The following is a 72,089-nucleotide window of genomic DNA, read 5'->3' as shown; positions in this document are numbered from 1 at the left end:
TAGACTATAATAGGTAAAAATCCATTATTCAAGACAAAACAAAAGTATCCTCTTCCCTTGGAGGCATTTCAGTGATCCCAAAGTCATGAATCTGAATTATGACTTTTAGACTTTCCTCTTGTGCCCAAATCATACTCAAAAAATCAAAGATAGCAACATCAGGCAAGGATTTGCAGATTTCTCTTGGGAGAACAATAATCATCATCATCATCATCATCTAAATATTTTAGCAACTGCTTGGATAAATATTTTGAATTATTTAGAGGGCTAATTAAAGGTAATGAGATGCAAGCATGCAAAAGTCTACTTTGTCATAGAGAAATAGCACTCCTTGTGCAGACTAGGTTCAAGAGAAACACTTCTCCAGACTACCTGCCAAACTCTGTCCATAAATTTCTGAAATAAGAACAACAGTTGCTAGACTACTCTGTCAGTAAATATAAGTGATTTTTAACATTTTTTTCTTTGTTACATGGGTAAAATTAAGGTGTTCTCTTGATCCCAAACATTAAGTTCCACAGCTTCCTAATGCTTTAGCAAGCTCAAATAGCTAAAACAGGAGAATATACACATTTCCCAGGATGGAGAATCACAGTTTTCTCTTCTAAACTTACTGGTTTGGAAAGCTCTATGCCATCAAACCTAAGGTACCACCCTCTCTTAGGACACACTTCTGGGGTTACAGAAATAAATACAATTACACAGCAACACCAGCAAGACTGCATGTTGTGTATTTAAATATTCAGTGCTCTTTATTAGGTTCTTACTGTCATTCTTCCACTAAATGTTTTATTGGACTTGTATGTAAAGATAATGTGAAATGAGACCTACTGGTTCCTTGGACATCAAGGGTTCCATAGGTCTATATATATATGCACATTCTCCACAAGAACCCAGGAAGAAGGTTGATATCATCATCACATTCAAAGTGTGTTAATTCTAAGCTCAATATTTATTCATATAGAGTGATGTTATTGTTTAAAGACTGCCGTATAACAGTGTTTAAAATTAAATGAAAAGACCTATAGGTACTTAATCCTTCCCAGTGGGGAAAAATTGCTCTTCATATCACAGTGTATGACAAAACATTCTGTGAGTGAATCACTTGGTGTGAATCTTTCAACAGTGCCTATTTTTTCTTGGTTGGAATAATGTGGAAAGCTGCTGAAACATACAGTTGAGAAACTGAAGATTTTCTATTTTACAAATAAATTTAGAAAGTTAGATCTTTCAAAGCACTGTTTAAGCATCTAAAGATTAATACAGCAGCCTGATAGATTTAAAAAAAACATACAAACAAACAAAAAAACCCCAAAACCCGACACCTTAAAAGAAAAAGCAGTAGATAAGCATTGGAAGAAATGGAATGTGTGTGCCTACAAAAGGTTTTTTTAAAAACTGCTCTTGTCTATTGGTACATATCAACACAGTTTGAAAATATGACTGCATTCATCAATAGCCTTCAAATAGCACAATCTAGAAAGGTATTAGTGAGAAAATGGATTATGACCTCAAAAGCATTTCCTGCAGTAGTCCAAAGGGACAGATATTTTGCTGATACAAAATCCTGCAATAAAATTTTGTTGGGTGCTTACTCAAAAGTTGCCCTGTCTTGTTGCTGAAGACACTGCAAAAAAATTGCCAATTAGTAGTGAAATATTTGTGCAAGGTAGTGCTGGTGTCATAAAAGGCATCAGTGTTGTTATAATACAGGTAAATAAAATATAGGAAGTTAGAGACCAATAATGACCTTTTTCCACAGAAATAAAATATTAGGTAAGAAGAAGAAAGGACTCCACCTTCATAAATCTAATTTTTGTTTATTGAGAAAATTATTTACCATAAGGAAAACTAAAAAAAAGGCTAACCTGCAGTCACATACACAGAAAAGTCTAACCTCCTTGCTCAGTTTTCATGAAGATACCAACATTTTCTACTCATTTGTTAAAACAATTTGTTTAACAATCATGTGCATTCATACTTGAAATTGGATCTAAATCTAAACAGAACTTCAGACATATAAACTAACAACGATTTAAGAAAAATATTCATCACACATTCAGCACACTTTTTTTTTCCCTTAAAATGCAATTTTAAAAATCAAAATCACCTACATATCCATTATTAAATAAATCAGTAAATGCATCTATGAATCTAGGCCTGTTAACCCTAGCTGTTAATTCAGCTATGGGCAACTAGACTAAATGGAGTTTATCTTCCTTAAGAGCAAAAGATTCATCAGCTTTAGTGTAAATGGTCTTCAAATCAGACTGGTTTAGTAATTACCCAGTACCACAAATGAAAAATCCTGTAAAAATCAATTAAGAAGCTTGAATCCAGAACAAAGCTAAAGTTGCTCAGTGAGGCCAAGTTTAACATCACAGTCCTCCATCATGTGACTTTTGGCTCAACTGCTGCTTGTACTGTTGAATTTGAAATATTTTGGTGTTGCTAATGACAGTGGACATAGATCTGTTCACACAGGGCTGGTGGCCTCTGATCCATGGTTCTTTTCTTCCAACACAATTATCCTTTTAGGGGGGTATCCCTCCAACAGATCTTGTTCCATCCCCCCTTTGGCTGTGAGGGGCTATCTAGCAGAAAGCAGACAACCTAGACACCACTGGATGGTTTTGATCTTCAAAACCAGCCCTGTTCTTGGATGGATTTAAATGAGTGGTTTGGAAAACTGGTCTGCCTTTGACATCAGTGCGCTGGCTGCCTTTATTGCTGACTCTCTTCCCATTGCTTTTTTGGATTCCAATAGGAAATATCACTGCACAGCTTCCTCTTCAGTGCTGAACATATGATACTGTGTAATACAGTTCACTGCTGTGGTTTGAATCAGGAACTACCACTTTTTTTCCATTTTCCAACTCCTGACTGCTCTTCTAAGTAAGATCTCTGCCATGGTTTAACCCCAGCCAACAACTAAGTACCAGGGAGCCACTTTGCTCACTCCCCCCAAACCCCTTTGACAGAATGGGAAGAGCCAGCTTCATTCTGCTTTTATAGAAGACAGTCATCATGAGTGGAAGTTTTAAACAGTTCTGTGATTATCCATGAACCATTGCTGGAAGCTATCTAACCTCCAGCCTGATACTCTTTAAAGCAGCATAAAGGATAATATGGATTTAGTCTTCAGAACAGCTAAAATCCTAAGGCTCCCTACAAAAGGGCACGAGTGGAATGTATGTGAGTGCATTAGCTTCTGAAAAGCTCTGTCAGCCTCTGCCTTGGGTTATGAGAGAAATGGCCACTGGAGCCTTTCAGCCACCACTGCTCTTTCCAGATATTTATATGGGAATCTGAGGGAGATGGAGCCCAAGGCTTTTGTGCTCATCTCTTTTTTCCATTCAAATTGAGAAATTGTGTTAATGTCTTTGTTCCTGCCATTCAGATGACAAAGTGGGAATAGGGGATTTCAAATAGTAAATCCATATTACTTTTCAGATACAGTTTTCCACCCTTTACCTAAGGTGTGACTACCACTCAAAATTCTCATGTACCCTATCACTTCCTCTCAGATCCTATATCGGGACCCTATTTTTTATTTTATTACTTTTTAAAGCAGAATAAATTTAGTTGGAATTAAGTATTTACTTGTTTTCCCCCTTCAGATTCTTATTAATTGCCTAGTGATTTCTTGCCTCATTTCTGGAATGCACACAGTAAAATGAGAATTTCAGGACTACTTTGAAGAGGGTTATCATCCCTGAGCTGTACAGGCCATACAAGAAACAAAGAAAAATTACTCTGAATTAAAAACACTGTTTTATCTCAAACATATCACAGTACCACACCTTTGCAAGAATTAACACCAAGTATAAAAGGTTATAATCAAACACAAAATAGGAATTGACAAAATCTGGTTCTGTTTCAGGAATCGTATATTGTTAGTTGCATATCTGTTTGTTCTTAGTAGTGTAAGATCTTTTAAAATACAATATTATGTTAAAATATGTTTTCTTCTAAAAAAAAGGGAAAAGGCAATTAAGTATAAAAATTACAGTTTAATTTAACAACTGACATGTGCATTTTATATTTTACTCTGGGAATATTTTCTATTTTGTGCTCTGCTATACTCTGCACAGTCAAGGATTTTCATAGGAAAATTCCTCATTGCAAGAGCAAACCACTTTTCCTCAGAACCTTACTAATTTTTTTTTAGATCCTCATCTGTTTACAAATTTGTATCACATACAACATGAAGAAAAACAGCATAGGCTAATGGAAGATTAAAACTAGATTAAAAATGCTTTACTATAATGAAGTTGGTTTTAATCTCAGGCTCTTGTACTTTTACTAAAATATGCTGTTAGTATTCTTTTGTCACTTAAGGCATGAACTGGAAGCATTACAAAATAAAATTGTAACAAACAAAATTCTTGTAACAAGGATTAAAGCAGGAGAAAAAAAAAAGAACATCAGGAAGAGAGAACAATGCTGCAGGGAAGGGAATCACGGAAGGGTGGGAGTTGAAAAGAACCTCTGGAGATAGTCCAACTCCCTGCTAAAGCAGGATCACCTCGAGCTGGTTGCACAGGATTGTGTCCAGGCAGGTTTTTAGTATCTCCAGACAAGGAGATTCCACAGCCTCTCTGGGCAGCCTGTCCCAGTCCTCTGGCACCCTCAGAGTGAAGAAGTTTTTCCTCATGTTGAGCTAGAACTTCCTGTGTTCCAGTTTGTACACTTTTCCCCTTGCCCTGTCACTGGGCACCACTGGAAAGAATCTGGCCCCATCTTCTCTGCATCCAGCCTTAAGATATTTATAAGGATTGGTAAGGTCCCCTCTCAGACTCCTCCAGGCTGAACAGACCCATCTCTCCCAGCCTTTCCACATACCAGAGATGCTCCAGGCGCCAAATCATCCCCACAAGCCTCTGATGGACTCTCTCCAGTAGTTCCCTGTCTTTCCTGAACTGAGGAGCCCAGAACTGGACACAGCACTCCAGATGTGGCCTCACCAGGGCAGAGTAAAAGGGGAGAAGAACCTCCCTCAGCCTGCTGGCCACACTCTTCAGGATACCATTGGCTTTCTTGGCCACATGAGGATACACTGTTGGCTCATGGAGAGCTTGCTGTCCATCAGGACTCCCAGGTCCTTGTCTCTAGAGCTGCTTCTCAGCAGCTCCACCCCTCACCTGTACTGGTGCTTGGGGTTATTCCTCCCTAGATGCAGGACCCAGCACTCACCCTTGTTGAATTTCATTTGGTTCCTCTTGACCGAATTGTCTAGTGTGTCTAGGTCTCACTGAATGACAGTGCAGCTTTCTGGTGTGCCCACCACCCCTGCCAAGTGATGTCTGGTTATTAGTCCAAAACATAATGATTTTATTCCAGTTTTATTCAGGCAAATCTCCCCTTGACTTTCACAAAAGGCAAACCAAAAAGGGGATTTTGTCCTTGTTGCTTAAAGAAAAGGAGACAACTTCAACTAATTTCATAGACACAGAGTCTCTATCAATCAGTGTTATCCAGTGTCAAAACAGAGCAGTGTGTCTAACAGTTGTATCTGTATGCTTCACACATAAAACCAGCATTTTGAAATGAACCTATTGATTTGTTTTCTCCTCAGCCAGGAGCCAGTGACCTCTGTGGTGCTGTCAATCTTGGATCTATTTCTCACTTCAGTGTCTTTGCTATTGCTTCCTTGGTCAATGCAGGCACTATACAGTTACTGCATAAGTAATGCCATGCTGAACTTGTATTATCATTCTTAAGTAGCCATACCTGACTAAACACCCCCCATGAGAATAATTACTCGACAAATTTTACTGTCTATAGCAACATACAGGATTTTTACTAAAGCAATTAATGCAGGGCATTCATAATGAGAAGGACCATATATACCTGCAGGAGACAATTCTATTTGGTAAACTGTGCTAATAAAGATTATGGAGAGCACTGTCCCCTTGTCATTTACCACAGACAGCATAGGAACATTTCTCTTTGACTGAGCAGGAGTCCCATCTGCTCCTTGTGGATGCTAAAGTTCGTGTGTTGGTCCCACAGCTAGCTCTGGGGTTGTTTCATGGGGTCATGAAGGAGGAGGTGCTTGAGCTATTGTTAGCTATTGTTTTCATACTCTTCTTTCAGAGCTGGTTGGCACTGTAGAGCTTCTGCAAGGCTGGCACCTCCCTGTCACTCAGTGTCCTCTGAGACACAGAGCACTGACACCTCAGGCACAGCATCAACTCACATAAAGGCTGTTATTTTCAAACCTACACACTTACATTTGTAAGTTTGCATTGTAAAGACTCTGTTCAAGACCTTCCCTGACCCCTTCCCCCCAAAAAAACCCTACAAAACCCAAAAACAGCGAATCTCCTTTCACAACTGCCCCTCATTTCCACCAGTGTGGAAATTTCCACCCAAGTGAGGAAGATGGTGGCACAGTGAAGAAGGTTCCTACTAAATAGCTGCCTTTCAACTGTCATCCTAAGGCAGCCATTCTCATTTGCCCAGTGTAACTGAAGCATGGTACTGTGCACAGCCCTCCACTGAAAGGGGTTTGAACATCCCATTTTCACAGAATCACAGAATCATAGGGGTTGGAAGGGACCTCCAGAGATCATTGAGTCCAACCCCCTGCCAAAGCAGCTCCCTAGGACATATCGCACAGGCCGGTGACCAGACAGGTCTTGAATATCTCCAGAGAAGGAGACTCCACAACCTCCCTGGGCAGCCTGTCCCAGGGCTCTGTCACCCTCACTGTGAAAAAGTTCTTCTGCATGTTGGTGCAGAACTTCCTGTGCTCCAACTTGCAGCCATTGCCCCTTGTCCTGTCTCCACAGACCACCAAAAAGTGGCTGGCCATTTCCCCCTGTGTCCCACTTGAGATATTCATAAACATTGATCAGATCCCTTCTCAGTCTTCTTTTCTCAAGGCTGAACAGCCCCAGTCCTTTCAGCCTTTCCCCATAGGGAAGGCACTCCAGACCCTTAATCATCTTTGTAGCCCTTCTCTGGACTCTCTCCAGGACACCCCTGTCTTTTTTGCCCAGAACTGGACACAATACTCCAGGTGGGGCCTGACCAGGGCAGAGTAGAGGGGGAGGATCACCTCCTTTGACCTGCTGGCCACACTCCTCCTGATGCACCCCAGGATCCCATTGGCTCTCTTAGCCACCAGGGCACACTGCTGGCTCATGGCCAACCTCTCATCAACTAGGACCCCCAGGTCCTTTTCCCCAGAGCAAGTTCTCAATACCAAGGGAATGAAGCATTTTCATGGCAATCTTCCTCTATGTCAAGTTTCACACCCTCAAAAGGATATTTTAAAATGCTAAAAATACATAGCAATTCTTCAGAGAAATTCTAGCCAATAACCAGCTTCATAACATACTGCACAAAGCTATAGTATTGCCTGGAACAGAAGAAAAATTTTCTACTCATGTTCAGCTTATGTTCTCTGAACTCTGACTTGCAGAGAAAAAAAATCTTACCTGGTCAGAATGTGGTGACAAGCAACAATAAAATATTCCCTAACTCCTTGTAATGTTTTACAGCTCAGTTCTTGAAAAAGTTCTATGTATTACTCTAAAAACATATGTATCTCTAAATGGCATTTTGATAAGTTAAAGAAACTTGCTTCTCTAACTTACATCTCTAAAAGAATCATTGAATTTAATAATTTTTTTTAGTGTAGCTGAAGATACAATTCACCCAGGATGCTCAGGGCTTATTTGACCTACAGATGAAACACAGATTTGAAAAGCAGCCAGAAAGAGAGCATGAACCTCTAAGGCAGTGACATCTCCCCTCTGTGGTCTGGAGAATAAATACTGTGATCCTTAAGGACAGATGTTAAGATGAAAAATGGCATTAGCTGTGATTCCTGAGCCCTGTCCCCTTCACTCAACTGATGTATTCAATCGTTTCTGTCACAGGAGGAATACTTCCCAGGGTAGCTTTCCCTCACAGGCCTCCCACTGCTCCTCCCCAGCACAGCCAGAAGTGCTCTGAGCTGCCACTGCCCTTTCCTTTTTCCAGCAGCTCCCTTCAGTTGCCCATGGCATTGCAATAGGGAGGAATTTGTCTTACTTTAAAAAAAACAAACAAAAAAAAAATCCACCCTTCTGTTACGGCTGCAAAGCTTTCGGTACATTCAGATCATGCTTCCAAGTGTTTCCCTGGCATCACAAGAGCTAGCAGTGCACATTACAAAAAGCTGAGGGTCTCAGATCATCTGGGTCCAAGAACTCAGGCTTTGGTTGCAACAGCAAACATCACTAACGTCACCCTGGTTGTCAGCAACTACAAGGAGTGGAGCCTGTGTCCCAGGCACGTTCTTATCTCTTCCCCTGGCAGCAGCATCTGCAAGGGGAGGGGGAAAGCTGGGCATACCACATGGTGGATTCTTAACCAGAATAGGAAGGAATGCCAAATACAGGGGAAGAATTACCTCCCTAGACCTACTGGCCACAGTGTTTTTGATTCAAGCCAAGATGCCATTGGCCTTCTTGGCTGCCCGGGCCCACTGCTGGCTCATATTCATCCTGCAGCCAACCAACACCCCCAGGTCCTTCTCTGCCTGACAGCTCTCCAGCCAGTCTTCTCCAAGCCTGTAGCGCTGCATGGGGTTGTTATGTCCCATGTGCAGCACTCTACACTTGGCCATGTTAAACTTCATCCCATTGGTCTCAGCAATGATTTATACTCCGCTATAGTATCTAAGGAATCTAATTATCTAAGGAATCCTAGTATCTAAGGAACATTTTTAAGCTGTGTTTCACTTTTTTTGCTACGAATAAAGCAATTAGCAGAACTCATTAGCCAACTGACATTTTACAAATTAATGATTTGCTCCTGTAAACTGATGGAGATGCATAGTAAATAAATCTTGATTTAAACGGGATCAGGAAGTCACTCACTCCTGGAATGTGCTTAAACAGCATTCATGGCTTTAAAAACAGGCATGTTGAGAAAATTACAAGCTTCTGTTCCAGTCTAGTTTTCACTCTACAGAAGTAATATTGTCTGTGAAGTTATTCAACATTAATTTTGAAAAGACAGCAAACATTAAGATTTCAAGTGACTGAAATAATAGCAATGTGCATATGAAGAAAGGCCGGAGTTCCCTCAGTGAATTTCTATTACTTCAAACATTTTTATATTTCAATAATCTTATAAATAATCCCTTATCTCACTGGAATAAGAGTAGAGTAAGTGACAACAACCAGGAGTCTCTGCTGTACCCTTTGCAACACAGAGACCGGACTTTTGATACCTGGGTAGATGACACTTCGAGTGTAGACAGCTCTCTATCACAGTAGATACTGAATTAGAAGATGATGAGGTTTAAAATCAAATCTTTCGATTAGAGGTGAAAACCTGGTTTTATGTTTTGTGTCTATCTTTGGAAACAAAGTTGAAGAGAACATCTGTCCCCATTGATCTGAGTGTAGCTATGATCATACCAGATGTGACTCCATTCTCCTCCAAGCAGTCTCACTGCCAGGGTGTCTGCTCTCAGAAAGGCCATTTTGCAGCTGAATAATGTTGATTTTGTGATTTAGTCAGCAGAGGGAAAAGTTACTTTCCATCAGTAAGCAAGCTTTGGTAAATAACTGAGCTTCTCATGTTGTATGGCTGTTGGGACCACAGGTTTAAACAATGACAGCCATCAAAATTATTTATTCTTTAAATTTTCATCATACTCTTTGTCCCCTGGCTTCCTCCTTGAGGCATAGGTGTTTTCCACTCACACTAATGCTTTGGCAGAGTGTTTCTCAACCTAAACTGATTGATTTAACACACCTTTTCACCTTCACAAACATACCACACATAAATGGCACTGTGTTACACATGGATAGAGTAGCTAAGTGACAACAGCTCAAAGTACAACCTACGCAGTGGGACCCACACCGGCCATGGGTATTGAGCATTATTTGTGCTGCGTGGGAACTCTGTCAACAAATCCAAACACCAAAAGTGAGAATTCTTCCATTTTTCTACTGACACCTTGTGCGTTCCTTCTGGAGCAGCACACAGCTTAAGAGCAGCCCCAGCTCAGTCCCTCTGAACCACGCTATTCTGCTGCTGACCTTTGCAAAACCCTATTTCAAAAGTGAAATCCAAGTGCAGTTGAGTTTGTGTTTCAAGAAGCAGGATCGCTTCCCAATAGGAAGAACTTTTCCCAAACATCAAGAAACTGTGGTCAAAGACTTAGCTTAGGGCCCTGCCCTGTCCTGAGGATAGGCATACCATGCCAGGAGGTATCCCACACTACTTAGTAACCAAAGTGAGGACTGTTTAAAGGTTTTTAAAGGCACTGACTAAGAACACATCATCCTCCTTGTGGAAACGTCAGTGTTTCGAGGCGCAGGTCACTAGAGAACTTGTATCTGAGCAAAACCTAATCAGAATCAAAAAGGAAAGTGAATCTGTGCTCATTTCCCTTGTTCACTTCAAGCCTTGAATCCTTGGCATCAGCAGTATTATCTATGGTGTGAAGGATAATAAAGAGTACTACTTGGCTTTCTAGGTAAGGACTCAGTGGGGGACAAACAGATCTCCAACTGTCCTATTGATAGGTTTCTAATTATAGAACTGAGCTCTCTCTACATTATTTCACCCCTGCTGCTTTCACCCAAAGTTTTGAATGAAAATGAAATGATGCAGCACGGATCTCTCCAGCAGGCTGCCTAATAGCTGACCCATGGACCCCAAGTCTCTGCAGCTGCTGACACACAAACAACTCAAGCCCTGAGGGTCACAGCCCCTCTCTGCTTGTAGATGCAGACCTCCCCAATCCCAAGTACACACATCCCTCTAGAAGAACACTATGACTGCTGCAGCAGGTACCTTTAGATACTTGGTTTACCCAGTAGCTGACGCTTGGACCCTTAATCTCCTCCCAGCTACAGGTATCTATGCAAGTGAGCAGCCAATGCCCACAGACCTACTCCAGTTACTGGTACACAGGAGCCCTCCTGTTCACACTAACACACACGTTCTGCAGCCTGAGACACACACAGTCAGCAGCCAGTCCTAGATCTTCTTATCTCCAGCTGCTTTGCATACAGACAGACAGACACACAGATGGGTCTCTTGGTTGACCTCCAGACCCCATAGTCTCCACTAAGTAGCAAGACCTCCTAGTCCCTCCAGTAGCCAGCTCCTCCAGTTGTGTCACACACAGAGGTTAAATGAGACTCCTGGAGGAGTTACTTGTAGAGATCCAACGGTCTTGGACCTCCTGGCACCTAGAGCATCCTGCTCTAAGAAATAAATTTAAAAATGTAGTGAAACAGGACAGACGCTTCAAAGCGGAAAGCACTAGATGGCAGCAGTGCTCAACTCGTCTAATTTAGATATAAAAAGATGAGCCATCGCCTATGTTCAGCAATGCCATTTCTATGTATTTCTCAAGGCACCTGAGACAGGAATTCAATACCAAAGGCAACACAGGTACATCTCACAAATCTGTTGACAAAATGCTCGGTGAATACAGTAGGCTACACCAGAATCAAGCAGTCTTTCAACTTCCCATTGCCATTAGAAAAAACCCTAAACCATGAGAAGCAGCAATGTGACAGAACCACTAACTGTATTGCTCAATACCAGGGATAAAAACATTGCATGAGCCTCACCAGATATACCTGGCATATACCATGCCTCTAGGATGGGGACAAGCAGGCTAACTGCCATGCAGCCTCACCAGGGAAAGCCCAAGTGCCACCCCTGGCCCTCAGCCACCAGGGACATGGTGCCTCAGCCCTGGCAGGTGCTGGTGGCCAAGTTGTGTCTGTGGCTCTGCTCAAGGGGCTACAAGGGCATCTGAAGTTGCAGTCACACACAACTGGCACATTTAATACACTTTCGGCCATGACATGAAACTGGCAAGAGGCACTACTGGAACACCAGCCTAATGTCCTGCAGCACCCCTACGAGGGGCACAGCCCCAGTGGTGGGGATCCAAAGGCATTTGTATACCTGGGAAAGGATGTTTTCTTTAGCCCAGATGCTTTCAAGAGCAGCCTCTCCCCACTTTCCATCCCAGAAGAGCTAGAGGCTAAGAAAAATATTGCCAACACCTTCGTGCACAAGGTCAGGGTCTCAGTGGTGGTCAATGGCAGGCTCTACATGTGTTTCAAGAGCCTTGACAAGCACGTCCCATCAGTCAGAGTCCCATCCCCTGGGTGCAACCTCTCAGAAACCCATTGCTGCTACATGGGAACAGACCCCTGGCACAAGGAGCTCAGCTGGATCCTTTCATCTCACACCAAGTACTCAGTCTCCAACAGCTGCATCTTCCTTTTCCCATGATAGGGTTTGCACATGTGCATGCACCAAGACCAGTACAAAAGAATGAGGAGCGCTGCTTGGCATCTAAAGCTTCATCTCTTTTGCCATGACCAGCCTGCTGATGGACAGAAGCGAAGAGAATGGGGCAGAGAACATAGGAGGTGTCTATTTCAAATACAATGGTACCAAAAAAGGGTTGTTGGTAGGAACGTGTGCCAGGGATCAGTACCAAGTCCAGTTGGGTTGAACACTACAGGGGTTTTGCCCTAACTGTGATTCCCAGAGGTGCTGTGACCATCACTGATGGGCTTGGCCTTGGTCAGTGGTGGGTCCATCCTTTGAGGCTGGCTGATGTTTACTCTGTCAAGCCTAGGGGAAGCTTCTAGCTGCTTCTCGCAGAAGCCACCCCTGCAGCCCCCATCCTCCATCAGAGAAAGCCCAGCAGTCCGTAGAATTTCTAAATCCATTGGACTTTTTATGTATTTAAAGTAATTTGATAGACTTTTTTCCAATGAGACAGTAATAGCCAGTTAAAATTAAACCAACTACAATAGGGAGGAAATTGATGTTTTGTCTACAAGTTTCGCAGCAATTAATACTGCTTTCACTATAAACTTTGAGACAGCTATTTTAAAATCCTGTGAATTTGCAATGTGTATTATTTTTAGGTATTTATTGCTAGTTGAGGCCTTATTCCATTACACAGAATATTTATCTCAATCATCAGCTACATAAACATTGTTTAAAGATGAGTTTCTGTTGTAATCTAAATTTAAATAGAACACTATGATCATTTTTCCTGTTTGGACACATGGAAGAGCTTAGTTTAAAAGTTAAGATGAGGTGACAAGTTCCAAAAACTTTGCAGCTATAACAGCATCACCAGTACTCCTGAATTATGGTTTTTTTAGACTACACAAGCCAAGGGTAATGCTGAAGTGGTTTTTACTATGATTATCACCATTTCTGAGAAGGTAGGTAGGAACTGATGCTGAAGACCAGAAAAATGCATGAGAACTTGCTATAACATCATAGTATATTAAATTGCTACAAGCAAACTTTGTCCACAGAATATTTGTTTCCTCTCTTTTAGCAATTGCCAACTGGAATGACTCCAGAACAGCCTAAACAACAAGCTCAGTGGAGCTTCAAGATGCATACAGACTTTTAAACACGTGTGTGTGTGTGTGTGTGTGTGTGTGTGTGTGTGTGTGTGTGTGTGTGTGTGAGAGAGAGAGAAGGGGTATCACCTGTTGTCCCAGGGACTTACCCTTGTTCTTCCTTTTCACCTGAGACAAGCTGCTCTAAACTTGCCCTGAAAGCAACTTAAGTTGAGGGTTTGTGGCATTCAGGCACCAATTCAATCCCACTACCTACAGATGTCATTCTTCTCTCATCTTGTCAAGCAGCTTGTAACAATAAATACTTTGGAAATGCAGCAGTTGGTACAAGCTGACCACCACTGGACACTGCCCCATGTGACACATCCTAACAAAGGTACAAGAGCTCTGTAAACAACATGCCAATATACACAAAGCATTAGTCATTCCAATTCTATATGCACAAGAACACTCAGTAAGGGAGATTGTTTTCACTGCTTTATAGGAGTTCAAAACACAACAGCCTGGCTGAATTACTAAAGAAAGCAGAGATACAGCATGTAAATGAGCAATTTAGCTGGCATTTAGCTGCCATGCTACGGGTGCCATTTACTCATATATGCAATAGATTCAAGTATTCAAGATTTTGCTCTTACACTCACTTGATGTAAAGTGTTGAAGTCATCAGCTGCAGGGATGGATATTCTCTCCACTCGCAAACTGTGCTGTCACAAGGGTGGCATGCCATCTATGCTGCATTCACAGCAGACTTAAGACACTATAAAACCTTACTGCTGCAGAACACAAAACCACCTTCCAATAGAGAATTTCACCAATTTTTGGTGAAGTAGTCTAGAAACACCCGAATTCCCACAGCACAGGATGGAGTGGTTCATGCCCTCGAGTATGAAACTGATGGCAGAATTCACATCATTTCAGGAACAGACTTGTTTGGGACAGCTCAAATCAAGGTTTGGGGTGGGGTTTTTTTGTTTGGTTTTTGGTGGTGGTGGTGGTTTTGTGTTTGCTTTTCTAAAGTCTACTCACATACAGGATTATGTCTGGCTTTTAGGTAACACAAGACAAAATTATTCCCAAATGCCTCACCATGTCCAGAAAGAAACTGGGCCTCTTCCTTCTCACCAAAACCCCCAGCTTGGTAAGTTTCATTGTTTTACATTTAGTTAAAAAAAAAAAAAGAAAATTCATTAAATCCTTAAGAGCAAAGATCTCCTGAACATACTCATTTTTGAGGGCTTTTTTTTTTAACCTATCTGAAAGTAAGACAATTTTATCTACCCTGAGCTCTTAACATGTCTGGGACAGACATTAGGATGCTCTTGTGCCTTAGAGTAGGTTCAGAGGATCCTTCTGGAGTATCATTCTGTAAGTAGCATAATTTCAGCCTTCAAAACATGCTTACTGCCTCAATAGCAAGGCCAGATTCATTTTAATTTCAGTACAACTGTTTTTCACCACCTCTACGGGTCAGCACATGAGACTATATCAAGAAGCCTGGCTTAGCTCTACCTCCACACTAGCACCTCTCCTAAGCAACCACATACTCATACTCATCTTCTGACAGGCCAACCACCACATTTCAAACTCTTGTGAAGAGATCCATGCTTTTTACACAGCATAACATGCATGATCAGCAGTGCTCCCCAAAGGGACTGATGTCAGTTTAGAAATAAAGCATGTTAATGGTTGCAAAACAGAGTTATTCATTGGACACAGGATGACAGCAGTGTTCTGTAACACTATGCCAAGCTCCCGGAGTTAGAACCAGATACCACTTTCCAGTAAATAGCCTTACACTGTGACATGTCAGAGGCCTCAGTACTTTGGAATCACCATGTAAAGAAAGAGAACAAAGCAGAGATCTCACTGCAGCATGAAAAGAAAGCTACTCTGGTTTGTTGGGGGGGGTGGGGGGGGGTTGCTACACGATGCTGTGTCAACAGCATAATCAAAGTCTGGCTCATTGGTAGGGTGCACAGCTTATACTGCTGAGGGCTCTGCAGAACACTTTGCATATACAAACCAAGTGTTCCGAAAACACTCCTGTCTAGATACACAGGAACACATCTCAGAACTGCACACTGCTTTATCCACACTGAATAAAAATGTTACTACCAACTTTTTAGCCTCCTGCCACATCATTCTCTCACCATTATCCCATGAACATTCTCAAAAACCCAAAGAAGGGTCCATCTAGACACAGCATGCCCCCCAACCCAAGCGTGTGTTATCACAAGTTTGTTTCCCTAGGTTAGCACTAACAGACATGACAAGCGTTGGTTTAATCTGAAAGTACAGGTCACTGGCAAGTAATACCCCACTCCAAACAGCACAGCTTGGTAGCTTCTGTGGTTAGTCAGGCCTGCAGCAAACCTGTTCTTTGCAGGAGTGCAACTCTGAGATCAGAGGAGAGATAATTTCTTACTGGTTTCTTTTGACAGGCTGCAAAGCAGTTAAATCTACCGACCTGTATCTCAGAAAGCTCTTGTGGAAACATCCTCTATCAGAGTTATGTGGCTTGTGCCACTCGAGTATTTCAAGGAGTTTTAGAAGTACCCCAACCATGACTTAGAACATTGTGACCTACAGCTGGAGAGCTGAATGGCATCAACAATGACTTCTCAGGCCCTAAAACACAGCTGAGACAGAAAGAGGACTGATGACTTACCTTAAGGCTCTAATGCCAAGAATCATTTAGAAAGATTACTTTCCCAGTCTGCCCAGCAGAGAAAAGAACTAACCCTCTGAAGCAACATACTCATTGTTAGCCAATACTGAAGTATTCTACTCATTTGTCTACAAGATCCACAGTAATATTAAGTGTGACTGAAGGGTGACATGCAGTGAATGGGGTCCAATGCTTTTCAGAAAGTTTTCAGTCCCAGAGACAGTCATGCAGTATTACTGAGCACAAGTAAAACTGGAAACCTTACCTAGAAGGAAAAAGGCATCCGAAGGCAGACAGGTACTGTTCATAAGCCAGCGCTGTCCTGTGAAGGAATTTCCTGCAGCCATGAGATGGAGCAGATAATCAGAAGTCTCAGGTGTCTCCAGGTGCTCAATTTTCCTTGTACTCTGCTAACCCATCACAAACCATAACTGCTTTTGCTGCACTTGATTGTTCACACAGCCTTCCCTACATTCAGCAGCTATTACTCAAACCAAAAATCCCCAGCACACAACAAGGAATCCAGCTTTCCCAGAGAGCTGCATTCCACATTGTACCAGGGAGCACTGGATTACAACTCAAAAGGCAAATACAGCGGCCACCACAAGTTCCCATGTTTGCCAACACCACGTGTGGCAGCAGGACAAGAGCTTCACCAGAGCAGAGGGGGCCAGAAATGAAGACAGTGTACAATATATAAACACACACTACAGTATCAGCACCTGTAGATTGCTACACCTGTATAAAAGGCTTCAAGTCATACAGTGAATATGGTGTATGTTTTATTCTATTTACAGTACATTTGTTATAAATATAATACATTTCTTGAAAATCTTGAGTAGATTTTTTTAAAACAGATCAATTGTTATAGTTACATAATAAAGTAAGTGACAATTTAAATGACAAACTCATGGTTGTGACATAGTGCATTCTGTGCTGAGATGAACAAATACTCGAACTGGTTGAAGAACTCGATCTTTTTTTTTTCTAAACACCATAGGTGGGACTTGTATGTAAACCTGGAAAGGTCACCAGCTTCCATAAACATGGAAATTCAAAACAAAATTTTAAACTAAAGAAACAGAAATGGATTTGAGACCTTATTGAACTTCACAGTAAGGTTGGGATTTATCATGACTAATGGCTTCAGACAGGAAGCAGCCAATGAGGGTTTCTTCCTGAACCATATCCTAATACAGCCACAAATATTTAACACACCATGCTGGAAGTTGTAACAGCAGTCAAGCTGCATTTCTGACAGGGCAGAGACATACAAATATGTTCAGATCTGGAGTTAAAGAGTATGTTGTGTTATGAATATCTTAATTACCAGAGAAGAAATACATTATAAAAGGATAAAGGTATTTTCAGTCCAACGTGCGTTGCATTGAGAAACAAATTGACAAGTCTGAATATTTTGCTATTTTCTTTCCTACACAATCTTTAGTAACAAGTTAGATGTTTGAGGTGCTATTTCCAAAAACTGCAGCAAAATGTCAACCAGCAATATAAGAAAAGAATCCCATTTATTTTGTCTTTTAGTGTGATTTTTATTTCCAGGAAGTGGTCAGACATTATTGATGATAATCAGTGCAGGCATGGAGTTCTGCTGACTCGTTTCAAATAAAGTAACTTGGTCCACTAGCTTGGCAAATACTCTGGGGGTTCCAAGGTTATAGACACCTGTATGAACGAAGCAAGCTTTCAGCTGCAAGCTATAGACCTCTTGGCTTTTAAGTTGAAGCTTGTACTGCGTTTGGCCAAGCCATGTAAAAGATCCATGAGTTTCCAGTGCTTCTGGGCTGTAAAAGAAGGTTACAAGGTTATTTCTCTGCATTTGAAATATATATTACTAGTTTACATTATTCCCCCCAACCTCAAGTTTTCCTAAGACTTCACCCCACACTGTGTCTGTCACCAGCCACTCAAATACATGTTCTTTATTCTTTCTGAAAATTTCTTTTCAAGTCCCAAGCACAAGAGTCGAGTCAGAGTGCAGAGTGTGACACCGAAATAACCAGAGGTACACACCGCTTCAGAGACACGGCATTAATAAGTTGCAGGGGCGGGTAAGGGGGGCTGGGTTTTTGTTTGTTTTTTCAAAGAAGTTTTAAGGCACATGACCACACTATCCTTCCAAGGACATGACTTCAAATGCTGTTACAAAGACATGATCATCCTGTGAAAAGACACTACATAGTCAATAGTTTCCTCATCTGATAATAAAATGGACTTGAGTCTTCTGTCCTCTCTGAACTTGTGTGTTAGGCTCTGGGCTTTTAATTTCTTACTTGCCTTGACAGACTGTTGGCAAGAAGCAAACGTTTCCCCATGACTAAGCCTACCTCAACATCTTCACAATCTGCACACACACCCCCAAAATGTTCAGTCAAGAGTCCCAGTCTATTTTTTAGGCAAGCAGACCAAGGAGCATAAAGGCTACTGGGAGCAATGGATGACGACACGACAACAGACACAACAGGGCATCTGCTGAATTACACCAGTTAATTCCCCTGCTTTCAGAGAAGTTGGGGAATTAACAATGGTATGTCATGGTATACTTCAAGCCTCTCCCACAGAAACCCTTAGTAAAACTTTTAGAAGCAATTCACAAAACATTCCACAGCCGTAACACCTAATACAACAGGTTCTAAACAAAAAGCCAGTCATACAATCTGCTGATAAACCATGGGGAATCTTAAAAATACCAAAGGTTCTATGGCTCCTCATACTAAGACAAAATACAGGAGGAAGTACTTGTTTAAACCTCATATTTTTTTCCTACAAATTAGTATTTTAAAAATAAAAACCCAAGAACATGTATTTAATGAAGCAAGGTTGCTGAAACACACATTTCACTAGTAGTTCAAAAGTATTTCCACTTTCCTAGAAATTATCTGCAGAGTGTAACCATTCGAGTCACAATTCAAGTTCTTATCTTAGCAACAGTCAGAAGCAAAGTAAAACTGAGCACTGAATGATGACTCCCATTTGACAGTATCTTAATCGCTTCCCACATGGAAGAAGCTACCCTTGGAAAAAATCCTATTCTAGACCTACAATAGTTAAAAAGGTTACAAGACTCCCAAACCTAGGAAGAAGCATTCTCACAAAATATGGTTTTATTAACATTCATGCATTACCTTGTTGTTTTATGCCTCAAATCAATCATCACATCTACAACAGCCTGGGAACAATTGGAAAGTAGGAGTGTGACAGGTACCAGACAGAGGCTGTGAAGAAAAATAGTACCGTATTAAGGGGGTGAAAGTCTTACTCTGCACAGTCTTCATTATACTCTTAAATAGCTAAAATACATTTTAAGTAATAAAATTAACAGGTAGTTGTCTATTATGCAACAGTCTGACAGCGTGCACAGCAAGGTCATCACTTACACTGACTATATTTATTTATACTAAGAGTTACTGAGGCAAAACAGCACCAGCTCCAATGGGCCAAGTGAAGTCACCACTTTCCTTTGGCCAGCTCAGAAAGGTGAGCAGAGGCATAAACACCACTTCAGTTTACAGGAAATCTACTGTTATGACAAGAGACATTTCAGAATGGGACAACATGGTCCAGTCTGCTACCCTCTGAGCCACTGTCAGCACATTTTGTCTAGATGCCTCCTACAGTGTCTCTTGTAGAGGAATTGCTGGCACTTAGTCTACCATTTTAGCCAGAACAGTGCCCAAATGGAAGAGACAGCACACACACATTTGCTGTTAAACCTTTACCCTGAATAAAAATAATAGTTAGTTGCTACTCTGCTTGTATGAGTATACTCATATATGTGTAAGAGTGTATGTTATATATATATATATACACACACACACACACACACACTCTCTTAGTATGGTTGTTTTTATAGCTAACACTGCAGCAAGAAAGGGGAGTTGGAATTTGATGATCTTTAGGGTCCCTTCCAGCCCTAACTATTCTATGATTCTATGAAGACAGACCCCAAACTATCCACAGGCAGGTACACGAGCTGCCACAGCCAAACAGCTCTGTGTATGCCTTAAGTGGTTTAGATCACTAGAATTCCTTGCCATTGTTTAATAGTTTAAACCTTCAAATTATTTGAGCTGGAAGGGACCTTAAAGATCATCGAGTTCCAAACTCCCTGTCATGGGCAGGGACATTTCTCACTATACCAGGCTGCCCAAAACCCCATCCAACCCAGCCTTGAAGATCTCCAGGGACGGGGCAGCCACCACCTCCCTGGGCAACCTGTGCCAGGGCCTCACCACCCTCGCTCGTAGTGAAGAATTTCTTTCTAATATCCAATCTAAATCTACCCCCTTCCAATTTAAAAACATTCCCCCTTGTCTTATCACTGCATGCCCTTCTAAAAAGTCCCTTCCCAGCTTGCTTGTAGACCCCATTCAGGTACTGGAAGGCCACTATAAGGTCTCCTCAGAGCCCTCTCCAGGCTGAATAACCCCAATTCTCTCAGCCTGAGATCTTGAACTTAACTAACAAGAAAAGAACAATTACCAACTATAATGATACAAACTTGTTACTGGAATAATGCATGCTTTGGAATTGTCATTAAAATGTAAGTCTTCTAAAACATTTAAGTGCTACGATTTTGAAATCCCTTTCTTTAGGCAACTTACTTTAACTGTTTTAGAAGAAAGTATATCACAGTAGAGTTGTCAGATAAAACAACTCAAACCTAAATAGGTATCTTTGTGTTTCAAGTACAATTCATTTCATATCTGGAAATGAATCTGCAGAGATTTGTTCATATTTTCATTTTGAAGGGATTTTACAGGCTCCAATCAGTTCACTCCAGCAGTCTTTCTGACAGAGGTTAATTCTGATACACTGCAAGGAGACAAGCCCTGGTGATCCAAACTGTTACCACCCTTCCTTCTGACACAGATCAGAACCATGTGCAGCTAATCCTGGCAAAGTCAGGTGCTGTTGACATAAGAGTCCTTTTAAGTCAAAAGTACCTCTTGCTTTCTGCCTGGCTTTGAGGTAGTCACACTGCTTACTCTGACACCAAACACAGAGTATTGCTTTTTCAAGTTTGGTAACTTCTATAGTAAACATTATAACTGTGAACTGAGATAGTACAGGTCAATTCTCTACATGAAACTTTTATTTTATCCACATACCAGGCTTATCTTGTGTATCATAACCTGCATCTCTCAGCATAAATTATGTCATATTAACAATATTTCAAAAGTTTCTAAAGAAAACTTTGCACTAACCTTTTTTGATGAAAAGAATGATTGAAAGACTCTGGATAATGAAGACTTGTCTTGATAAGATTAGAAAGTTGCTCTGGTGTTGGTCTTGCAGGTCCTGGTGTGCTTTCTGGTCGAAAAAACTTTAAGAGAACCATTTCTGGTAATTCCTGAAATGCAAATTCAGAATGACGTTTAAAATACTGTCCTAAGACCTGTGCAATGCATCACAAGAAAACTACAATTTTCCATTATGAACAATAACTCTGAGGAAATAGATCTACAGCATCCTGAAGCTGTGTTCCATAATTAAACCTGCTAGATGAGGAACTGATAGGATGTGTTACCTTCTTTTGAGATAGTCTTTTAATAAGCAGCTGTGAAATCTATCTGAGCAAGTTTCACAAAAGCATGCTGGTGTTGCAGTGGTTTGTTAGCAGATGTGGGGTTTTTTCCTAAAAAAGCAGGACAGCTTTTACACAGTTCCCTATTCAGCAGCTGTACCTTAGGAAAAAACCCATCACCTGCCCTGGGAAGTTCTCAACAGTACCCAAGTTTCCCCAAAACAGATCTGAAGTGAAGCCAACAGAAGTTTATAGGAACATGCGAGCGATGACGGACGGATTTAATAACGCAGAGTATCTTAGAAACTGTACAGCAAGCTCCAGCAGATACAAAAGTTACCTCTGTCCCCAGCTGAAAGCCCAAGTCAAGCACTGACACACTATTTGGGATTCATCCTAACCCTGCAGGCAGAATCAATCTCTGAAGCAGAAGAAATTAGATGATACAGAAAGATGGAACACCAAATGAAGCAAATCAGGCTGCATTTGGCCCAGCGTTACAGCACTACTGTATCTGTCCAACATCATCTAATCTGTTTTGCAAGCAGGATTTATTCAGGAAGGGGCTGCCTTCTAAGTACTCCCTTATAATCTATTCTGCAAGAAGTCCACCTTTAGAAGAAAAAAAGAATTTGCAGCAGTAAGTGTGACCGACTACTAACGTGAAAAGATTTTTAAAAGCCACCAATAACTTGGTACAATGTAACAAATATTTTCCTTTAAAGGTGATGGACTGTACTTAAGCTGAAAATAAATACTATAGGCAACAAAGCCTGACTCAAAATAACAGACACACTGAGCATTCTGCAATATGTATAAACATCTCAGTCACTGTGTGCTGGTAGCACCAGGAAGACATCAAGTGTTTTATCAGGCTTGCAATTCTTTCCTCTCAAAAGGAAGAATAGGTTTCTTCAAAAGTAAAAAAGGAAAAAGCAGTAACAATGAAATACATTTTAAGCATTGAATGGATTTGGTACTTCCACCCTACTCTATGGATATCTAACAATGCAAACTGATAGCAGGAAACACACCAGAGATGAGATGAGAACTTTTCATTTAAATTGATCTATCCCTTCAAATTACAGTCCAAACAATTATTCCATGCCCTTTTCAGCCACATATCAATATCCTACACACTGTAATTTGCCCTAGAGTCAGTTACCTGTTCCAAGTCCTCCCAATCAGAATTCCCGAGTATTTTTTTTAAACCCTACAAAAGACAAATACGAGTGTTTATCTCTACAAACAGACAAGAACATCATGAAATGCAGCAGGAACATTTACTGGTGAAAGTGCAGAGTGACACTAGTATTTCAAACCTTTAGTTCTACCATTACACCTCTGTTGAAGGACTGGAAAGCAAATAAGATTAACCATTTACCATCACAGAGGTAAAGCTTAATTCCAGCCAGCCTCTGGGTGTCAGATTCAGAAAAGATGTCTGTCTCCAAGTTCAGCTGCTCAAAGCCTAGGGGGTTTTTTTTTGCAACTGGATACCTAGAACAAAGGCTAAGACATGACATTTAGTACATGATTCTTTTACCTAATGGTTCAGGAGAGAATGAAGCACTTCTGAATGGTAACCAAGATGATGTGCATACAGATCAGGCAGCTAAGTAGAGACAGTTAGTAAGAAATGTTAAGTTTAGGGATACATTAAACTCCTGCCATACTCTGGGAGCTTGGGAAATGAGATCAAAGTTACAAAACAGAAAGATGCCCATACCTACTTGGGCATCCCTACTCCTCCTTCAAGAATATGCACCAAGCCTGTAACAGCCTTGAAACGTCTGGTTATTTACACTTCGAAAGAAAGCAACGCACATCCAAGAATTAAACAGGTGGTATTTTGTTGCTGAACTCCTAGAACACCAGCCTAGATGGAACAGTGCCTTCTTAAAGGCACAATCAAGATGTCTGACACCTAAAGTCTCCTTGTTGACCCATTACGGCTCCTTGCAAGGACTCCACAAGTGCCACAGGCTCCAGTGGACAGCAACTACTGTATTTCGCATACAAGAAGGACACGCTGATGGCTAAGATGCTTTTATAAAATGGTTAGGGTGTAATTTGAAGGCCTCATCCATACATACAGTAGAGGTACAGATAAACTTGATTGGAAGAGCCTTCATCATCAGAAGTGTCTGAAAGATCTGTACAGCAGCAGGGAGACAGAGTGGTTTTTCCCTTATTGTTTTAAACTTTATAGCAGCATTTTTTTCCAGATTCTGACTAGAAACACACAACAGGCAGTAGCACCAGAACCCCACTGTCCCACTGGTGCTTTCTAAGAGCTACAAACCATGCAACTGGTGCTAGGAAAGTAATTTTGATTTTCAGAAAGCTTTTTCCTTCCAGAAGCCACCTACAAAGACCACCCCTCAAACAAATACACTTGGAACCAGACACAAGCTTATTGTTCCAAGACTACTATTTTGCTATTTTGAAACGAAAAATGTGTATTATTACTCCTTAAACTTCTGAAGCTCCATATTAGTCATTCACATTGGGTTTTAGATCTCCTAAAACCAAACTAAGACAAAAATTGGAAAAGTCTAAAACTTCCACCCTTCAAATCATCTTTTGTATTTTGGTAGATGTAACAGACAGGTCTGCCCATAATGTACTCTCTACTCTCTTGGAATGCACACAGTCCTCTTGAAGGATTTTAAGTTGTCTAATATTACTCAGAAAAGTTTTCAATTTCAAAAACAATCTTCTCAATGACTGGGTCAATGTGCTCTTGAGAACACCAGAAAAAAACCCATACCAATTTGATTTCCAAGTTGTATGGAAATTCAGTTCATTTGCCTCATAAATCACAAGTTGCACGTAGCCAAAAGGATTATTAAACATGTTCAGTCAACTCTGAAGGACCAATATGCACAGCATGAAGAAAACCTGAACAGCACCACTAAGTGTAAGTAAAAGCAACAGACTAAGAATGAGACAGATCCTAAGCAACATGTCCTTCATTTACCATTTTAGATCAGAGAATTCTCATTTTAAAACCCCGGTTTTAAATTCATTTCCTTCCCCCTGCAATTCATCCATATTCATTCTAGCTCCTAACTATAGAAATGCCGACTCCAGGAACAGTATTTTACTAAGATACCAGGAAGAATGCATCTGAAAGCACAGTTATTAGCATCAACTCTGTAGTTCATCAATGGGTAAAGCAGATGTAATGTTTCAGCTGTTTGGAATAGTTTATTTAGGACAGCAACATAAGCCAATCCTCCCAAATTGGTATAGTACATTAATTCATACAACACTGAAAATTTACACTGCAGCTCTTGATGTTTATGCTTAGGAATTTTGCTTTCCCCTCCATCAAGCAGGTTTAAAGTCTTAAATCCATTCCAACAATCTGTGTTTGACTTATGTATTGCTCCCCACATGTTCTGTAAAGAAAAAAAGTCTGGACTAGCACAAGATGTCACTTCCAGTAATTCTAGGAAAAAAATCAGTTTATTTAACCCCTGTTTTCTCCTACCTTTCAAAAATTTCTACTTCAAACCAAACCACTGCTGCCTCACTAAGTTCAATCTACATTAAGCAGCAGCATTACTAAAAATTATCACCTCTGAAGTGCAACACTGCCAAAAAGCCTGCATCCATGCTGTGTGCATTTTATGGATTTGACTTTGAATTGGAAGTAGCACTGGTCTAATCCACAGGACTGAATGAGCAGCACAGAAGCACATTACGTGCAGCCCTGGAACATCCAGATTAATTCTACCTGGAAGATGATCTGTGTGCGTTACAAGACCACCTCACAATGAAAACAGAAGGCTGCACAGTATACCTGATCTAACACACAGACACTTCCTCTCATCTATAACTTCAGCCAAAACTAAGTTTCCACTCACATACTGTTTTGTTTCAGAAGCATGGATGCAGTACTCCCAACATGCCCAGGTAACAGTGGCAGGCCTGTACCAGGCTCTCACCTGCCACTGGTGTGAAGTCTTTGCCAGTCACAAGTGTGGCAAACACCCCAGCCCCACACTAACTCCTACTTCCATCCCCCATATTACACTGTGTTTTTCCTTTGGTATCTTCTGGATGTAATTCACTAGGTTAGAAAAAGATGGGAGACAGCAATAACAAATAAAACTGATCAACAGCTCTGACTGTGAATGGGTGTTTAAAGTAACAAAAGGACAAAACCTTTAAATAAGTTAAAGGTAGAGAGGTCACAGAAGAGCTGTATTTCGGATGCAATTGTAAACTGACCTTTCAGTTAAACCCATCTCATTCCTGAAAACAAGTCTCAGAAGGGAAATAGAACCCACAATAGTATCACTGGAAAATAAAACTTTAAAAGACAACAAAATACCACCACACCACACAGCCAGCTAATTTTTATTAGCAAGGCTTTTACTATTTGGACTCAAACAGCTACTGCTTCCATCTCTCTTCAGACCCATTCACTTTAACAACTTAGATGATTTATTCTTTATAAAGTGTTGCTAGTGACTATTGTGTTTCGCTTCCTGGCACCCTTTGGGTTTCTGATTCAAGCAAGTAGACTGTATTTAGCATTTTTCCCTACCTTCAGCAAAAGACTTTTTTTCAAAACTAAAAATGAGAGAAAGGATGGGGAAAGTAAATGTTTTCTGCATTATTTGGAGAGCTTTCTATAGGAAAGAAATGCTTTAGAGTCAGCGTTCCTTCAGCATAGTACGTGCCAGGATTCCAAACCTGGAGAACATAAGGATGCTCTACATGAAGATGTACCTAGTTCACCACATCAGGTGATAATCACTGCCTAGTAACCTATGCTCAGAAGCAAGGCTACATAGTTAAACAACAACAGTGTGGTGTAAACAAACAAACAAAAAACAGTATTCAGTGACAGAAAACCAGTAAGTTTCAGTCAGTTACCTCTGTCTTGGTTAGAACAAGAGAAGCTCAGCACTCAATTCTGTTTTAAACAGACATGGGAAGAAATGGAAACAAATACGTTGAGCATTCACATAAAATTTGTATAGAATTTTACTGTCCCTTTGTTTCTTTTTATGTGGCTACACATAGATTTTAACCAGATTTTACACCTCCCCCAAACACCACTACAGTGTGTTTTATGGAAACTGGAGGAGGTCTCTTTGTTTGAACAAATACTACGGCACACTGTGCTGTGTTCCACATCTCTGCTGCAGGCATGAAGTGCACCACAAGGAGCCCAGCAGAAGTAGCCACCAGTCCCAGTATCTCAGGCAGCAGCCTGACATCCTGGCTTAGGCATAAAGATGACTCTGTATCAGTACACCCAACTACCTATCCACCAGCAATTGATGGAAGAAGTCTTATTGAATATAAGTGCAATGCTCTTCTACTACATTGCTTTACTGCAGCTTTGTTTCCCTGAACAGTTCTAGAGGTTTCTACAAATCTAAACACAATCCTTAAAAGCTGGCAAAGAATTAATCTGAAATATACCTCAATGGACAAAGTAGAAGCCAGCCAACACATTAAATATAACTAAAATATAAAGCAAGCTACATTGGATTCATTTGATTTCAGTTATTTGATTAACTCAAATCTGAATCACTTCTCAGAGTTCGTATTTTCTCTGTGTCTACCCTGAGACTGTTCTTGGCTGGAGATGGCCATATTGCCACAGACACTAAAATTCCTATGCTGGTGGCAACAGCATGAAGCAGAAACAGTTCTAGCCAAGAAGAAAGTCACGGGAGAAGAGCAGCAAAAGAACAGCAGCAGGAGATGCAGGGACTCTTGATGACATCCTGCTCTGAATCTCCAAGTCTGTTTTTCCATATCTGAGTCACCCTTCAGCATTTAAGGACTGGTAACCAGTACCCCTTAGTAAAAAGCACGCATCTCCATCTCCCTCTGCTGTCTAGACCAGAGAAAACAACTAACTTCTATACTGCCAGCACAAGACCTTCAGGAAGTCTGTAGAGTTTCCAACCCTGTTTTATGACTTGGAGAATAAATGCAGATTTGCAAGACAAATTAAATTATGTTAACATTTTCAGTATATATCTTCAAAACTTATAAATCAGAAGTAATGTTTGGATTTGGTATTTTCTCCCTCCCAGCTTTTCACTGCTTGTGTAAAAGGTGCTCATTGCTTGAGCAAAGTAAACTGTGCAAAGTCTCAAATGACTTTGTTACACCTCAACTCCCACTGCAGAGGGGCTTATGCTTCTCACCATATCAAGTACCAATTAAAAAGCAGCTTCACATGAACATATGAAATTTCTCAATCCTTTGCAGTCCTGAGATCACAGATACTTAAAATCCAGAGTTAAATCTTTAAATGCCTCTAAATGTCCATGAGACTACACAATTTACACATTTATTAAAAATAACCACCATTACTCTTATACCAGATTTCAGCTGTGTGACAAAAGAAAGTTTTTCTGCTTCAAAGAAAGTATGTTCCTCATGCTGAAGAAAGTAAATACAATAAACAATGTAGCAATTACTTGAAAGTTGTAATAATAATAATTGATGAACCACAGACTACAGATAATGTTAATGTAGCAGCATATATTCCTCAAAACAAGTTGAGGGTATAGCTGGATCCTCCTTATTGCTATGGCAAGATTAATTTCTTTTAATTGGAAACTGAATTTGACACAGACATCTAGAGCTCCAATGCAGTCAGTGAGAAAGCTAAGTTCCTATCCCCAGCACGTTCAGTCACATTTGTTCATTTTAGGATGCAAATGTGATTCATTCCTACTGCTCTTCCCACCCATGTGCTAGAACCAGAGCACAATGAGTTCACAAGTAGAAGCCCAAAGTGTTTCTGCTCCTAACTTTAGATGTGGACAGTGTGATCTCCTGTTCTAAAGACATGAAAGATTACCAGAGTGGGCAGCTGTCATTAGACTAATGCAGCCTGGCATCAGCTAAGCACAGCTTGAGCCCACATGCACAGAGGTTTTTTTGGGGGTGGGAGGGTGTAAATGAACACACACAGTCTTCAGACATTAGAACCTCAACTTCCCTAGTTTTGCAGCACTCACTAATGAAGACCAGCCAGTTCAGCCTGAACTACACACCCCTTTCAATCTACTCCCATCTATTTCAGAATAAAGAACTAAATGGAAAAATCATCTTGATTACATGAAAACAGTTAAAGGGTTATGAACCAAAGCCAAGTGCACAGCTTCAGAGTAACTCACTCCTTACATCACAGCATGGTATGTATAGAAACACACGCTTGCCCTAGAGTGTCTTCTTGACAAAAATGTACAGTGCTACTTGCTGCAACTTTGAGTAAGAGCTCACTAAAAGCTATATAAGTTTGCAGCATTAGTAAAAACAGTGAGAATGGCACCAAAGCAAGCAGGATCAGCAATGCACTGCTCAGCAGAAGACTACCGACAACTTGTGTTTCCTTTTTCATTTTGCATGTTAGTCTTCATGCAAACAAACTGCAGCTAGCACAGATTTTTTTTTTACAGAAATTTACCTACAGCTTCCATAGTTTTTACTGATTCACAAGTCAGGAAACATACAGTGTAACAGTTGTTTTCTGTGAAACAGGCTATGAAACTTCGAAGTGAAATAATGTGTTATTAATTGATCAATCCCAATGGAGCTTTCAATATTTTAAATGCTCCAGTGTTTCTGCTGTTCTAACATTTTACACTAAATGTCTTCATTTAAGTTGTGCATACTAGAAATACACTCAAAAATAATTTCATCCTATTACTGTTAACTGTTATTAAACATTAATTTTGCCTTACTACTAAGTAAGTTCCTACTTCTAACCTGAAGTACCACAGAAGTGTTTACTCCCAACAACTACATAGCAGTATTTTTGTGTATTGCTTTTCTCATCTTTAAACTGAGCCTAGCTGTTTTAATATAGGCTAATAATCAACTATTAAGTAAGTCTGAATTACTAAGTAACACACATCTGATGCTAAATTCTACAAAAGCAGAGTGATTCCACTTATTTACAAGAAAACATGTGAAGCCTATTTTGAGAAAGAAGCAATTGCAAAAGGAAAACGTCACATTAGGTTACCTGCTTCTGAGGAAACGAAAAAGCCTCCTTCCCAACTGTATTAAGAGCAACATGGTGCTGGCCCTCCAAAATAAGCTGTTTGTTGTCTTCCACAACATACGCCTACAGAATATGGTACAAAGACATTAGCAGACCAGAAACTATCATAAGCTTCATAATGCAGTTACTGACTTCCCCCTAAAGTAAGCGGGCAACATACTATTCAAAACCTAAAGGCTGGCATGACATTTGGTTTATGTGTATGCTTTAAGTTTTGCAAGCACAGACAACTGCTGAAGTTCAGACTGCCAATTTCCACTACTTAACATTTGCATTCTGGTAAATGAGATATTCTTTAAAGCAGACATGTTCACTCTTACAGTTCTATGATAAAAATCGAGCATTAACAAATCTCTTGGGTTAAAATACCAGAATTTTCTCTTTTAGAAGGAGAACTGGGTGCCTCTAGAGTAGTGTAAAACCACTTAAGTGTACTTACTACAGTAACAGCTATTAAGACACTATTTGCTTCTTGACACTATTTTAGTTCATTCGCATGTTTCCAGAAAACAATCCTCCATAATTTTGAATATTCTCAAAATTTAAGGATGTCACAATGTATTATTTTCTAACAGTCATGTTTCATGGCCAAATAATGACAAAAGGCCGCAACCATACATACCTTCCAGAGCACAACAATGTTCAAATCAACTTCGCTGCATCTTTGTATCAACCTGACTGTCTCATCAAATGATTGTTTCACAGCCCTTTGAGATGCATGAGCACGAGACTGCACGTGTATTCTTTTAAATTCAGAGGATAAGCTTTGGAAAAAGAAGTCTGCACAAGGACTGGCTGAACTTATTATCTGCAAGAAAAAAAAAGGCAAGAAAGTGCTCTCAGAACAGGATGCACACCAGCAAGTTGGTCTAACAGAGCTCATCATTGTAGTATTTCAGTTCCATTTCCTTGCTTTGCTTCCCTTTGCAAGCCTACAGGATGCCACACATCTGGTTTTCCATGCTTGCCCTGTTAGAGATCAGCCCTATCTAATCACCTAAGTTATCACAGAGAATCAGAGCTATAGATTAATAGCCTAAAACTACAGACACCAAACTTGGAAATAAAGACTTTGATTATTAATACCAGACAGCCTATTGTGATACCTCAAGTGAGGTATCCAAGAGCACTGAAGCGTCTAACTCACATGCCAGTTGCTATTGATTATTAATATTTTCCTCCCATTGAGTAGAATTATCAGTTAAGAACATACATTTTGCTAAAAATAGGAAAGATGATAGATTGCACAGCATATTCCCCCCCATATTCCAGCACAGACAGAAGTACCACACTGTTTGTCAAGTTAGTCATCATTTGTCCTGAGATTTTTTAACACCAAGGCATGACAAGGAAACAGTGGTTTTAACAGTGACAGCAGTAACAGTTAGAGACCCCAGGGCAAGAAAAACCCTTTATTTAAGAAGTCTTCATCCTAACACCTCCTTTTCAAAAATGTTAGCCTTTCCAGAATATGCTGTTGTAGAGCTGCTAATTGTTGGATCAGATATACCCTCAGGGACAATAATTTATATTTGCAGGAACTGTCAAGAAGGAAGGACCCCCCCCCCTCCACATCAGAACATTTTCTTACAAGGAAGCTGATGTTCATGCAGCTCATACAACTTTAAAAATGCAAAGAGGGATCATCTACCTCAGACCTTCTGTCCTAATTCCAATTTATAAGCCTATGAAATGAAATGGCAGTGAGTAGGTTTTCTTTGGATTTTAAAAGCTGGATACATACATGGAAAATGTACAATCAGCACGCCAAAAAAAGCAGTCTGACATCCAGCTAAATCCACTGTTCTAATGTAGATTTCTGATCTGATGCAAAAGTGGCCTACTTTCCTCAGGTTCTGGAAAAGCATTCACTGTACCAAGATCCTTTGCTAAAAGGATTCTTCTTCAGACAGTGCCTGTATGTTTAAAACAATTGAAAGAGCATGGTAGTCTATTATCTTAAACTTTAAGAAAAATGACTCCTTGAAGTAACTGCAACCTTCATCAGTAGTTCTGAAGTTCTGGTACCTACACCCATTAGAGGTCTTCAGAATTTTTTTAAATAAGCTGTAATTGGAATTTCAATTTATCTTAATAAAAATAGAATTAAGAAAAATGACAAAACAAGAATCTGACATCCACTGATCTCTACTAGAAAACTAGAGGGCTGGGAAAGATTCAGAAGAACTGCTCTCTAGAGCTGGAAGGGAAGGAAATACATTACCAAAAAAGTTGGCATCACAATGTGCTCCCAAAGTACTTCAGCTATGGAGCTCCAAATTTCAAGTTCCAGACTATCCACTATCCTATGCTAGCTTACCTTCTCTCTGAAAGAGAGCTGATCTAGAAGAACCAATAGTTTCTTCGTGTGCAAAACAACTTCCCAACTATGAAAGCACTGATCCAAATTTTTTTGCACAAGACAAAGATATGCAGTTGCACCAGTTCACTCACCTGCTCGTTTCCAAAGACAATGTCCGCAAACGTGTAATTTTCTGAGGGATAAAGGGAGAAGGCATCATTTCAGAATCGTGAGAAGCCACAGCTACAGCACCCAAACAGTACTTTTTTCCAAAAGCTACCCCATTCAGGGGACAACCTACCTTCAGAGTTTTTGCACCTTGCTGCTTTGAAGCATAACTTGGCTCGCTCTCTGCTAGCAAGTTTGGTATCTGAAAGAAAAGGGTTGCAAGATTTTTTTATTTGTTCCTCAATATAATCAGAGTCCCTCCTCATTAGCTAAAAATTAGCCTCTGAAGTTCACAAATAAGGCACACACTGATGATACTAAAGAAGTGTAACTAATCAAGTACAGCCACTGCATGATTGTAAAGATGATGCATTTTCTCTGACTGCATGGCAGTAGAGAAGATGTGTCTTCTGCTGAACCCTTCCACCTACTTCTTGAGCAGGAAGTGAGGCATAATACATAAAGGAGATACAGAGAAAAGGAAGGAACAGAAGACAAAAATTTTATCTGACTGGATCACCTTCAATATTAATACAGGACAAATACATGCCTAGTAATTTTTAAGTACACAAAGTGTCAGCATACAAGCAAAGGTAATATTTGTTAGACATCAAACCAGCACTTGTTCACCTGGGCCTATCAGCCTTTTCAAAAGTTAGCAGTCTGTATTCACTTAGGCAGGATACAGCACTAGCAGTTTTGGCATATTTCTAACAACAGAATAGAGCTCTTGTCAGACATTCTGTCCATCAGTTACATTTAACACTAATATAAGTAACTTGTGAGGCAAGTTATCAGCCAACCCAGACATGGATTTTTCTACTTCACAAAAATAATTTACCTGTACGTTAGACCCATTTTTAAAATTCACTAAGCCTGAAAGTTAACTGTGTATACGCTTTTTTTGAAACACTAACAGAAAAAAAGGCTGCAGTATGTTTGAAAGGGACACTGTTTTTATTAATCTTTCTGAAAGCCAAATTAAAATCCTTCTATTTTAACTGTTCTTGTCGTCAGGAAGAAGCCAGACTTGCCATCCTTTTGGAGGCAGGAGATACACACCTTTGTCTTCAGAGATATTCACAGATTTTTGCAGCTTCCAGTGCTTGCTATTACTTGAAACTTGCACTATATGAAATTCTTTAACACCAGTCTCACTCTAAGGAAAGAACAAAAGCTATGTCAAGCAAGACCAATCACAACTGACATTCTGTATCACATAGAAAGTGTTTATTGCAAGGTGGCACTTTAGAAACTTAACTCATTATTCACACCATGCACAATACAGTACTAAGGAAAGACAAGAAGAGATTCAAGATCCACTGTAAAGTAGAACAATGCTCCCAGCAACTTCCAAGTCCAGTAAACAAGACCACACAGAGAAGAAACATCCCCAGAAATGTACCTGCAAGCTAATATTTTTGATTAAGATGACCATAATAAAACCTCTGCTTTTAAGTGCAGTGTGGAGCACTGTCCACAAGGCTGTTTTAATTTCCAAGATGACTTTAGGAATATTGCTAGGTCAAATCCTAGAAATTAAAGATTTTTTTAACATATCCAGTATGAAAAGTAGGTTTTGGGATTGGTTTCCTTTCTTGGAAAGAGTGAGGTGGTAGTGGAAAATTAAGTATTGCAACATTACTTTAACAAGGTAAGTACTTTTTGAAACATTACTTCCTTGTCAAAGGAGGAGTGGACAATATTTACTTTAGCAGACAAAAGAAAACAGAACGTACACACCTTTGAAACAAAATGACAAATCAGCTAAGTGTCTAGGAATTCTATAATCAGAGGATTCAATTACCTTGCTTTGTGGCTGAAAAAATGGGAGCAGCTTTACCAAAAAAATAAGTTTAAATTAGTGTAGTATGAAAAATCTGAAATATTTTCATCTGCTTTAAGTCAACAGATCACAACAGACATATCCATATTTGAATTATATTTGCAAAAACACCTTTGAGGCTTTGGTAATAAGTGTAAAGGCAGCAGCTTCCTTCAAGTGGGATCTTAAATTTTCACTTCACATTACCACTGTCTACCAGTATTTTCACTGAAAGGTTGCAGAGAGTACCAGTTGCCTCATTCAGAACTATACTGAAACTTGAGATCACCAAGAACATCCACGAATTTGGAGTAAGTTTTCCTAAAACAAAAAAGGACTCCAAACCACAGTACTGGAATTTGCTTAGGATAGTGACAGACTTCCACAGAGAGTTGAGCTATAACTTAATGTTAGCAATCTCTTTCCAAGAGTAACTGGAATGATTAAATACACAACATTTACTTAGTATTTCTACAGTAGTTGTAAAATCCCCTGGGCTCTAATGGTGATACACACCTGCTGAGCTCCAGACCAGTACTAATATTAAAAATAGGAACTTACAGTATTGATATTTTCTACATCCACAAACACCAACATATTGTCCCCTCTGCCCTCTTCATCTTCAAGTGCATTACTTCTGCAGACAGTAGCTCGAATGTGCAGAGACCGGCTCGTACAGATGACCGCAGTGTGCCGCAAGACTCTGTGACTGGGAAGGGGAGGAAGAGAAAGAGAGAAGAAAAAAAAAAGAGACATGCTGAACAACCAGGACTGCTGTCCAGAACCTGTCATCAACAAGTTTCGGTTTCGTGTTTGTCCTCAATATTAAAGGCCATTAGAAAACTTACTCCTTTCAACCAGATACTTTCCTTTTTAGCTTCTTACCAAATCTGGGGGGTTTTTTAACAATCACACTGCATAGGTAGCTGCTGTTCAAACATGCAATCTTTTAGCCCATTTGAAATACTGGAGAAAAAAAACAACTCATACCTTATCATGACCAAAAAATACATCAGAAATATTTCAGATATAAGACAACTGACACAGTGAAAGCCAGCAGGCACATACTGGCACAGGAACATCATCATGGTATTTAACGCCACCACATGCTTAGAAAATAGTCTCAGTAAATAATCTATAAAAGGCCCAATAGTTAGTAGCATCTCTTGCATAAACCTTTACCAAAAAGCATCTAAACAGAACATGATGGCATTCAATAAATTCCCATGAACTGAGAATCTTGGGAGTTTATTTCTAGAACAACTACAATTCTGCCTTTCACCAGACATGCTGAACCTCCAGGCCAGCAAGCCCTTTGTAAAAAGTTCCTGGTAAAACCTTCTAAAGACTTCCACTCTTGGGACACCATCAACACACATGAGCTTTTCCGCACACAGAAGTCTGTGTTACCATAAATTCCACTTGGAAACAGAGGCATGTAAAAATCTGATACATATTTCCTACTAAATATGCTGAATCATCATGTGATACTTGTTTTGGTAGGGGAAATCCATGGTTTCCTAAACGCTACTTCACATAATGCCACAGTAATCTTCACACAGAAATACAGATGTCTGTAGAGCTTAGAATGGCACAAATTAAAAATAATTTTTGAAAGCTATTCTATGTCTATGAAGAGTACTGTTAAATCAACACAACCTTCTTTAAGTGCCCCTAGAATCTTCAATACAGTAGGGAACAAATACATTCCCCAACCAACCATCTTCCACCTCTGAAACACCTCAGTTTTTGAATACTATGAACTTGGAGAAGTTCGTTAGTTCCATTAAAAATAGGAAGAAAAATAAATACACTGTGGGAAGATGAATTTCCTATTCTTACAGACCAGTTTAATGTCAAATGAAAAGTCAACTTTGGCATTTCAGAAGCTACAGAAAAAATCTAAAAAGAAGGTGCATTTTGCAGGACTTAGTTTAATAATATGCTGCTGATCCACTCTCTTGACCATCTTCCACTTAACTCTGCTTTGGTTTACATTACAGAACACTCTCATAGCACGTGACCTTTGCTTCTTAGAGCTAGTTCTGAAAATAAGCTCAATTCACAAGCTCACATTCAATCCATGTGATTAGAGCTTATCTGAGGAGCTTATCATGCTCCCCACCATCATCCTAGTTATGTACAGTACAGAGACCAGGTGCGCTGGTTTGGATTGGGACATTGTTCATTTTCCGAGTAGCTGGAACAGGGCTGTGTTTTGGATGTGTGCTGAAAACAGAGGTGATACCACAGGGATGTTTTTGTTACTGCTGAACCAAGCTTTGGCATGGCTTATTGATCTGTCTTTATCTCAACCCATGAATTTTCTCACTTTTACTCTTCTGATTCTCTCCCCATCCTGCCAAGGAGGATGAGGGTACAATGAGGGGGCAGTGAGTGCCTGTATGGGACTTTGTTGACAGCTGGAGTAAACCAGGATGCCTGTCCCCAGCCCCAGTTACACATCCCCTTCTAGTCTGCACTACTTCTTAAGGTGAACAGTCTCCAGACAAACCCAGCACAAACAGTTCCATAATTAGTTTTATGGGAGATAAATTTAATAGCAACATTTAAATCTGTGGCAAATATTCTTAGTGGGGTAAAAGTTAAATCAAAATAAAACCTGGTGCAACTTTCTCAGTTCTAGCTATGGAGTCTAACAGCTGAAGGTAGCAATATAAGAATAGTAAAAGAGTGAAAGAGAGGAGTAAAGAGACAGTCTTCATTTATTAATTTGTTTTCCAGATTACTACACTAAAGCTTCCTGAAGGCTGATCTCTATTCATTTTCTGAAGATTCACCCTGGCATCTTTCAACATGTTTCTCCTAAGTTATTTCTAGAGTCTTCTAGGCCTGGGAGACAGATGGGACTTGGGAATAAGTGACATAAGTCAACTTGCCACCTTTCAAGCCAAGTTCAAAGAAAGCACTATTTGTTAGCTCATGGTGTTAAAGTTGACTGTTCACTGTCTAAAGGTAGTCCAAGAGGAGCTATACAATGGCATGTAAGTCAAACCTGACATTTAACCCCTCCAAAGTGTAGCTTTCACCATAATACAATTGCTGAGCACATTTTAATTAAGAACAAAATCTTTCATTCAAAATAGACAATTGTTTTAACATGCAGAAACAGAAGTAGTGTTTTACCCCTGCACCACAGCTGAGAAAGATGTGCTTCCAGAGAAGCTAAATATGAACAGTTTGTATTAACAGCATTCCAGCCTTCCATTATTTTAATAATTGAGGGAAGCAGTGTAGGCTATAGAATTCCATACAGAAATTAAATCTTATGGTAAAAAAAAAATTGTTTAGAATAGCAAATAAAAAGCAAACATATCACAGCAGATGAGAGAAATTCAGAAAGATTTACATTTATGCTTACAGTGCTTATAATGTGCCTAGCAAGTACAACAGGAAAAAGCAGATAAAAGCTTACCACATTTTTGAGTGTCTTCTAATACTTTCATAGTAAAACAAGAAGTTAATTTCATGAACACCTTCTTCATCTGGTCCCCGTAACCACATCGGCAGCTGCACTGAAGCCCCAGGAAGAAGAACAGCATCAGGAAGGGGGACATGTATTACTTCTGGCTGACTTCCTGTGCCAACCCCAAAGTCTACAGAAGAAGCTGAGGACAGCAGTGCTGTACGCACAGAGGTAGGATCTGTCACAACAGTCTTGTAAGCACTACAGTTTTCGGAAGCCGAAGGACTGAGCGGCGTTAGAGCAGCAGTGTTTCCACCAAAAGTAAAAAACTCTGGATGCTTGGACACAACTTTCAGTGCAGTAAGGGGACACTTGCTTACGTTCACAAACTCTACATATGCTTTTCTGATTTCTCCACAGAGAAGCCCTGTAGGAAAGTTTATGAAGAACACCTGTATGGGAGAAAAGCAAAATTTAACATTGAGACAAGTTGCAAATGGGCATGAAACAGCCAACACCAAATCACTCCCTCAGGCTTTATGGTGACAGAGCTACATCGCTCCCTCAAACTTTGTGAGGAAGGGAAGTGTAAAGGAACCTGCTGATCTCTTCTCCCAGGATGTATGGTAATCAGAATGGTGCATACAGGAAAAAGACCTTTAAGATCAAGTCCAAGCATTAATCTAGCACTGCCAAGTCCACCACTATACCATGTCCCTAAGCACCACTTCCCTGGGCAGCCTCTCCCAGTGCTTGAAAACCCTTCTGATGAAGAAACATTTCCTAATATCCAATCTAATCCTCCCCTGGCACAACTTGAGGCCATTTCCTGTTTTCCTTTTTCAAAGCTGGATCGAGAAGGTTCAAACTTGACATGAGGGAGCATTTCTCTACCAAAAAAGGTGGGGGTCAAACAGTGGAACAGGCTTCCTAGAGTGTTGATTGATGCCCCAAGCCTGCCAGTGTTTAAGAGGCATTTGGACAATGCCCTTAACACACTATAACTTGGTCAGCCCTGAAGTGGTCAGGTAGTTGGGCTAGATGTTTGTCTAGGTCTTCTCCAACTGAAATATTCTAGAGAGTATTGCCTTTAACCAGTTACACCATTTTAATAACCTTAGTAAGGAAAACCACTATGTTTTAATTAACCAACTTGAAAAGCTACTCCAGATGAATGGCAAAGAAACAAAAAAGCTTCTTGAGTGTGTCCCCCCCCTTGATACATGACTACAAAAGCTGTTGACAACTACATGGAATATAAACATTTCAGGAGAATACTGATTTGGAGGCTTTAAGTTTCACTTGAAAAAAGCTACACAGGTTTGGCACTAACAGATTAAACATTAACTGGAAAGATTTAGGCATTAACAAAGTTTAAGACTTTGTTGTTAGAACTACACTTATAAGCTCTGGATTCAGCTATTTATTCAAAACTGCCAGTAGAAAGTAGCTACATACCTCCAGCAAAGGCATTTCTTCTGTGATAATGGGATCTAAGCGTCGATCAGGTCCATATTTAATAGATGTTTTTTCCTCTTTTGTGTTGTTAAGCCGAGGCCCTTGGATTTCTAAATCTTGTCGTCCTCGTACCGATAACCCATTGGAGACAAACTTTCCTGAAACAATTTTTCAAGTTTTATTTATCTTCAGTAATTTCTAACTTTTTTTTCTGAGAAGTGATCCAAAGCTCCCTGCCCAATCTCAACAATCATTTTGACTTTTTCTGTTACTGGGCACACGAACTCTTCATTGATTTAGCAGCATCACTGATCAAGAACTAGTCACGGCTTCCTGTTACACATAACGTTGCTATTCCAAGTTCAGACAGCCAGTTATCCATTGTTGTAGACTTAATAAGCCTTTTTAATAGTTTGACTATAACTGGGGGGTTGGGGGGGGAAGGTGTGTGCTTTAATCCCCATTTCCTCCCTCATTCCCCCCATGAGAGACTGTTTCAGATTAATTACTCAAAAAACAGATCAAGTAACATGCAATAAACTACTTGTATGCTAATACAAAGAGAACCAAAATAAAGTGAATATGCTAAAAAACCCTATCAGCCAAATATAAATCTGGGTATCTATGCAAAGAACTTCAGTGCAATTTTTTCAATGGTTTCAAAATTTCTACAGATTCAAAAGGAACAATTAAGGATACATTTGTCCTAAGTTACTTCCCTTCTCCTGGAATTCCTACAGCTGCCAATTCATCCCTTGGCTATTCCGGTTGTTTCCTTTATTTCTACATCCTTATCTGAAGGAAGGCTTTGCATCATGATAGTCAAACACTAGAATTTAGTTCTACTCTGCAGAAGCCCTTCCAGACACACGCAACTTCAGGAAATAACACACTTACCTGTCTGTAATCCAATAGAAGGTTCTATGCCATCTAATGTCACTGTACCCTGAACAGTGCCAAGATTATAAACAACTCCCAGAATATGTAGCTCCCCTGTTTGATGGGGAAAGAGCTTTAGTCTTGCCTGTGGAGACACGTTAAATTGTTGTTGTTGTTGCTACTAGAAAAAAGAATTACTACATTTAAATGTCCGGTTGCTACAGATGTAGCTACATTTACTTTATAGTCACGTCAGATGTAACCACATATAACTACAGGTCATCTGCTGGATTCAAAGAATTCTACATACAGAATTTACCAAGCCACAGCTGAGGCACTCATTAGGAAAGAAACCTAAATTGTTTAAAAAAAAAACCCACCCCTCATACAGCCAAACACCCATTCGACACCCCACACCAAAACCACACCCCTCTGCAGAATTACAGAATGGCTGAAACTGGAAAGGAACTTGTCCTTTGTTGGTCAAGGTGACCACTTGTTCAAGCAGGAACACCTAACTGCCCAGGGCCATGTCCATAGCTTTTACTATCTCCAAGGATGACAACTCTACAACCTCTCTGGATAGTCTGTGCCCAGCACAGTTAAAAAAAAAAAGTGTTTCTTGATGTTCAGATGGAGCCTCCTTTGTTTTAATTTGTGCTCACTGCCTCTGGCCCCATTACATCCTCCCTTCAGACATTTACACACACTCCTGAGTTTCAGAAGTTCCTATATCAGTAATGCCTTCTGTAAATTTAGAATTAGGTTCAGATTAGAACAAATCTGAGCTCCACCATAAAGTTCAACACTTGAAAGGCTAGGTTTAAAACAAAGTATTGTACTTACCACTTTTGTCTCCTCACTATTAATTAAAAATTCTGCTATTGATTCAGTTCCTATCGTATCATCATCACATGTTCCCTGAAAAGAAGAAACTGCTTTTCAGATACTATTACTCCGAGGCAGGAAGAGTGGTATAATTAGTTCCCACACCTGTCCTGGAGCATTCAAAAAAAACCATACAAGTTTCAAACTGCAGACAGTTAAGACCAACAGCTACCATATGCCCAGCTTCCCAGTCTTTGTGAATTACAACCAGCAGCTAAAAAGCTTAGTAAACATTTGAGAGAAATTTAAGTTTTATTACTATAAATTGGAACCATTCCAAGTCAATTTCACTGATAAAGTATTTATTTTATCATTAAACTATCAATTCAGAACAGAAGGGAAAGCACATGGTAATCCCTGAGACTTATCTATAGGAAACCATGTTTAACACTGTCAGAACACTTACAGCACTTTTAGAGATCACTATGTTCCAAATGCTTTTGGCCAGGAAAGCAAATAAGGAATTTACTGTAATATTCAGCATTAAAATATATGCAGCCTTTAAATATATAAATTCAAGAACAACCATTCAGATGGAAGTTTTGGCAATATTAGTTGAGTGTTAAATTAAACAGTACTAAGCAGTTAAAGTATTCAGAATGTTCATTTTTAATTAACACATTTAATTTTTATCTAGGGATACCAAGATGTTCTTATACCATACCAGCAGTTTCTCACATTTCACTAGGTACCAGTAGCTCCAGTAGGTCAAATAAGAGAAAGGTATTTTATAATCCACCTATTGAAGCTGCAAGCTGTGTCTGCTGGTAAAGGCTTGCATGACTCAAAATAGATGTATTACACATACAATGAAATGTTGGAAACATTTTGATACAGAGTGAGAATTACAATACTTCTTACAGTATGTAGGTTAACTCGGCTTTGTACACTATGGATCTAGGAAAATATAAACAATACATGAAGAAATTCAGTAGCTTGCTTTGTGCCTTTTTTGAATTTACACTTAAAGGAGCTGTTTTCATACTACAGACTTTTGAAGACAAGTTAATATATACTCCACAACTGCAGCTGTGTGGGGCTGGTTGAAAAAGGATGAAGCTTTCCTTACCAGCTCTTTTGTTTGTCCATCATGCTTTGCATTGAAGTCCTTAGGTTGAAACTTCCACAGCAATGAGAGGTCAGTCAAAAGAAGCGGAACTTTCAGGGGGTTTCGGAAGGACACTTCTACAGTTATTGGTTCTATTAGAATAGTGCAAGAAAATAATGACAACAGGCTCTCCCCCAGACAATCTGAAGGTCCAGCTAAATCAAAGTACTCTTTTGCAAACATTGGTTTAACTCTACAATAACCCAGAAAATACTGTACAAAATTGTCTAACTTGCTTTATTTCTTTATAGCTTTATAAGTTTATAAACCTTAACTTTACCTTCTATGACAGCAAGTGGAAATCTGGAGTTATCCGAGTAGCGATTTAAACAGAACTGTGTTGGTTGGAAGTTTGAAGGTATTATTCCTTTATTTATCACACAAACAACCTGCTCCTCAAGTTCCTTCCACTGTTGTGATGATTCCGAGTCATACTCCTGATCCAGACTTACATGCGTAGCTGCCTGCTTTTCACCTAGTAGGAGTGAGGCAATCTTGATGAGAACAGTGGCACGCAACAGTTGCAACTGACAATTTGGTAAGGATTGTTAACATTTTAGGTTCTCACTGATACTTTTATTACAATTTAAATCAGTGTACTGCAAGAGAATTTCAAATACATACAAGGAAGACAATACTGAAGACAACTTGAGTATACTTGCTCTTGCAAATTGTGAAATTCCAAAATTTTAGTATGCTACATGGCATACTCAGTTTACCAATTACTTTTACTTTATGGCAGGCTAGTACCCCACAGTATAGCCCTGGTTTAGAAGAGTTTCCACTCAGCTTACTTCACATTCAGGAATCACAGTGTTTCAAGCCTTCACTCCAAGAAAAAAAGGTCCATTGAGTTCACTATAGACTTGCACTGAAGCTTTTCAGCCATGAAAAATAGTGGAAGTCAGCAGATCCACATATGCAGATTTTATATTTACACAGGAAGTCCAAAAACACCTAGTGAGTAGGTATTAAGCTTAAGCTTTTCTTTTGAAATTCAATTTTTAAAGTTACCTTGTCACATTAGTTTTACATAGTGATACTTTTTTTTAAGTGACACCAACTCTGGCATATATTTTGGCTCCATAAATAAGGGGCTGTTTACATAGAAAGTTTTCTAACCTTCTGCTGGTCTTCGATCATGCCCAAAGAAAACACGGGTTGCTGAGCTGTTAATATATGGTAAAGGAAGCTGAGGTAAGGGACCATCCGGTGATAGCTGAGTGACATTCTGGAGCAAAGGAAGAAAACAGTGTCATGCAAATGTGTAATGCCTATTGCAGATGACTGAGTAAGGAAGCCAAGATACAAACACAGCGTTTGAACAGGCAGCATTTTTTAAGACTGAGTCATTTCAATTAACTGTTTTGACAGTTTTTTTGCTTTTACAGTTTAAAGTAGAATTATTTTCTTTAGTAAGAGTATAAAGGTTGTGAAAGATTTATGGAAGAAGGAAAATAAGGATTTTAATCCAGTACTCTAATCACTACTGTGGCTGCATGCCTGTTACAAACTGTATGCAAAGCTTGAGTCTAACTCAGGATTTGATAAACTACATTCACCCTACCACCACCATTAGACAAAAAACTCACCACAACTGAGCTGTGGACTTAATACTTAAATTTAAGGTTTGCCATAACTTAGAAAACACCACAGAAATTCTGTTTACAGGCTTTAAAAGACAGCAACTACACAACTGCGAGTTGTGTGGTGACACCAGTTAAGCACCCCATTACGTAAAAAGTACAATACAATCCAGAATCACTCACAAACTTCCAGCCAACGTCATCTATAAAAACCCACACTAAAGAATAGAACTCACTACTCCATATATGGGGAGTACTTTGTATTACCAGAAAAGGTGATGGAGCTACTTATCCTTTATTAAAGTTATCATCAAAAGCCTCAAAAATCATAAATTAACCATTATAAATTGACCAGGAACAGATCCACTTCCTCCAAAAGAGGCTGAATTACCCACCAAAGGAAGAGGGCGTTTTCCCACAGACACACATGGAAAGAGTCACACTAACACACATCACCAGGACTACACTTATACATACACGAAGTGCAGCCTGTTCAGATTTTTTGAAGCCAAAAGTAAAAAATGAACACCTGCACCAGATAAACAGTGATGGAAAAGCAGGTATGACAGAAAAGCATTTAATGACTTAAAAGTTACTGGCAATAAAATTACTGATTACTCAAGGAATAGAGAGAATGAATAGCCATTTACCTTATACACATAAAGATATTCTCTTAAAAAAGCTCCTTGCTGTGCTGGAGGTTGTTTACTATCATTGATCAAAATATGCCTGAAGGCAGACACAGCATTGTCAAGCTGACGAAGCGTAAAGGACTGGCGACCAATAGTGAAATTAATATGGTCTTCTGCAAGCGACCAGCCTTTCCCCTTGTAAACCTGCATGGCTTGACAGTAACAACGTAAGGCATGCTTCTTCTGCAAGAAAAAACAAGCAAGATTATTTGTCATTTATTAATGAGATTAACCATTCATTGTAATTGTTATATTAGGAAGATTAAACAGTAAGTCAGAAAAGCTACTGATGTTTTTTACCTCCACTATGCATGACCTCATAGCACCTGATCAATGTCAACCTAAGCACAGAAATGTTGGTTCCTAGAGTATAAAGCCTAGCCTGCAGATTAAGTTCAGGTTTTCAGAGACAGTGAAACTGGGAATAACCAAAAAAGCAGGAGATTACTTTTAAAATAGTGTTCTGCATATCATATTGAAGGGAGCATATAAACAGGAGGGAAAACAACATTTTAAAAGGGTTGACAACGGCAGGACAAGGGGGAATGGATTAAAGCTTAAGGAGGAAAGCTTTAGATCAGATATTAGGGGGAAGTTCTTTACAGAGAGAGTGCTGTAACAGGCTGCCCAGAGAGGAGGTGGATGCCCCATTCCTGGAAGCGTTCAAGGCCAGGTTGGATGGGGCCCTGGGCAACCTTGTGTAGATCCAGGCCTGGGGGTTGGTGGCCCTGCCTGTGGCAGGGGGCGTTGAGCCTCGGGGTCCCTTCCAACCCAGACCATCCTATGATCCTATGATATCTTTAGGACTGACTGCTAAAGTCTACAGAGACCTACTGCCAAGCCTCTGGACATAAGCTAGATTTATGACATTTTAATTTCCTTCCATAACCGAACTTTCAGTATGAACCTTCCAATCAATTGTGATTCAGTACACACACCTGGGACAAAATCCATACCAAGCAAACCAACACCACACAGCCCAACAGCACATAAAAGACAAAGCTATTGATCGCATCTGCCATTGGGAGATAGATGCTCTGCTCCCAGTCAGCTCCAGATTCTCTTCTGTACAAAAAATCATGACCTGGGCATTCAATCCCAAGCCTAGGCACTGAACATCTGCACAGGCATTCATTGTACAGCAAGTTTCAGCTTGTAAAAGAAGGGAACAGCATTCCCTTATTTAAGCTGTCACAGGAACAAAAGACATTACATTTGCTATGGTGGTGACAGCAGAACACCAGCAGTAAATCACAGAATCACAGAACTGTAGGGGTTGGAAGGGACCTCCAGAAATCATCGGGTCCAACGCCCCTGCCAAAGCAGCTCCCTAGCTCGTATTGGACCGATAGGCGTCCAGACGGGTCTTGAATATCTCCAGAGATGGAGACTCCACCACCTCCCTGGGCAGCCTGTCCCAGGGCTCTGACACCCTCACGGTGAAAAAGTTCTTCCACATGTTGGTGTGGAACTTCCTGTGCTCCAACTTGCAGCCATTGCCCCTTGTCCTGTCCCCACAGACCACTGAAAAGAAGCTGGCTATTTCCCCGCTGTGTCCCACACTTGAGATATTTATAAACATAAGATCAGTATATTCTAAAGTGTCAGTAATATCTGTGATTACAGTATGCAGCTGAGCAGCCTGACTTGTCTTCACTAGCATTTAATGTTTTGGTGCCTGTAAGTACATGAAAAAATCCCATACTCATTCACTCTAACTCTGAAAAAGCATCCCTTGGAACACAGAATCACTACAAGAGTTAGACACAACCAACAACAGAGTTGTTACATAAAGACAAAGTTAAAGCTTTACAAAATGCATACACTCTTCAAGGCAAAGAGTGAGATATAGAAGAATAAGTAAGTATCCTCTGATCAATATCTCTGTACAGTATCAAGATCTCTGTACAGTGTTGTCATAACAATAGACAGGGAAACTACTGCAGGAAGAAAACCTAGATGGGGTGGGGAAAGAGATAAATGCTCCTACTATTCTTCACATCTGTGATTTTAAATACAGAAGCCAAGACTACAACAATATTTCCACTGGTCCCTATCAGTATGATAGAAAAAGAGATGGGGGAGCATTGTCCCACCCTACCCAAAGACCACAAGGTTTTGTTTCTAAAAGAACTCTGATGCCTGGGTTCTTGTATTATTGATCTGCAGTACAAATTTATTTCTCACAAGTTTAAAGCTCATCAGTAAACTGAAACTAACTGTATTCAGAGACAACCCTATAACTGGCCTCAGCAGGAATCAAACACAAGCTATCTATAGCGTCTGCCCCACAACAGATGCACAAGTAAAGTATGTGTTACTTGCTGCAGTTAGAGCTGCCTGCACAGGAATGTCAATGGAAATAAAACCTGATTTGTATTGGTTTAATTGCTACTTAGGTCTAAGCAGCCACAAAGAGATGCTTTAGTTTGTTTTGTAGTAACTGTTCATACACCTGCACTTCCACAAAATAAAAAATTGCAGCTAAGGCACTTGAAAACCAGGTATCTAATGTATTAGAATAATAGCAAGATTTAACAGTTTAAACACATCAACTTCCGCCACTCACCTATCTCAAAAATAAAAATACTCCTTTACCCAAGTAAAAAGCCTTATATTTCACTGTAAAAAATTGAGACCCAGAAATAAAAACACACTCCACTTCAAACTTGAAAAATTCCATTTTCAGCATTACTTCAAATACAGAAGTAAAAGTCTATGCTTGATCAATGCAGAAGTCAATTTTCAGATCACAGTGCTGAAGTACTTCTGACAACAGAAACTGTCAGAAGCCATGCACCTTTTTCCAGTGCACTGACACATTTAACATGTTTTTCAGAGTCAATACCAAATACCATATGGAAAGGTAGTACTTACCTGGCCTGCTTTACTAAACCTGTGGCCAGCCAGTATCATGTGAAATGCAAACTTTCTAACCATGGGACTTTTCATGTTTATGAAGCAATGGGCTGCCTGCTCCAACAGAAGTGCACTGCGAAGATCTGAATCCTATTTAAAAGTACAAAGGAGAATTAGCCTTCAAGTTGACTACATAGCATTTAAACAAGGCCACAGTTATTTAACGGGGCAGCAAGCTGTAAGGGTGCTGGGCAGTTGGAGATTCTTTTATATACAAACATTATACGCATGCACACACATAAAAATAAAGCTAAAAGCATTTTTCATTTTGTTGTATGTATAGTGTTTGGTACCAAACACCTTTACCCTTCCCTCCACCTGCAGATATTAAGGCCAGAAAAAAGAACCAAAAAAAACCCCAGGAGAACATTAAGACAATGAAAGGAAAATAGAGCATGCTATGGAACTCAGTGACTTTTAATCACATAGAACCAGAGCGATTTCACAATAATGTATAGTTTCTTACTATTACCCCTTCTCTTACCATGCCAAGACACAGCTGTTACTTTAGCCAATCAGAACAGCATCTCTTTGATTTTACCACATCTGAACTCCACACTATCAGTGATGTCCAAGTATGCATCTGGACTACAAACATCCCCAGACACCTATCTAGCCCCCTATGAAGATTCTTCCTTGCAACCACCGAAACACAGCACAGGCATACCACATATACATTTAAGTCATTAAATACTATTGTCTCTAGACAATCATTTTAATACCTTGCTTAAGTAACTTATATTGTTCACGTAAGTTTTGGCAGCAAGCTTAAGTTGAAAGGGCAAGAATGAAGCTACAAAGACACTTGAGGTAGAAGCTTATCAAACTTATTCCATGCCTAATCTGTCCCAGGAAGTCTCATTTGGTGCAGCTGGCCACAAAGCCAGAACTAACTGCTAGTCAGACTTCCCTCCAAGCTACACAGAAGATCCTGTGCTATTACTGGTATGACATTTGTTTAATTCCTTTCAAGCAAGACGCTTTCTGGACTGTTAAAAGCTAATTCCATACTTAATTTCCAGCAATTAATATATACAGGAGTGTTCAGACTAACTTTCACTTAAACAGTAAAATTCTAATGATCTATCATAATGTCTTACTTAAACTATAGGGAACTTTTAAATTTAAGGTTCTTTATTCTGATTATATGTGGGATAGTATGCATTATGGCTCAGGCAAGCCACAAATACTTTTAACCCTTGAGCTCTTAAGATAAGCCATATAAGAGCTAAGATGACAAAGAAAATTAGTTATAAAAGCCAGACATAACAAATGCACACTTAGCACATTTAAAGAAATCAAACAAGTCACTTGACTAGAATGTAAAAGACAGTAGTAGTTTCTCTACTTGCTGTGCTAACACTTTTCTTCACCTCATGCTTTATACAGGCTCATTTGCTGCTTTTGGCTTGCAAGTATCTTTCACAGGATAAGAATGAGAATAAAACCTAAAAATGCTTGGGTAAGTAAACAAATGGGGTAGGAGGGCAACCAGAGTGGAAAACGTGTACTGTCTTACCTCACTGGTCAAACGAATCAGAAGAGCAGCCGCCTCTGAATATTTGCTTTGACTTTTTAAGATTTCAGCACTGAGCAGCACACAGCGCTCGGCCAGAACCATGTTCCTAAGGCAAAAAAAGAAAACATTAGAAAACATTGACCAAAATAAGCCATGGAAAACTTTTCACCTCAAACATAACAGATTTTCTCCACATAGACTAACACTTATCCATCTTAAAGTAAAAGAAGTTCATCCCTGGCAAAACAACCACATACAGATTGACACGTTGTGTCTCTTACCCTACTGTAACAGCAGCTTTTCAAAAGTCAAAGCCTTTTCGAGGACAGTATTGCATTCATAAACATAGCAAACTAAACTGATCCAATCAACTAAATGATCTGATAAGCAGTCCAACAAACAGAAACTTGCTGTGCTGGGTTGACCTTACTGAGCTTGTTCGGTACCTGCTACTCACCAAGACAGGGAGAAAACTGAATTAAAAAGCTCGTGTACAGGGAGACCTCTCAGCTACAGTCATAGGCAAAACAGACTTGGTTTGGAGGAGACCAAGTCAGACAGTGATAAATAAAAACAACACACCTTCCCCCAACAACTCCTCCTTCCTCAGGCTTAACTTCGCTCCCACCTCCTCTGTCTTTCTTCTGCCCCCCCAAAGCAGGACAGGAGAATGTGGAAAAGGAATTGCAGTCAGTTTGTAATATTTCATCTCCACCACTTCCCTCTCACATTCTTCCCCTGCTCCAGTGTTGGGTCCCTCACACAGATAACAGTTCTTCATGACTGATCCAGCATGGGATCTTTCCATGGGGTACAGTCCTTCAGGAACAGACTGTTCCGGAGTGGGTTCCCCACAGGTCTCTGCTCTGGCCAGGACCCTGCTCTGGCATAAGCTCTCCACCAGCTGCGGCTTCCTTCAGGACACATCCACCTGGGTCCTCCATGGGCTACAGCATGGACCTCAGCTCCACTGTGGTCCTCTATGGACTGCACAAGGACAACCTGTTTCACCACAGTCTTCTCCACAGGCTGTAGGGAAACACCTCTTCCCACTCTTTCCTCACCTGCCTTGGTTTCTGCAGGGTTACTTCATTTTCTCACTCCTCTCACAGCTGTTGCCCAGCAAATTTTACCATTTTAAGTATGTTATCAGACACCACCAACAGGCTCAGCTTCTGGCAGCAGCTGGTCCATTTTGGTGCTGGGTAAAAAACAGCTCCACTTGACACAGGAGCAGCTCCTGCTATCTTCTCACAGACACCACCCCACAGACACCACTCTACCAAAAATCTTACCAAGTAAATCCCATACACAAGTTTAATAGGTACTCTGTTAAGAATAGCATGGAAGGGGATCTGTGCCATTCTAGATAAACTAACAGATCTTACTCCAAGAAGTGAACATCGTTCCGTGATCCTTCAGCTATCTTGTACTAACACTGTGCAGGGGAAGAACGTTAAACCACCAGGTCTTTCAACTTTCACTGGATCAATACAGAAGTACACAACATACTTGCAGATATCTCGATAGGTCTGAATTGCTGTTTCCATATAATGAGCAGGATACGGTCTAGGAGCTCCAGGCTGAAGGAAAGCTGACACCGCTGCCATTTCCTACAAGAGAAATCCAAATACTGTCACTGTAGGGTTTTTGTTGTTGGGGTTTTTTTTCCAAATTGTAAACATAAAAATCCCGATGAACACATTTCAACAACTACTAGTTCAAGATTTCCTCATCTAATCAGTTACTGGCACATTAAAGTGTATCCACCACACTATAACTGAGAACAGGTTTAATACAATAGCCAATTTATGGCTCCGCTTGTAATTAACCAGACAGTAGCAAGAGTTATACACACTCACAGAAGTGTTTTCAGTTGATGGTACCCCTGGCAATATGCAGAAGCATTGATTCTGTACTGCTTTGTAAGTTCAAGAGAAAATTCTGACGACAGGAACAATCTTTCTGATAAAGCAGCACTACCATCTATTTCAAGATGAGGACTTCTCAGAGTTTTGCTTAGATGCATTCTCAGCTTCCACAGAAGCCCTAGTAAACATGAGCTCAAAAATCTTACTACTTTCCTTATTGGGTGAAGACAGGGTAGCATAATTTTTCTACAGTAAAGCCTAAGACTTGAAGGCCACAAAAAAAAAAAAAATTCATTCTTAAGACCTCTACAAGCCATTTATTAAGAAATTAAGACAGCTTTTCAGATTATCCAAAAGCAGAGTAACTGCCTGTGCTACAAATGTTCACGTTTACATAAAGTTTCTACATCAAAATGGGACAGTATGCAAGAATTCTTCCACAGCACTAAAAAGTAGAGTTTCAAATTCAACTGAATTAACCAAAGTCTATGACATACAGTTTATTTCACCCCAATGTTCCCATTTATTTTATCGAAAATTATTTTAGTCACACTTCAGTCTCAAGAGAAATTAATGAGTATGTGCTTACAGTGAAGTTTCAGTGACATACTCAAATTATACCCCTAAAAGTGTCTTTAAGAATGGTATTATGTTTTTACAGTGACATAGTCTTGACTTCCTGGCAACTAAGTAGTTTGCCAATGTCTAAGAGAGATACCATAAGATTATTTCACACCTGTTTGAGCTGTCAGACTACTAGATTAGAGATCCATTTTCCTGGAGGTTGTATTCTAGGTATTTTCCTTTCCATATTTCACATTTTACTTAACTTTTTCCATTTTTGTTCATGCCTTTATTCCCATCATAAAACAGCAGCCAATAGATTTGAGTACATTTTAGGATTTGCTAAAAGATATGCACCAAATTTGCCAAGACCATTATAAATTTGGAGGTGGAAGGAAGAGAATGCTTTTTTTTTTACTTTCAGACAAATAATAGAAATTATTAGGAAAAGTTCACAGAATGCTTATGTTATATGAAGTACCAACCAGTGCTCCAGCTGCATAAAGCATTGCCTGATCATTTAAGAAGTCTTTCTTTGCTGTATGGTAACAGCTATATGCAAGTTCATAGTGTTGCACCAAAAAGCACAAGTCTGCCATTTTCCGGATTTGAAGCTCTGGTGCTTCTGGTGGATACCTATAAATACAAATATTTAAATTCAAAGTCATAATTTTAATAAATAGAGCAAGCCATGCTCTAAACTCTTCCCCTCAATTTCTATGCAGAAAGTAGGAACAAAAACCACATTGCTTCAGCCTTGCCCAAAAAAAAGCTAAGAAAAGGGAAGCTGCTTCCTTTCTGCCACGTGTGACTTGGTTTCACACCCTACTTTTTCTGATTAACAAGATTCACTTCTCCACCAACATTCAAAGTAAGCATTCCTCTGAGCCAAGAAACACTGAAAAAAGTATGCAGCTATCTCTGAAACCACTCAATAAGACTAACTGCTAGACTAAGCAGAGCTGTATGAGAAGGAAAAAATAAGGCTTTGATTGTTCCCCTAGCTACAGTTATTTCACCCCACCTGTCCTGAAAGAAAAAAAAAAACATCAAAACTATGCATTAAGCCAAAACACCAGGCAAGGTCTGGTGCAAGCATCAGTCTAACTTTTGGTTAGTCAATTATGTATGTGAATCACTTCAATGAAGATCAAATACATTCTCATGGATGCTTGTTAGTCAACTTTGCAGGAAACAAGCCACACTTACAAGTTCAACACAGAAAACTGAAGTTAACATTCTGATTATGAATCTAAAGACACAAAATAATTTAAGGCTGTATGGAAGTGTCAGGGACGTTAATTCTGGCTAAGTAACATCTAAGAACTATTTAGACATTCATGGTTAGGATAAGACAGTGGCAGAGAAAGTTTTTCATGATTATACATCCTCATTCGTAGAGGGAATTACAAAGCATACAGAATGCTCATTCTGGTAAAATTTAAAAAAGTAGCACAAAACAAATGCAAGAAGTACAAAAATCTACCTAATTTAACTCTCAAATGCTCTTACAAGAGCACTGTATTCAGTACTCAACTGCAATAAGTGACAAAAAACATCTATGCACAGGGTTTGGCTTAAGTAACAAAAAGTTTACATCAATTTTAAAAACATCACAGCAGCCTAGAGCTTCTCTTTTCTACTACTCTAAAAATGCAAAATCTTTGTAAAAAAGCTTCACTGCAAATATAGCAGGAAAATAGCTCTGTGAACAATTTTATCCCCTTTTTCCTCTAAGTTCTGCTACTCCTTTATTGTACACATCTGGGCACAGTAGATTTTGTGCTTTCCTCAACTAAGATTTTACAACATTGCTGATTTAGTTCACTTTGTGGAACACCATCGAATAAATACAGGCTTTCCCTCCCCACCCCCAAAAAACCAGTACATTTTCAGTGTAGTTCTAAAGGTAACAACTGAAATTACTCACAGCAAACCAGAAGTATTCTTCAGCTCATTTATACTTTTCTCTGGAACCTTGCTGCCACTAAACCATTTTTTAGTAGCAGAAAACAATGATCGACTCAAGCCCTTTCTGGATATTAGCTGTGAAAAGACACTGAATTAGAGCACTGCATTGCTAAAGACAGACATAGAAGTCAAATTAATGTAAAACCCCAAGCTTCCTTAAGGCTTCCTAAACCTTTATTTCAGTTTTATTACAAAAAAACCCCCCCAACAGAATAGCCAAGAGCAGACTCCTTTAGAATGAGCCGCTGACACGAAGACAGAATAAATGTATGGATTGCAACTAGTGTTTTAGACAGCTCAAGTTCACTACTGTAGCTGTAAACTGCAGATCTCAATCGTAACAACGTTTGATGCATGTGTTTGAACTCAAACAGAACATCTATATTATGATATTAGTCCAAGCTAGAAGCATGTACTTAGTCTAGACTTAGAAGAGAACATTCTCTCCATCACCAACCACCTAAGTCCACCACCACACTGCAAACACTGATTTCAAGTGTCAAGGGTACCAGTCATACCTGCAAGCAAGGTAACACAACTTTATTCTTCTAGACAGTTTCCCACTAAGGAGGAAACTTTCACAGGGAATTACCATTCCCAAGATCCAAGAAAAAACATATCACTTTTTAAAGATAATTTTAAAACTAACATAATGTTTTTTGTAGCACTACCTGGAATGTCTCCTTATACTCTGACTAGTCAGGCTGGTTGCTACACTTCACGTACACACCTGTATGGATACTTTATGTGTCCGTTAATATGGTCAGTATACACAAACCCCTAAAAGTCACTTCAGGGATAGAGTCAGCCATACAGCATATGACACTTAGTATCAAAATCCCTCCTATTTAAAACTATAACTTGGATAGGCAATTCAATCAAAACTCAGAGTTTTGATAACAGACGGATATTTGGGTCCAAGTCTAATGCTAAATATATTTGTAATAACAAATTACTGTAAGCCAATCCACTTCTCCAGCTGTTTAAGACCCCATAAAACACTAAGTACCTTACTGTGATGGAAATAACTTTAATGCATGTCCTTAAGTTAACATAGGCATGATATTAACAATCACACTTCCAAAAAATCCTAGTTTGAGAGAAGAATATTCAGTTGCAAAACAGACTGCCTGATTTAGGGTGTCTGTGCCTTTCTCTACCTGTCAAGAGGTAGCAATTGACATAAGCAGCTTTTTGCAAACAACTATTGATGAAAATACATTTTTTTCACTTTAGTTGCACATTCTGATGCTGAAATATAAAAAGCACATTTTGTCCCCCATGTCAGAATCAAGAAGCATAGAATATTACGACTGTAGGAGTAAGGACAGATACCCCTGGTAACAGTTCAGACAGGTTTTCACCAAGAAACCACCTTGTACTGAAGCTCCATTGATACAAATTGGGAGGGTTTTTTGTTTTTTAAAAGACAAATTGAGCAAAAAAATTATAACTAAATTCAATAAGATCATTGAATCATTAGATGTGAAAGGAAGGAATAATTTCAAAACAGATTTTTTGATACCCCAACTGTTTTTCTTATTACAAAGTGTTTTGAAGAGTAAACTGACCTGATCATTAAGTTGCCGAATTGTCTTCTCTATATGTGGCATAAGTCCCCTAAATGTGAATTCCTGTATGAACTGTCTAATTCGATCGTGATCTGTGAGTGTTAAACAAGCACCATGAGGTGTTCCAGAATTTGCTTTCTTAGAGTCTTGTAATGCTGCAGTAGCCTTCATGTAATCAGTGGTATCTAAACTGCCACTGGGATGATCCAGCTGAAGGGGATGAGTCTTGAAGTTGTTTGACAGGCCATCTATTCAAAGATTGAAACAAACACCCAGGTGAGTATTAAGTTACTTCAAACATGACATTTAAAACAAAATGTTACTAACCTACTTTAAAGCTTTCTTTACTCATAACTCTTCAGGAAAGCCATTCACCAAACATTCTGCACTACAGAACTATTCTGACAGCACCAGAGCACTACCCAAGTATTACATCACTCCTGAAATTCTCCAGAAAGCTCAGGGAATCTCAGGAGCTACAATATAAACTCTATATTTATAACAAATATGTACAGCTTGAAGTGAAAATTTGGAAACGCAGAAGTTACTACAATGTCTCCATTCACTCTTTTCTATTTTAAAGTTAAAAAGACAAACTCATAAACCCTAAAACAACCTCCTCCAATGTTTTTAATCCAGTGAGAAGGGCTGCTGACCACCACTGCACCCAGCTATCCAAACCAGACTGAGGCGCCATTTCACTCTAACCCTAAACAGTTCTTTATTACTCCCTGTCAGCCTGCTTTATCTGGCCCTAAATAGCACTCGGCAAAGCTGAGCTGTGAAAGCAAATCCTTAATGGATTTTACTCACAAAATGTAAAGCTGTGTATGTACTGCAGCCTACATGAGTGCCCTAGAAAGCCACTTTTCTAGGCAACTGCAGGCTCTCCTACGCACACTAGGTCTCCCCATGTCTTTCAAGTCAGGTATGAAGTATCTGGGCTGAGCAACTACCTGTTATTTCCAGATTTAAAACTAAAAACAAGGACAAAAGAACAACCTCAGCTTCCAAGCTACATCGGGGCACACTAAGCAGAACTTTAATTACTATGAAAATTAACAATTTAATCCTATGGTTATTTTTTATTAATTAACAGAGTTTGCAGATTACATTTAATCTTACTGGAGACGAGCCAAATAAATCAACAGCCATCTCATTAAAGATACACCCATCAATTACCACCAATCCAGTTAGCAGCACCACAACTTTTTTCATTGTTGACATCAGGTTACATTACCTTTGAGCATTTAGAAAACTATTACATTGAATTCCCTAACAAATCACTCAAGTGATCACTGTGCAAGACATGACAACTGCATAAATGTTACCACATCAATATTTTAATAGAAGTTTGAAAAATACCTTTAATTTCACTGTCTAAGCCATCTGATAACAAGTGATCAGTATTCTTGTTGGGAATAACAGCATATGGACAATCTTCATAGCAATCCTGACAGAAAAAAAGGTTTTAAGAAGTCAGAATTTTAAGAACACCAGAACATACATACACGTCAGTCAACAGTACTTAACTTGAATAAGTTCACTGAATTATTAAGAAAGCATGTTTGTTTGTATATATTGCATTTCCTAAGTCATTTGTGAGGCTTTAAGAACATGTCCTACTGTAAATATGAAAGTAATATTCACCAAATGAAACAATTATCTTCTGGCTTGCTCAAACAGCTTCATGCTCAGCTAAAGCAAGCAACTCCAACTCTTACACAGCAATACCTACATCAGTGAAAATATGTTTCCTAAAGCAATTACTGCACAAGGTCATAAAAAAAGTGTCTTGTACAGTTTAGATGGGACAGAAGAAAAATATTTAACTAGTTTATGGTGGGACATTATCTACAAGATGCTTTGACTTTCTAGTCCTAGCTAAGTTTAGTAAAGAAGTATGATTCCACAAACAAACCTTTTAATCAGATGCAGTTAAAACTGCCAGTCAGTCAAAAGCAAACTCTAGGAGGAGTATTTTTGGTTCTGAAGCCAAAAATACAGATATTTACGGCAAATTGAGCTCAAAAGCCTGATCTAGAATACACTATCATTTGCCATCTTAGCAGATGACAGATCAGACCAGACTGCAGAAAAACCACACATACCCCCACAAAACGCCACACCCACGCTGTTCAGTGAATCACAAAGTGTCCTGGGTTGGAAGCGACCTCAAAAATTATGTCCTTCCAACCCCCCCGCACCCCCACCCCAGACAGTGACACCCTCCACTAGACCAGGCTGCTCAAACCTGGCCTTGAACACTGCCAGGGAGGAGGCAGCTGCAGCTTCTCTGGGCAACCTGGGCCAATGTCTCACCATCCTCACAGGAAAGAATTTCTTTTTAATATCCAATCTAAATCTACCCTCTTAGTTTAAACCCATTACTCCTTGTCCTACCACTCCACTCCCTGACAAACAGTCCCTCTCCAGCTTTCGCACAGGCCCCTTCAGGTACTGGAAGGCTGCATTAAGATCTCCACAAAGCCAGGCTGAACAAGCTCAACTCTCTCAGCCTGTCTTCATGAGAAGTGCTCCAGCCTTCTTCATCTTTGTGGCCCTCCTACAGGCTGACTCCAACAGCTCAAAATCTTTCTTGCACTGGGGACCCCAGAGCTGGAGAAAGCACTCCAGGTGGGGCCTCACCAGACCAGAGAGGAAGACAGCACAGAAGACATGGAAAAATCTCAAATTATAACACTGAATAACATTAACCACAATGAAGGTACCAAGTCACTACAAATAGGACTCTTCTGAGGTTACTTGCTCTTGTCAGTGCATAAAGCAAGAGTCTATTATTTCAGTCCCCCCATCAGTCTATTTCAGACAGTCTAGTATTTCAATTGAAGTAGCACAGAGGACAGTTCTTTGAGAAACGACTCATCTCACACCCCCACAAAAACACATAACTATGTTAGAAGCATCCTGACTGCCTACTAGCCCGTTCTATAGAAACACATACATAATACTAAGGCAAAATTTAACACAACACAAGTGGGTTTTCATATCCCTCTCAAACCACTTTTTCTGTACTGTGATACCTGGTTCTGGATAGTGTTTTTCTGAAGGTACTGACTCCAAGGATCTGGTATCTGTTCATCCGTTCCTCTGTTGGACACCCGAGAATTTATTTTCAGCAAATAGCAACCCTGAGTTCCATACCTCTGCTTCATCTCTTCATAAATGGAGTCAGCTCTGAAAAAATAAAAAAACCCACACTTACCCTGTCTTGATATCAAACCAATTCTATTCTGTGTACTGCAAACTATTTTAGACTTATCAATAGGGAATAAAATTAAAATTCTCCTCTTGCACAAGAGTGAAACTGAGAATCTTTGAGAATTAGTTTAGTGAGCTAGCAAAAAAGTACCTACCACAAAAAGCTAGAACTGATTCTTCTAATTTTGTATGAGCACAAGATCTAAAAATACTACTTAAGAAAATCTGCTATGATAACCATCAGAATACTAGTTATTAGATGCTGCTGTTTGCCTATTCTCAACAGAACTTATAAATACAGAGATTTCAGTCAAAGAGTTCATCTGTAAGTTCACTGAAGGCAGAAGACTCACCTTTGTTCCTCTCCTGTGCTTACATCATGAAGTAACACATAGTATTTGAGAGTATTTGGTATAAACCACTTGGGATATAGGTATTCACTACTATGCTGAATTCGATGTTGTTCTTGGGACAGCTTCAGAAATTGCTCCACAGGCTCTGGTTCACTAGAAGAAGCTACAAGCATACCTTAACTCGTGTTAAGGACATGTATGAAAAGAAACCAGGACCAACTACTGATCATATCATGGAAGAAGTGTAGAAAACAAAGCAGAGCACCACCAGTGTTTAAGCCTGTAAAACACACTACCCACAAAAGTATGTGCAATTAGTATTTGGCCTTAATCTCAGTAAGAACACTATTTAAACAGTCAACTAACATCTGTAACACTTGTATGAAGCAGGAGCTTACTCCAGTTCTGACACTAAATACAAGTTTAAGCAGACAAAGGAACTATTAGTTATTGTGTAAGATTTTAAACCAACTGATCACATATGAAAAACGTAACGGAAATTCACCCAGTGTACTTCAGTTTAAGACTTGGGACTTCACATATCACATGGCCAACAGTATCAGCCAGTATTCATAAACACAGCCATATCTTAGCATCACAGAATGCATTAGTTTAGAAGGGACCTTCAAAGGTCATCTAGCCCAACCTTCCTGCAGTAAGCAGGGACATCTTCACTAGATCAAGTTGCTCAGAGCCCCATCAAGTCCGACCTTGAATATCTCTAGGGATGGAGCCCCCACTACATCTCTGAGCAACCTGTTACAGTGATCTACCACCCTCATATTGAAGAATTTTTTTCCTAATAACCAACCTAAATCTACCTGTTTCTAGTTTAAAACCATTACCCTTTGACCTACTGCTACACGCCCTTGTGAACAGTTCTTCCCCAGTGTTCTTACAGGCACCTTTCAGGCATTGGAAGGCCGCTATAAAGGCCCCCTGGAGCCTTCTCTTCTCCAATCTGAACAAGCCCAACTCCCTCAGCCTGTCTTCACAGGAGAGGTGCTCCAGCCCTTTGATATTTCTCATGGCTCTCCTCTGGACAGGCTCCAACAGGTCCACATCCTTCCTGTGTTGAGGGCTCCAAAGCTGAACACAGTACTCCAGGTGAGGTCTCACCAGAGCAGAGGGGCAGAATCACCTCTCGATCTGCTGTCTACATTTCTTTTGGTGCAGCCCAGGATGCAGTTGGCCTTCTGGGCTGCAGATGCACACTGGTGGCTCATGTCCAGCTTCTTATCCACAAGTACTCCCAAGTCCTTTTCCTCAAGGCTGCTTCTGCTTCCCAGCACATCATCTCCTAACCTGTATGAATAATGTGGATTGTCTCAACTCAGGTGCATGACCCTGCACCTGGCTTTGCTAAATTTCATGAGGTTCACTTGGGCCCACTTCTTCAGCCTCTCCAGCTCCCTCTGGCACATAAATCTCAACACCCTGCTTGGTATCACCAGTAAGTAAAAGTTAAAAGCAGAAGCATTGAGATTTGGACCTAAATCCAACTAACAATCATTAATAAGGAACATATCCTGCTCTTCTACATCTATTCAAACACATTAAAGAAAGCAAGTGGTACTTTAAATTGTACAAAAATTCAGAAGTCAAAGGCAAGTATTTTGCCAAGTTAATTATGCACAAATAGCTCATACCTGTTCCACTATACTAAAGTGATGAAGTGCAGCAAACACTTAGGAACAGAGTATGTGCTACAAAACCTGCACTATATAATAACTGTAAAGCTAAAGACCAAATACATCATAAAACAGTGTGTATTTTTATTTTCCCTGTAGATAAGCAAATGAGGCCTAAGTTATGGTTTAAAAAAAAGCAAAAGTATTTAGGCATCTTTCAAGACATTTCTGTGCAAGAGTTAAAAGTTTAGCAACTTTCCAAAACACCCTCTCTAGCCTCCCCCCTCCATTTGCTATAAAAAGCAGCAGGTGCATCCCAAACACACAAACCTCTGTTGTATGTAAAGGACAGTCAGGTACCTAGAGAGCTACAGCAGAAAGCATTTTAGTATGAGGAAATTTCAGTTTACAGTGACTAGCTTAGAGTTCTACTTGACATTAAAAGTGTGGTTTAAAAAAAAATACAATGAAAACCTTGATCCCCTTATGAAATTAGTGTGTATAGTCAGATATACTGAAAAAACATAATGTAAGTGTTCAAAAAAAGTCTCACACATTACATCCCTGCAGCTAGCTACAACAGCCTTCACTAGAGAGATCTGTAACACTCAAAGGATACATGCAACATAGTGGTTTAAGAACTCATGATCTGATGCAGGCATGGACTGAAGAAAGCACTCTCTGTAGGACTCAAACCAAGGAGTAGTAGCTGAAATAAACAAAACCAGATTAATTAGAACAATCAGCAAAAATCATTCTGTTTATTCATTTATGAAAAAGAAACATGATAGACTACACCTAAGAGTGAAGCTTGCAAACTCTGACAAGGTTTGCATGGCAGGGGCAAGAAGAGGGTAACAGTCTAAGGAGAAAGCATCTAAAATACACCAAGTGGTTAGAGACAGTAACACTTTGAAGAAAATCCTGTGAAACTGAGTAGCATCTTAAGCACCAACTTCCTCAGTATGGTAGACTCACATGTACTCAGTCCTTGTTAGAGTAACTACTCCTTTCCACCCCTTTAAGCACATAATCCTGCACTTGGGAAAGAAAAAAATAAACAGTTCTTCTAACAGCTGATGAATTGGTCTCAGCCAGGGATGGGAATGGACTGAGAAGCAAAATTCATTTTTGAGTGTGTAGAACAAGCATGTGACTTGGCTTGACAGTAGTCCCCCTCCTCTACCCTGCTGAAGTAGACAGTTCAGCTGTCAGCTGGCAAAGCAGAGATCCAAAAAGCTAAAAGCTCAGATCCCAGTTGTGCCATTAACACCTTATGTTAATCTGCCATGTTCAAATGCCCTTTTACATTAGGGACTTAATTTCTCTGAGCAACAAATCAAAAGAAACCAAGTCTGGGACATCCACAGGACAAGCAAACTTAAAACTTGTTTGTTTCTTTCCACTCCAACTCAAGCAACAAAATATTTTCTTTTAAGCTTGTTTTATACCATCTCAATTCTGAAACCCTCTCTTGAGTCGAAAAAAGATCCCAAAGCAAAATCAGTTGGTTTCTAATAATCTTATTTCACTCTGAGATTAATTGCAATCCAGTGCAAACTCACCTGCATACTAGAAAACAGTAACTAGTACAGAAAAAAATCATTAAGACAAATTCTGAAGGTATTTTCTTCATGTGGCCCCAAGAAAACACACTCCTTGATTTAACTCACGTTAGAAATTCTTATGCTTTGCAAACCTCCCCTAACCACCACCACCACCCTCACACCCCCCCACCCCCCCCCCCCCCCCCAAAAAAAAAATCACTACCTCGATTTCTCAGCCGATTTTCAGACATTTAGTTTAATATTTCTGTTTGAATTATCTTTAGCACATTGAGTTGATGCATTTTGTTGCACGGTCAGGCCACCTTACATTATCAGCTTCATCCACCTCAGAAGTCAGACATAGTCACACTTCATACCTGAACTGAGCCCAGCAACCAGCACATCTCTCCAAACAGATCAATAGGAGGCACACTGGTAGTTTTTGAGTATAGCTTTTCTATCAACTGTTCTCTGAGCACTCATTTAGGGTATAAAAAGCTCTTGGCTTTACTAAGGCCTACATGTAAATATGTCAGCTATTTAAATTAAAAAACCACAACTTGTTATTAAAAACAAACCATGAGAGTGACTCATATGCATATTTTGCACAAGTATAACAAAGCCTCGTAGCAGCTCAGGTTCAGTCCAAACACTGTTGAACTACTTAAGGCAGAAATTTCAGCTGTTTCAGTTTCAAGCTCTGTTTCCAGCTTTCCATTTCTGTTTTACAGCTGAATTACAGAGGAGAACAACAATACAAGTCCAACACAGCTACAATCAGGGCTGTGACTTTGTTTTGTGGTGTGGTGGTTTTTGCCTCCTCCCCTCTCTCATTCAAGCCTACTAAGAGCCTTGGAAGTGGCTACAAAGGCTACTGGATTCCCTCTACATAACCACAACAAACATTAACAGTATTCACTTGAGAACATTTACAGGGCTGTAATCATTTTTAAGTAGACACTTAAAATAACAAACATGCACTGTGTTTGAAACAGAAACTGTACTTTCACACCTATGAATTTTTTACATTTTGTAACAGCTTATACCACCAGTGCACAGCAACACTGACATTCAGATACACAGACCTGCATGCTTTGCATTTTTCCAGTAACTTGTTTCCAGTACACTAAATAAACAGAACTGAAGTTTAGGCTAACTTCTTCATGTGTTCAGAAATTGTTAAGAAAACAAACTGGTAAGTAATAACTGTACATAACAGCTTAAGGAAGTCTATTTCATTATGTTTTGTACTTTTTAGCTACCTGACTTACCAAGATGAATTCCAGAGATACAGGTACTCTAGCACATTCAGAAAGGAAGGCATTTAGCAGCATCTGACCAGACACTGTTGAAAGGACAGCTATTACTAAGCCAGAGGCACAAGCTTTCTTAATATCTAAAACTGAAAACCATCAAAACTTAACTCTTGCAGACCACACCATGGAGCTTCACATGTGTTTTGTTAGCTGTAAGTTTTGTGTGAGAATGTATTAGAAAGCTTTTTGAGAGTCATACTCCAGAAAGAATGTCAACATAGCAAAGGTGTACATGTGCTAGGAACAGTCAGCACTTCAGATGCAATTCAAAAAGCACTATGCTATACTATCCCCCTGGAAGGAAGTCCTATAGAGAAGCAGAAATGCAGAACACTGACAGTATACAGCCAAGACAGTGCCTTTATAGCATCAGGTCATTTCCCACCACCACTCTGCACTTAGTGACTTTATGGAAAGACCAAATGGTTTAGATTAACAGGAGTAGAAATGTGACTAAAAGAAAAATCAAACAACCATCACCAACATTTTTTTCATTTGAGAGGGGGGAAAAAAATGGAGGAACACACATCTACGCCAAGAAAGGTGCTAAACAGTTGCAGCAGATGGTAAGGAAAGGTGGATGGGGCACATGGAAAAGGAATAAAGGGCAATTTGGCAGATTGGCACCAACCACAAAAAATACCTGAATAAAACGTGGATGTGTTCAGTTCCATCAGTGTCTCTTTCCAATTACTGTACCAAGGAACACTAGCCTTAACTGAGCGATCTGATAGAAAAAACATGATATTATTACACTAAAAAGGGTCAGGTGCAAACACACTATTGGCTTTTATGCTCTAGTAGCACGAGGTAGAAAATCTATACCATGCAGGCCCATCGGGGACTGAAGACATTTGATTCCAGATAACCTTAAACATGAACATTTCAGGCTCCTCAACATTTGACCACGGACTTTAATAGGATTCAATATTAATTTCTGGTTCATCCCAAATTCTGGACTTTAGTAAAAATTAAAATCTATAAAGAATTAAGTTATATTAATTCAGATATTAATTCTATTTTTCTAGTTAGAAAATACTAGAAGTGTAAACGACTAACTTCTGAGACTCCCAGCCTGTAATACTAAACTAAATGAAGACATTTTCTTCTGCTAAAAGTGGTTGCCCAAACATTCTCCTTTATCCCCATCATACTTCTGCATTGCTGCATGCCCACATTAGCATTGTGCTGCCCTGAACAAACATATCCAGGAAAGCAATCCAGCTGAATTTTATTTTTTCCTTCTCAACACAAGCATTTAGTGGGATCACTTTTCCTCTGTCTCCACATGCACCAGCACATGAGAGAGGCCGGCATGGCTGAATGTAAGCACCCTTCCAGCAATCAACCAGGCTTCTGAGTACAAGAAGATTATGAAACTATGTTACACTTATTGTTCAACAGTCTTAAAGAAGGATTACAAACAATTAAACCAATTCACCACAGAAATTCCATAACCTTTCTAAAAAGAGAGCAGGATTGTGATCCCAGTGCCAGAAACTTAAACGTGATGTTTATGTCTTCCTTCAGAAACTTGACCATCATTAAAAGGTTATGATAATACGTTTTAATACTGCTATCCTAGAAAAAATAATTCAGTAAAAGAGCAAATTAAGAGAACAGATTTTAATATTTAATATTTCCGTGCCTAAATATTGGGTTTTGTTGCCAGGAATTAATGTTTCCATTGGTTTTCAATAAACTGCTCTGAGAAAGAGTTTCTTAGAAACTGTATTTACTAGGTAGAAAAGCCTCACAAGCTAGAGACTTCCTTACATCCTCCTACAACACAATGGGACCCAAGTTTAATCAAGAACACTGTACCAGTGTTTTGTGCTAAAGCCCAAAAACAGGGTAGCACAAAACTACAGAGCTGTTGCATGATTTTGTCCTCCTGTATGATCTTAAACAGGTTATGCACCACTCCTCCTGTCAAATAAGCATACAGCCAGTCTGAATGGAAATATGAACCTGACCACTCAGAGACAGAGCATAGTCAAGTACTGTGTACATCTGAGGCTCCAGCAGCACATGAGGAACAAAGTTACTTGCTTCTACGACTACAATGCATGGCTTCATACAGCCACTATTTTCCTTCCCTCCTTCCAACACTGCTTCCCAATTGAGACCGTAAGAAATCTTATAGAAGTCTCTTCACTGAAAACATTCTGCTTTAATAGGGTCTTTTGACTGCTAGAAATAAAGCAGACTTTCCCACCAAAATAAAAAATTTAACAAGAAAATTGGTAATTCGTTAATTTCACAGATAAATGAGGATGTGGAAACTGAAAGAGGGGGCTGTTTCCAATAGTTCTCAGAAGTCAGATTTGAGGCTGATGTTTTTTGCCTTAACCATCATCATTTCACACCAAGCTGAGGACATGGTTTGTAAATTAGGTATCAAAGATGTAGAAGTATACAATTTTTCATCATCAACTTAAAAATCAACACTGTGGCATCAGTTACTAATCCTCATGAAATTTCATCAGTCTTTTCTTACAGCAGAGCTGCATTCCTCACCGCACAGTGAACTTTAAGCACAATAAATTACTCATGTTTAAATAGGGCAATGCATACATGCTTTGAATTAAGTATGTACTCAAGGGTTTTAATGGATTAGTGTCTTAATTGGGAGGAGTTTATTCTTCTCAGCTCTCAAGATCAGATCTCATCTAGAATTATTCACAGTGCCAAAACCCTCATTTTTAAAATACTCCACTCCTTTTGACAGCAAAATATGAAGCACTGAGTTTGGGGATGGGGGTGGTGGTGAGAAAAAGACACCTTTCCTCAAACTTTTTTCCCAAACCTTCAAAAACTTAATGAGCTCTATGCATTAAGCAACAAATCACAAGGGAAAAAAAGCAGCAGCCAGGAAGACTAACTTCAACATAAAGGTATACATTAGTACTGACATTACAAATGAGTTCTGATATTTATTCAGCCAAGTGTAGCAAGTCAGTAGATAAAGTTTTGTAACAAGAAAATCTCTCACTTGACATATTAACACAGCCAAAGCATGATAGTTTTCAACATTCAAATAATATGTTTAGGACAAGTTCATAAGAATTACATTGTGAAACATTAAATTAAGTTCAAACACTCTTTCGCCATTATATAAAACCAAAACTATTTTACTGAATCTTCAGATTTAGCAACTCAAGCCTGATCAACTCATAGTAATTTTAATACATGCCATGAAGTTGAAATCAAAGCTAGAAACTTTGCAGTGAATTCCAATACAAGTTATGAAAAATAGAGTATTGTTACATACCACTAATGTTGAGATCATAATCTCCAGCTGTAATCACATTAGCTACTAGTCCTTCAGCAGGCTGACTGACAGACACAACATCATTCAACAGTTTCCGAATGGCACCGGGCTGAGGCGGGTGAGTAATAATGTTGTTGACAGCAATCTTCAAATTTTTAATTATGTGAACTTGATTATTAGGATCTCTCATGTGAGCTAAAAAAGAAAAAACATAGGGTTTGTTAAGAAGTATAAAACTTAAAGTTGTTACCCAAAATCAGTGTTTCACCAAGAGACTCTACTCTTTCTTTAAAGTTTACTTACTGCACTAAGCCTCTCCATCTATTTCACATCACAGCCCATAATAAGCAAGTATGAAAAAATGGAGTGGGGGGAAAGCAAGAATGAAAAATTGCTTGATGTTCAACATTAGGCTCATCTAAGCAGACTGATAAAAAGATAGCATAGGACCTTAACTTGTATGATTACCCACCCAAATTCATACCCACCACTGCTGCACCCCCTTCCTCGTGGAACATACTGAACTTGGACCAAAAGCCTTATAGGCCCCACATATGGGCACCACATCTCACGTTCCAACAAGTCACCACTTTCCAAGAAAACCCCAATACACAGTAACAGCACTCAAGAAACTTGACAGGGACATCAGAGCATTAGTTCATCCAAAATGAACATACCCTTTCATTAATACTACAGTGTAAGTTTGTTTTGAGTTTTGTTTCAGACAAATGGTTTCAGAACTCTTCAGCTCTCCAAATGGCATCACCCAACTCAATTATCTTAAAAGAACGTTACTGAAGTTACATTTCTTGAGTGACAAACTCTTGGTTAAAATTACTCAAAAATAACATCAATGCTAATAACACCAACATTCCCAATTCACTTTAAAATGCTTGTCTAAAATCCAGAAAAAGTCTTAGGAGTATTAAATATTGAATTGAGAATTATCCACGAGAGCTTTGCCTACAAATAGTGGATTACTGCATGCAGTCTCAAAAAAAAGTCCCAACAATGCAGTCAAAGTGTCCATGGACTTACTGCTTCAGACAGCACTACAAACAGCTGGCAAGCATCTAAACTGTTGGTGTGAAGTTGCTTAATTAGAAAATATGAAGTACACTGAAATACTGAAATAGTGAAATAATACTCAAAAAAAAGAAACAGAACCATCATTAAAATGAGCCTTTAAAAGGGTGGTATCAACCTTAGCAAACAGTAAGTTATGCTCTTTTTACCTTGTGTTCCCTATCCAAAAAATATTTTCCTCCTGTTAAGACCAACCTCTCCAAGAAAGCCATCAGACAGAAACCACCACCAAAGAAAGAGTCCCAAGCCCACGCAAAGGGGTCAGTACCAAGCCTCAAGGACAAGGCAACAGCAAAGTCCAGCAAGATGCTTAATACACAACAGCATTTAACTGAAAGTGAAAGTTGAAATTCTGACTGTGACAGCTATGCACAAGGCACCCTTATTTTCTATGTTTAAAAAATAAAAACACTATCACAAGCAAATTTTACTCTTTTCTTTAGTGATATGTGATTGCTTTTATTCCACAAGTCCCTGCTTTTATTTTGGTGGTTTCATTCTTCAAGAAGCAATTAACAGTAAGAACACTAAGGTGGCAGGGAAGGTGGGTTTTGGGTTTGTTTTTTGGTGAGGTTTTTTGTTTGGCTGGTTTTTACACACATTTGTGTACTGGTTCACATTTCTACTTAAGGTCTAGCTCTGATCTTTTCACTAATCACCGATTGGGCTGCAGCCTCTTGCGTATCTTACAAAGTTAGATTTTACCATAAGGAATAACTTGAGCTTCACATGATTTCTAAGTGCAGAGCTCCCTTTGTAGAATCTTTGTGAAACTTGCTCCCTCAAGCCATCTGTTGTGGTGGTGGGGCTTTAAAAAAAAAAAAATCAAAGAATTCTTGACATTTTCTACAGACATTACAATTCTGGGTCTGCTCTGATTTTTCATGTCATTTTTCCACCACAAGCACCCCCAAACAAGCCAGACTGTAAGCACAAGAAGAACAGAACTAGTATGGCTACCTACCTGGTGCTACCACATGCCACCCAGTACAGCCCTTGATTCCTTTGCATTTTATTTTCACAAACCATTGCATAACATATAAAGGGCAGCACAAAGGAAAACTTGGGTTTCTCCTCACCTTGCAACTAACCACAAAATTCACACCATGAAGGTCTGACACAGCATTTTTGGTTCCTTCCAGCCTGGAGAGCACCTCACACCTTTTCCACAAAGCTCTTCAGAAATAGTAATTATGCATCCCAAGCCAGATCACACAGGACACCTTCACAGTCCATCTTAGCTGTTAAAGCAGATTTCTATCTTAGTTCAAGTATAGACTGGTGTAGTTTTACCCTCCTCAGTCACACATTCACTACCAAGCTTTAGCCAGGGTTAACACTCATGGGAAAACAGTGTGAAGCCATTTAGAAGTGATCCTACCCAAAACAACCTAAAAACCTGTGTATTTTTTTTCTCATCTATAAGTTTGATTTAACTGCTTCATCCCAACACAGAGAAGGGCAACATGCTACTTAGACTTAACTGGTCCAGTTCAGTACTGAAAGCTGAAGGGGGTAATTATTTTCCATCTTATCATATAGGTGAATTATCAACCCTACTGCCACGTGACTACTGAAAAGATCAAATGCAGAGGAAGTGGGAGGAACAGACAACTAAGAAACTAGTTTGCTTTTACCAGTGCACCTGTGATACTAAAACTCATCCTTGGTGTCTCTACTAAACCACAATTTTGTTTTCCTCTAAAGTAAAGACTTAGCAGGACAGAAGTTATTCTCCAACTTTATAAACCATTTCTCCTTTAATAATAGAAAGTGACTTACTTATGAGAGACAAGCAGCGAAAGATGACAGCAAGGAGCCTTTAGATCCTGTGCTCAGGACTTCCATCAAAATTTGCTATATTGCAAGGGTATTTTTGGCAAGACCAAAATTAGCAAGTTTCTCACAGGCAGAAGTTGATGAGTAGGTTAATGCTGACTAGTGCAGAGCCTCCTGCCTCTGCATTATGTGTGTTTGTGGGGTTCCACTTGAAATTAGATATAACCTAGTCACCTTGGACTGAGCAACCACAAGAAGCATGTGGTTTCATACCACCTGAAGAATCAAGCAGTGGTCTGAGCCTTCACATCTCTGTTAACATGTGAAGGACAAACTGCACCTGCATCTGCACCAGACAAAGCTCAGCTTAGCTTGTTTATCAAAACTGTTTTTCACATAAATTCGTTTCATAACTGCACTGCTTCTCTGAGCAAGAACACTGATGATTATGCAGCCTTCAGCAGGTTCATAAGCTATGTAAATCCTGAACTTCATAGAGAAAAATCTGTGACAAGACTCTAAACACGCAGTAGAGAACCAGTGACTGAGCTGTCCAAATCACAGGAGTTCAGGAAGTAACACATGTACTTTAAATTTTTGCACAAGTACAAAGGCCATCTTATTTCTACAGAGATTAAACACTAATCAATCCAATTTTCCATTATAAACTCAACAGAATAGCCATTAAATAAAGACAGAAGACTTTAATGAAGAGGGGAGCATTTCATGCACCCCTAAGAAAGGCTGTGCTTAGAAGTCAAGACACCAAAACAGTCATAAGCAGTGAAACACACACCTGTGAAGGCATGTGCAGCTACACATGTCCTGCTGTACCATGATCAGAACATAGATCACACCTCACCTTCTTAACTGGACATGAAAAGCACCACAGGAAAACTTTCTACTGCTAACTCTGGTCAAAAATATTAAGGTAGAAGAATTTAAGAACATACCCTATGTTTCCAGGTCTTGCACAAGAAATACAATTATTAACATAGCAACAGTGTTTGTGCAGACTGTAACAAGCATGTTTCCCTGTCAGAGCTCCACAAATTCTGGAGCCTGAGAAACTTCTTAGCATGTACAAACTCACAAGGAACTCTGCTGTACTGAACTACTCTTCTGCTGAAGAAAATGCCTAGTACTGTTTTCCTCCCTCACACACACTGGCTTTCACCACAGTAAGTTACACACAGCATGCAGTAACGTTTATTCCATGAAGCTAGAAGAGGAAGTCACACTTGGAGGGAAGAACTGCAGTCAAACTTGCAGCCTGTTGAATCAGAATACAGAGAGCGCAGTGCAGCAACAAAACCCACTGCACAAAGCTTCAGCTTCTTGGTTCTCTGACCCTCTAGGTCAGGTTTTTGACTAGGACTGTTCAGACTGTCAAAGTCACACCAAGGATGCCCCTTCTTAAACACTTGTCACAATGGCCACAGCTACAAAAATTAGGAAACTAAAAGCATATCATGGGGGCTTAGATGCAGTTCACAAGGGTGTCCGTCACTACATGGAAGTACACTACAGTGGAGACTTCAGAAAACTTCAGAAGTTGGGTTTTTTTCAGAAGAAAGCAGAAATCAAGTCAGTATCGGTCTCTCAAGTGATAGACTCAAAGTCTTACGTTACATTCAGGGAGGGGGCCTACTCTTTAGCCACAACTAACCTCTTTATTAAAAGAGTAGCTTAGTTTATTACAATAGTTGGAACAAAGAGTTACAACGAGGTGACAGCAGAATTCAGTCTTCTTCAGAACAAGCAGTTCATATTTTAAATAGTCTGCCTGGATTTGTTTGCTAGCTGCATTTGGAAAGCCTTTTACCAACGAACCTAAACAGTTAAGTAACTTCAAGATGAGATCTTCTGCATTTACTATTTTTATCTTTGCTGCATTCTCACATAGCTCACAAGTATTGCTTAAAAAAGGGAAAAACATTTATAAACAAGTTATGGTTAGTGAGCTTGCCATGGAATTAAGACGGATCATAAAAACACAGTAGCTTTTAAGTTGGTGCCTTTTAAAAAGTGCAAAACTCTAACTTAAGTGACAGGACAAGCTTCATTTTCTTGCACTGCATCCTCAACACATGACATGAGGAGACTGAAGTCTAAGCATCTGTCAAATCAAATCTGACTATTGTCACTTTGCTGCTATTCTGACCAGCAGTTCAGCTCCAACTGCAGTCCTGCAAGCTTGAAAAACATGGCTTAGTTAAATTTGAAAAAAAAAAAAATCTAGACAGTAATACTACTGGTTCTCCTAAGTGGTTAATTTCCAGTTTTGTTGGTATCTTCTATAGTCATTTTACCCATGCCACATAACCAACTTGATACCCACCTTCTCTTTGCACAGGACTTTCTCTCAGAAGGATCAGGGGAGAAAAAAAAGTATATATGCTAAAACTGCAGGTGAGTGAAAGCAGAAAGCAAACACTAGCAAATGAAACTACAACTAATGCTTCTTAAAGAGTGATCGTCCTTTCAGTGACTGGGTACTCTACTGACAGCCCTACCACACGCGTGAAACCCATTATGACCAGCAGCAGGAGTCAGGTACAAATATGAGCCAGGTAAGAGTAAAGTCGTTTTAAAGAAAGGGCAAATCAGCCCGAAAGAGCTCGATTTACAGTCCCCTTCCTCTTCTGGCACGTGCTCTGCGGTGTCCCCAGGAAAAGCCCGACTTCCGAGGCCCCAGCGAGAGAGCAGATCGAACTGAAGAGACTTCGCAGCCACCGCGGCAAACGCGTACCGCCGCGGAGCCCGTCGCGGCTCCACCTGACACCCCACCGAGGGGCCGCCGCCTCGGACCGGAGGAAAGGGTCTCCCCGCCCGCCTCCGCTCGGCTCAGCCTTGCCGGGCAGCAGGGCAGAGGCGGCGCGGAGACAGCGGCAGCGCCAGGCGGGACCCCCTCGCCCCCCGGGAGGCCGCCAGGCGGAAGGGAGAGGCGGCGGCGGCGGCGCCGCCCTCCCCGCCCCATGTAAACAAGCCGCGCACCCCGCTCCGCTCCCGGCACCGACCTTCCGAGGTGAGGCGGCAAAAGGGCTTCACCAGCTCGGCGAAGCTGAGGTTGTTCTTGCGGGTGAGCCGCTCCGCCTCCTCGCTGCACAGCGCGGCCACCAAGGGCACGAACGAGTCCTGGATGAACTCCTGCACCGACTGCACGCACTGGGCCATCGCCGCCGCCCGGGGGACCAAGCCGGCCCCGCCACCTTCCTCCGGTCTTCACCGCCCGGCCCCGGGGGCTTCCTCCCTTTGAACACCCGCCGCTGAACTCCTCACGGCTCCCGCTCCGGCCGCCCGCCCCCAACGCCGCGGCTAGCACCCGCTCAGCAAGCGGCCAGCGCCGCCATGTTGCGCCTCAGCCGAACCCCCCCCTCACCCAGGTAGCATCCACTCCCAGCAGCCCCCGCGCCCGCTCATGTGATTGGCCTAAAGGGGCGGGGCCGGGGTGGGGCGCGTACGGGCGGAAGCGGCCGAGGAGGGGGAAG

The 72,089-nt window shown here is 40.0% G+C and overlaps 1 protein-coding gene across 1 annotated transcript; it reads right to left on the bottom strand.

Moving 5' to 3' along the window:
- Positions 1 to 16,806: 16,806 nt before the first annotated feature.
- Positions 16,807 to 71,797, bottom strand: TRAPPC8 (trafficking protein particle complex subunit 8). Its single transcript, XM_084280287.1, is given in 29 exon segments — positions 16,807 to 17,843; positions 19,185 to 19,274; positions 21,267 to 21,412; positions 29,604 to 29,705; positions 30,265 to 30,450; positions 32,097 to 32,137; positions 32,246 to 32,314; positions 33,175 to 33,271; positions 34,499 to 34,646; positions 37,374 to 37,816; positions 38,823 to 38,978; positions 39,715 to 39,846; positions 40,548 to 40,622; positions 41,659 to 41,789; positions 41,978 to 42,172; positions 42,820 to 42,928; positions 43,934 to 44,158; positions 46,853 to 46,984; positions 48,414 to 48,519; positions 49,926 to 50,026; positions 51,334 to 51,484; positions 52,779 to 52,894; positions 54,391 to 54,638; positions 55,756 to 55,843; positions 57,435 to 57,588; positions 57,966 to 58,140; positions 60,216 to 60,305; positions 65,734 to 65,928; positions 71,619 to 71,797. Coding segments are annotated over 29 exon segments (4,293 nt in total). The 5' UTR covers positions 71,776 to 71,797; the 3' UTR covers positions 16,807 to 17,608.
- Positions 71,798 to 72,089: the final 292 nt, after the last annotated feature.

Source organism: Gallinula chloropus (assembly GCF_964237585.1).
Source record: "Gallinula chloropus genome assembly, chromosome: 2".
Taxonomy (NCBI): Eukaryota; Metazoa; Chordata; class Aves; order Gruiformes; family Rallidae; genus Gallinula; species Gallinula chloropus.
This window is presented reverse-complemented; position numbering and strand designations above follow the sequence as displayed.